This window comes from Aquila chrysaetos (genome assembly GCF_900496995.4).
Source record: "Aquila chrysaetos chrysaetos chromosome W unlocalized genomic scaffold, bAquChr1.4 W_unloc_5, whole genome shotgun sequence".
NCBI lineage: Eukaryota > Metazoa > Chordata > Aves > Accipitriformes > Accipitridae > Aquila > Aquila chrysaetos.
In genome coordinates, this window is record NW_024470325.1 from 935,871 (window position 1) to 1,006,192 (window position 70,322).

The following is a 70,322-nucleotide window of genomic DNA, read 5'->3' on the forward strand; positions in this document are numbered from 1 at the left end:
TGCCCATACTGACATACATGGAGACCACGGCCAGGTGAGGGAGGCATGTGGAAAAGGCTTTGTGCCGTCCCTGCTCAGAGGGGATCCTCAGCACGACCCTGAAGATCTGCACGTAAGACAGCAGAATAAAACCAAAACACCCAAATGCCACACAGACACTAACCACAATAAGCCCAGCCTCCCTGAGGTAGGCATCTGAGCAGGAGAGCTTGAGGATCTGGGGAACTTCACAGAAGAACTGGTCCACAGCATTGCCCTTGCAGAATGGTAGTGAAAATGTGTTGGCAGTGTGCAGCACAGCAGTGAGAAACCCACAGCCCCAGGCAGCTGCTGCCATGTGGACACAAGCTCTGCTGCCCAGGAGGGTCCCGTAGTGCAGGGGTTTGCAGATGGCAACGTAGCGGTCATAGGCCATGATGGTGAGAAGATAAAACTCTGCTGACATCAGAATAAAAAAGAAAAAAACCTGAGAAGCACACCCTTGGTAGGAGATGGCCCTGGTGTCCCAGAGCGAGTTGGCCATGGATTTGGGGACAGTGGTGGAGATGTAACCGAGGTCGAGGAGGGAGAGCTTGAGGAGGAAGAAGTACATGGGGGTGTGGAGGTGGTGGTCACAGGCTACGGCAGTGACGATGAGGCCATTGGCCGGGAGGGCAGCCAGGTAGATGCCCAGGAAGAGCCAGAAGTGCAAGAGCTGCAGGTCCCGTGTGTCTGCAAATGCCAAGAGGAAGAACTCACTCATGGAGCTGCCATTGGACATTTGCTGGTTCTTGAAATGGGGGCATTGCCCTAAGAAGGAAAAGACGGGAAAATTACAGCAGAATTCTCTGAGCAAAGCCAACGCCATTCTTTTTAGAAATCCACCCCCACACGAATTCCAGTGCATTTCCTCTCTTTGCTTTGTGCTGGCTGAGTGTGCTTTGAAGAGCAGGACTTCTGCCCATACGCTGCCAAGGAGTCAGCTGTGCCCTGCTGGTTTGTGACAGCAACCAATGTCAGTTGTAATCCACATTTAATGGAAAAGTTCAATACCTGGACACAGGACTCACAAGAGTGTAGTCTACAGAAGAGAGGCTTAGCATGTCTTTATGATATTTTTTCTCTGGTTTTTTTTTTTTTTTATTTTCCAGCATCACAACTGGTGAGTACTATTTTTAGGGGTAGAAATCCTCATTCTTGTGACTGAAAGTGTGGAGTCTTAAGACAAAACAGGCAAAAGGGCTCAGTGCTCTGTGGCTCAGCGCAGTCAGGAGAGCTGCGGTGTCCATCAGTCTTGTTCCCAGCTGCCCTGCACTTTCACTTCTGCTACCTCGAGGATGACTGCACATACAAATTACTCTTAAAAAAAAAGAACAAATAACTGGACTCTGATGAAAGCAGGGGAATCTTGTTTCAAAGGGCAGATCTCCAAGCTCTTCTTTTTCCAGCACAGAGGTGTAGTTGTGATGGAGAGGGCAGGACACAGCCCCTCTCAGAGAGAAGCAGCAGGATCTGAGAGGAGACTGGCAACCTACAAGGGATGGCTCAGCACTCCCGAGGATCCTACAGGAGAGCCACACCTTTCTGGTGGGCAGCACGCAAGCCCAGCAGGACAGGCCAAACAGACGGTCAGGTGTCCTGAAGATAGTATGTCTTAAATGGAGTCAGCTCATTGCCCAGCAGACATCTACAGTAAAGGACCAAAAGAGAGCTGCCTGAATGCAGCCTCTCCCAATCCTTGCTTGCAATTTTCTCCCACTCCCTGCCCATGCCTCGGCTGCTTGGAGCTGTATTTGCCAGCAACTGTTTCTCTTTCCCCAGGTCTCCTCCCTGTCCCTGATCACAGATCCCATCTGTCGTGGTTTAATCCCAGCCAGCAACTAAGCACCACGCAGCCGCTCACTCACTCTCCCCCCCACCCAGTGGGATCGGGGAGAAAATCGGAAAAAGAAGTAAAACTCATGGATTGAGATAAGAACGGTTTAATAGAACAGAAAAGAAGAAACTAATAATGATAATGATAACACTAATAAAATGACAACAGCAATAATGAAAGGATTGGAATGTACAAATGATGCGCAGTGCAATTGTTCACCACCCGCCGACCGGCACCCAGCTAGTCCCCCGGGCGGCGATTCCCTGCCCCCACTCCCCAGTTCCTATACTAGATGGGACGTCACAGGATATGGAATACCCCGTTGGCCAGTTTGGGTCAGCTGCCCTGGCTGTGTCCTGTGCCAACCTCTTGTGCCCCTCCAGCTTTCTCGCTGGCTGGGGACGAGAAGCTGAAAAATCCTTGACTTTAGTCTAAACACTACTTAGCAACAACTGAAAACATCAGTGTTATCAACATTCTTCACATACTGAACTCAAAACATAGCACCGTACCAGCTACTAGGAAGACAGTTAACTCTATCCCAGCTGAAACCAGGACACCATCCCACCCAGTGTGTGCTCAGCTCTGCCCTGCAGACATCTTCTGGCAGCAAGGCACTGCCCAGGGGGATCTCCGTGCTGGCAAGTGTTACAGAGAATAGCAGATAAACCCTGAAGGGACCACAACAATGATGATAATGCTTTCTGTAGGCTGAGGTGGCTGAAATGACTTTATCGGTTTTTTTCCCTTGAAAAGCCTATTCATCACTCACTGTAATACCGTAGGAGTCTCGGTCTCTTGTGCAAACCTGACAGCTCCATTACCATTTCCACCCACCATCACAGCTGGAAAGTGAAAGCACCAACCTTGGAAAGCACCTTGACTCCCAGGTAGCCCCTGCCTTGATGTCCGTCTTGAAAAGTGCCCTGTGAAGTGTCCCAGGGGTGATCTGGAGCTGTGAACAGCCCTGACCTGCACAGCACCCTCTTGAGAGCAGAACGACCCTGCCCTGCACTACTGGGGGTTGCTCCTTCCACCCAGAGCTTCTCCTTGCAGTGCCATGGGGAGCTCCCCAGGCAGGCTGAGTGCTGAACCTGGAAGGCAGCAGAGTCCCTGCCCCAGCACACAGTCCCCTGGAGTGCAGGGAGCCTGCTCTGAAATACAGCCCTGGGCACCTCTAGCCACACACTGGGGCTTCACAGCTACTCAAAATTGCCTAAAAAAAGCCCCCTCCTTACAGATAACACAAGCTGTGGGCTGTGCCAGCTTTAGGAGATGCCTCCAGGAACTACAGCTGCATTGCCCTGCACCCAGAGACTTACCGTGTCAAGAGCTGCAATGATTTCTCCTCTTTTGAGCTCTCAGTCATCCTCCCAATCCTGACTGCCTTTAAGCTCTTAATCTGCCTTGCTCATTGCCCTGAGATACCCTGGGAGTGCCCTTCGCCCTGCTGCTCTTTGCAGAGGAGCTGCCCCTGGGCAGAGCTGTCTCTCTGCAGCGCAGCCCACTTGCCATCAACTCCTTCCCTCCCAGCAGCCTGGACCAGCTCAGCAGCAGAGGCCCAGCCCAAGGCATTTTAATGACCCCTCTGGTGGCTTTGACGCTAAGTCCATGAGCCTCAGACCCTGAGAGAAAGTTGATGAAACCTCTCAAGCACTCAAAGTCAGATGCAAATTCCAAAGTGTCTTGGAGCATTAATGGGTCCCACTGAGGGACATTACTGACAAAGCAACCCTGGGGGCTGGTTAAAGCAGAAAACAGGAGGCAGTGATGAAAGGTAGGCAACGGCAATGTAAAGGTGGCTCTGGAGGCTGAGTAAACCGGCATGTGTCTTATCAAGCCAAAGGGCCAGGCTCTGGCCCCTAGCCCTTGGGAAGGGAGATCCTGTCCCACACCCATGGCTCAGGGCTCTTCCTGCTGCAGTGTTTTGTAAGGACTTGCAATGCCAAGTGCGGGACTATGGTATGACACCTCCCAGGCTCTTGGGTGGAGACAAGGAGGCCATGACGGCATAGTGCTGTAAGGGTTAGGTGTCTCCCAATAGGCCTTGGTGACACAGACAACAGCCACAGCCACCTGGAGAAAGAATTCCGCTCTCCTGGGGGCTTTCAACCTTGTCAGCTCCCTTGACCATCTCCACCACAGGCTGTCCTGTGGTGTCCTATGCCTGCACCTGTTTCCTTGAAGGCTGTTGATGTCCACTGTGCTTACCAACCTTGCTCTCACTTGAGCATCTTCCTACCCTTACTGCTATCTCTCCATCCTCACAGGCTGTTCTTTGAAATACAAAGCTCCAGCTAATCCAGACTTTTTCTGGGTGGACTATTCTACCACAGCACTGCACTTGGAGTGACGTTTCCGGTAACTCAAAGTGACGTGAAATCCTCATGTCCAGTCTCAACTTCCAAGGCTCCACTTTGTGCCATGATTTTTTTCTCGTATTGTTTCCCAATTTTGAGAAAAACTCCCCCACCTCTGAAACCATGAAACCACACCTCAACCAGTCTCAGGATAGTCTGGGTGGCCATGCTCATCCTAAGGCAGACCTGTATGCAGGTGGCCTTGTTCATGGCAAGCATGCACCACTGGCTGTACGGTGTCCCTTGTAGTGCCCAGGGCCTTCTCCTCAGCGTCACTGCTCAGCCGGTCAGGTCCAAGCCTGCTCTGATGAACGAGATTATTCTTCCTCCTAATGCAGGACTGTCCACTCCTCCTTATAAACTTCAAGAGGTTTCTGTTGGCCGGAGTCCCAGAGTTTCTCGGGGCCCTCTGGACTGAAGCTCCATTTTATCGGCTGTTAGTGCCTGTGTGCAGATAGCTCACCCTGATGGTGGTGTCTCTCACAAGATAACAGCATGAGGAGGCGCAGGGCTTTACAGACCCAGGTAGGATCCACCATGAGCACAGCCTTCAAAACACCAAATGAAAGGTGGTTTAGGTGTTTTAGCAAAGGCTTGCTTTACATTTGCAAGATAACATTTAATTTAAATTAATTTGTTTCTCTTTAAGTCGTCTATCTGTAAAACTAAAATAAAATAGCCATGCCATAAATGCCTGGAGCAGGAGGAATGACACCTTTTCACTTTGCATTCACATGAGAATACTTCTGAAAGGACAACCAAGTGTAGCCCTATCTTCAGATTTGCTGCACAAATGCTCTTCTCTCCAATCCCTGATGCACTGCAGTCACGCTGCTGGTCACTTGCCTGCCATAAAGTAACTAGAGATCTGTTGCACTAAGAGTAACAAGGTAACAAAAATGCAACCTACCTGGTAAATTCTTAGGATGTAAGCCAAAAAAGACAATGTTTTAATTTGAGCAGCGATAAAACCAGCATACAACTCCTTGTTAAAAAGTTTATATTGCCTGAAATTAAATTGAACAGTGGTTATGATTTTGTGCCTCCTCTTTAATACCTTCATTCAGAAAATTCACAGAAGTTTCAAATTACATCATCTTGTAGTGAGGTTCTTGCATCATAAAGGAGTAAAATCATCACGGGAGAGCCGATTTTTAATAAGCTCTCTGCCATTCAAATTCCCAGAATCTTATGCTCTAAGCAGAAATGCACAACCCTGAGGCAGCCATACAATTTTCCATGCCCCAGGGGTGGAAGCACAGCCCTATCTTTTGTCATGGACTAATCCAAACTGCACTGGAACAAAGTGATGCCCCTGAACATTTACAATACATAGATGACATCATCGTGTGGGGCAACGAGGCAGAAGAAGTGTTTGAGAAGGGAAAAAAAATAATACAGATTCTTCTGAAAGCTGGTTTCGCCATAAAGAAAAGCAAGGTCAAGGGACCTGCACAGGAGATTCAGTTCTTGGGAATAAAATGGCAGGATGGACGCCGTCATGTGCCTATGGATGTGGTTAACAAGATAGCAACTATGTCTCCACCAGCTAACAAGAAAGAAACACAAGCTTTCCTAGGCCTCGTGGGGTTCTGGAGAATGCATATTCCAGGTTATAGTCAGCTTGTGAGCCCTCTCTATCGAGTAACGTGGAAAAAGAACTATATTGAGTGGGGCCCTGAGCAACAACAAGCCTTTGAGCACATCGGGCAGAAAATAGCTCGTGCAGTAGCTCTTGGACCTGTCCGGACAGGACCAGACGTACAAAATGTACTCTACACTGCAGCTGGGGAGCATGGGCTCACCTGGAGCCTCTGGCAGAAAACACCAGGAGAAACCCGAGGTCAACCATTAGGGTTTTGGAGCCGGGGGTACCAAGGATCAGAAGCCCACTACACCCCGACTGAAAAAGAGATACTAGCAGCATACGAGGGGGTTCGAGCCGCTTCAGAAGTTGTTGGTACAGAAGCATATGTCCTCTTGGCACCACGATTGCCTGTGCTACACTGGATGTTCAAAGGAAACATCCCCTCTACACATCATGCAACCAGCGCTACATGGAGTAAGCGGATAGCATTGATCACGCAACGGGCTCGACTGGGGAAATCTAACCACCCAGGAATTCCGGAAGAGATCATGGACTGGCCAGAAGGTAGAGATTTTGGAGCAACACCTGAGGAGGTGGCTCGTGCCCAAGAGGCACCACCGTATAATGAGTTATCAGAAGACGAAAGGTGTTACGCTTTGTTTACTGATGGATCCTGTCGTGTGGTAGGGAACCATCGGAAGTGGAAAGCTGCTGTGTGGAGTCCCACGCAACAAGCCATTGAGGCCACTGAAGGAGAAGGCGAGTCAAGTCAGTTTGCAGAAGTGAAAGCCATCCAACTAGCCCCAGACATTGCTGAACGAGAAAAGTGGCCGGTACTCTACCTCTATACCGACTCCTGGATGGTGGCTAATGCCCTATGGGCGTGGCTACAGCAGTGGAAGAAGACCAATTGGCAACCCAGGGGTAAACCTATCTGGGCAGCAGCATTGTGGCAGGACATTGCTGCCCGTGTAGAACACATAACTCTAAAGGTACGTCATGTAGATGCTCACATGCCCAACAGCCGTGCCACTGAAGAACATCGAAATAATGAACAGGTAGACAAGGCTGCCAAAATTGAAGAAGCTCAGGTGGACCTGGACTGGGAGTGTAAGGGTGAGCTATTTGTAGCTCGATGGGCCCATGGGACATCTAGGGAGAGATGCAACATATAGATGGGCTCGTGATCGAGGGGTGGAATCTGACCATGGAAGCCATCACACAGGTCACTCATGAATGTGAAACATGTGCTGCAATCAAGCGAGCCACCAGAGTAAAGTCTCCCTGGAACAGAGGGCGGTGGCTCAGCTTTCGATATGGCGAGGCCTGGCAAATTGACTACATTGGACCAGTGCCACGATCACGCCAAGGCAAGCGCTACATACTCACGATGGTGGAAGGTACTACTGCTTGGCTGGAAACATATCCTGTAAGCCATGACACTGCCCGAAACACCATCTTAGGCCTTGAAAAGCAAATTCTATGGCGACACGGTACCCCAGAAGGAATTGAATCAGACAATGGGACTCATTTCCGAAATAACCTCATAAGCTCCTGGGCAAAGAAACACGGCATTGAGTGGGTGTACCACATACCCTATCACCCGCAAGCATCTGGAAAAATTGAGAGCTATAATGGACTGATGAAGACTATGTTGAAAGCGCTAGGCAATGGGACATGGAAGCATTGGGATACAAATTTAGCAGAAGCCACTTGGCTAGTTAACACCAGAGGATCTGCTAACTGTCCTGGTCCTGCCCAAACAAAACCCCTACACACTGTGGGAGGAGATAAGGTCCCCGTAGTGCACATGGGGAAGCGGCTGGGCAAGGCAGTGTGGATTTCTCCTCCCATGGGAAAAGGCAAACCCATTTGTGGGATTGTCTTTGCTCAGGGACCTGGGTGTACTTGGTGGGTAATGCGGAAGGATGGGGAGACCCAGTGTGTGCCTCAAGGACATTTAACCTTGGGGGAAAAATAATCTGTGATGTGAGTTGTATGTTGTAGGAAGTAATGTAGCAGGAATGACCTGAACTGCAGAGGAGTGAACTTCGCAAGGAACCAGACAAGTGCATCGGTGACCCAAACCAAGCCGGTGTTGGTGCCCAACGATCGAACATACTGCTTCTCCTGTCCTGACCACTCATCTTGACGGATGAGGCCCAAGTCATAACCTGTGTGTGAACAGGTGGAGGAGTGGAAGAAGCCCATGGAATATCTATCTCTTAAAGGACAGGGGATAGTAATTAATAAGAATGTATAAATCTGTATGTTGGGTATAAAAGTGGTTTAAGTATGTAGTTTCAGTTGTAAGTGTTGGTAAGAAGGGATTTCAGTAATGAGAATTAAATACAATGGCATGGTTAGAAGATATCTGTATTAAATTATGTGGGACCTGAGCATGACGCAAATGGTAGGGAATAAGGGGTGGAGATTGTATTGGGTCTGGCTGAGATGGAGTTAATACTCCCCATAGCAGCTCTCATAGCGCTGTGCTCTGCAGCAGTAGCTGGAAAGGTGTTGATAACACACCAGTGTTTTGGTTGCTGCTGCTGAGCAGTGCTGGCGCAGCATCAAGGCTGTCTCTCCAACATTTTTGCCCCCCTCAACAGCAGGCTGGGGCAGGGCAAGATCTTGGGAGGGGACATAACCAGGACAGCTGACCTAAACTAACCAAACAGATATTCCATACCATATGACGTCAGCTCAGATTTAAAAGCTAAGTAAAGGGAGACGGAAGGGGGGGCATTTTTTTGTCTTCCTGAGCAAACACTACACGTACTGAAGCCCTGCTTCCCAGGAAGTGGCTAGACATCGCCTGCAGATGGGAAGTAGAGAATAACATCATTTGTTTTTCTTTGCTTTCGCGCGCGACCTTTGCTTTCACTTTATTAAACTGTCCTTATCTTGACCCACGAGACTTTTGTTATATTTTCTCCCCCCATCCAGCTGAGAAGGGGGAGTGATAGAGCGGCTTTGGTGGGCAACTGGCATCCAGCCAGGGTCAACCCACCATACGGTACACCTACTGGTACTCTGGGGTACGCCTGCTGTCCACAACGGGTGCGCGAGGGTAGATCTGCCCTACCTAGCTAACACTCTAGTTCAGGCCTGGTGTCCCTACCTGATGCTCCGGGGTAGGCCTGGTGTCCCCACCTGATCCTGTCTAGTAGTACCGGTACCCGTACTGGTACTCCGGGGTACACATGCTGTCCCTATGGGTGCGTGGGGGTAGACCTGCCCTCCCTACCTGACCCTCTTGGGTCGGCCTGGTATCCCTACCTGATGCTCAGGTATAGCCCTGGCCTTCCTACCTGCGCGGATGGGGTAGACAAGGCCTCCCTTCCGGCAAGGGTGGGGTAGACCTGGCCTCACTGCCTGCGCGGACAGGGTAGACCATGACTCCCTACCGACAAGGGCGGGGTAGAACTGGTCTCCCTATCCACGCAGATGGGGTAGACCAGGCCACCCTAACCACGCGGGCGGGGTAGACCTGGCCTTCCTAACCGCGCGGACGGGGTAGAGCAAGACTCCCTACCCGCGCGGGCAGGGTACACCTGGTTTCTCTGCCCGCGCGGATGGTAGAGACCAGGACTCCCTGCTGGTAAGGGCGGGGTAGACATGGCCTCCCTACCTGACCCTCTGGGGTCAGCAGGGTATCCCTACCTGATCCTGCGCAGTAGTACCGTTACTCCTACTGGTACTCCAGGGTAGAACCGGTACGCCTACTGTACCGCGGGGTACCCCTGCTGTCCCTATTGGCGCTCCAGGCTAGACCTGGCCTCCCTACCTGATGCTCCGGGCTTAATCTGGCGTCTCTACCTGATCCTGCGCGGTAGTACCGGTACCCCTACTGGTACCCCGGGGTACACCGGCTGTCCCTACGGGCGCGCGGGGTTAGACCCACCCTCCCTACCTGACCCTCTGGGGTCGGACTGGTATGCCTACCTGATGCTCTGGGGTAGGCGTCCCTACCCGCACAGACGGTGTAGACCAGGCCTCCCTACCGGCAAGGGCGGGGTAGAACTGGCCTCCCTACCGTCGTGAGCAGGGTAGACTTTGCCTCCCTACTGACAAGAGCGGGGTAGACCAGGCCTCCATACCCGCGTGGGAGGGGTACACGTGGCCTCCCTACCGGCGCATGCGGGATAGACCTGGCCCCCTACCGGCAAGGGCGGGATACACCTGACCACCCTACCGGCATGGGTGGGGTGGACCTGGCCTCCGTACTCGAGCGGTGGGTGTAGACCTGACCTCCCTACCGGGAAGGGCGGGGTAGACCTGGCCTCCCTATCTGCGCGAGAGGGGTAGACCTGACCTCCTGTAAGAGTCGGTCAGAAAATCAGCATTGTCTCAACATTGTCATCAGGAACATGAACAGTACATTACCTGACAACGGCCTGTTTGGAGCGCAGCGGCCAATCCCAAGGACAGAATGTGCGGTACAAGGCTCCTGGAAGGTACCTGGCTAGAGCTGTTAGAGATAACTGCATAGCTACTGTCAAAAAGGATGGATTGCAACCGTTGCCATAACATCGATGAAGAAATCATGAAATCTAGACGAACTTTGCTTCATTATAATACCAAAACACACCTCCTAGTCAAAGGCTACCCGCCTCCAAGACTTATCACGCCTCAGACACTGACCCTGCGCCTGCGTGATAGCCTCGCTCGAGAAGGGCGGAGATATGATAATTGTATTCTGAGCAGGGTGGAGACACCTGAGGCAGAGGTGGAGCAAGGTATGTTACTAAACATAAAAGATGACTTCTAAACAACGGGAATTTGAAGCTTCCCCACCAAGGACCACAACGATCGACGATGCAGCATTAGCTGGACCCGGGACTGTTAAGACGTCTTGAGATCAGTGGTGGTAGCTATAACCCCTCTTTCTCCTCTCTCTAAACTTAACTTTACTTTTCTCCTTTCTTCCACCCATCTCTAACTATCGCGTGCCTCTTCACAGGCAATACAATAAAGTTATACTGTGTGATTACTGCTATCCCCTTTGGTCACGTTCATTTTGCACTTTCGAGATCGTAGCAAACGAACCATCACGAGTCCACCGAGTGGACTGTGACACCTCCCTACCCGTGCAGAAGGGGTAGACCTGGTGTCCCTACTGGCGTGGGTGGGGTAGACCTGGCCTCCATACCCACGCGGGCGAGGTTGACCTGGCTTCCTTACCCGTCGGGCAGGGTAGACCTGGCTTCCCTGCCAGCACGAGCCGGGTAGACTGGCCTCCATGCCGGCGCGAGCGGGATAGACTTGGCCTCCCTGCCGCAAAGAGTGGGTTAGATCTGGCTTCACTACATGCGCGGGCGGGGTAGACCTGGCCTCCATGCCGGTGCGGGCAGGGTAGACCTGGCCTCAATACCCGTGTGGGCGGGGTAGACCTGGCCTTCCTACCCTCCCGTGTGGGGTAGACCTGGCCTCCCTGCGAAGGAGAGAGGGGCAGACCTGGCCTCCCTGCCAGCGCGAGCGGGGTAGATCTGGCCTCTCTACCCAAGTGGGTGGGGTAAACCTGACCACCCTTCTGGCAATGACGGGGTAGACCTGACCTCCCTACCCACGCAGGCTGGGTAGACCTGGCCTCCCTACCGGCGTGAGCGGGGTAGACTTTGCCTCCCTACTGGCAAGGGCAGGGTAGACCAGGCCTCCCTACCCGCGTAGGAGGGGTACACCTGGCCTCCCTACCGGTGCATGCAGGATAGACCTGGCCTCCCTACCAGCAAGGGCGGGGTACACCTGGCCTCCCTACCTTCGTGGGTGGGGTGGACCTGGCCTCCCTGCCGGCGTGGGTTGGGTAGACCTTACCTTCGTACCCACGTGGGAGGGGTAGACCTGGCCTCCGTACCCGTGCAGGCAGGTTAGACCTAGCCTCCCTCCTGGCAAGGGCAGGGTAGACCTCGACTCCTTACCAGCACAGCTGGGGAAGACCAGGCCTCCCTGCCCGCCCAGGCTGGGTAGATGTGTCCTCCATACCCATGCGGGCAAGGTAGACCTGGCCTCCATACTAGCACAGCTGGGGTAGACCTGGCCTCCCTACCGGCAAGGACGGGGTAGATCTGGCATCCCTACCTGCGTGGGCGGGGTAGACATGGCCTCCCAACCTGCGTGGGCAGGGTAGACCTGGCCTCTCTACTGGTGCGGGCGAGGTAGACCTGGCATCCACACCCATCGGACGGGGTAGACCTGGCCTCCCTTCCAGCGTGGGTGAGGTAGACCTGGCATCCACACCCGTCGGACGGGGTAGACCTGGCATTCCAACCGGCACAGGCGTGGAAGACCTGCCCTCACTAACTGCGCAGGGGGTAGACCAGGCCTCCCTACACGCAAAGGCGGGTCAGACCTGGCCTCTCTACCCACAAGGGCTGGGTAAACATGGCCTCCCTACAGGCAAAGGCGGGCTAGACCTGGCATCCCTACCTGATGCTTCAGGGTAGTACTGTTACCCCTACTGGTACTCTGGGGTAGTTCCGGTACACCTGCTCGTGCTCCCAGATACAAATGGTGTCACAATGGGTGCGTGGGGGTAGACTCGCCCTCCCTACCTGACCGTCTGGGGTAGGCCGGGTGACCCTACCTGATGCTCCGGGGTAGTACCGTTATCCCTGCTGGTACTCCCAGCTAGTACCGGTACCCCTACTGGTAGTCTGGGGTACACCTGGTGTCACAATGGGCGTGCGGGGGAAGACCCGCCCTCCCTACCTTAACTTCTGGTGTTGCTCTGGTGTCCCTATCTGATGCTCCGGGGTAGGCCTGGCATCCCTACCTGATGCTCTGGGGTGCTACTGTTGCCCGTACTGGTACTCCTGGGTAGTTCCGGTACCACTGCTGGTACTCCCAGGTACAACGTGTGTCACAAAGGGTGCGTGGGCGTAGACCCGCCCTCCATACCTGACCCTGTGGGGTAGACCTGGCGTACTGTTACCCCTTCTGGTACTCCGGTGTAGTTCCTGTACCCCTACTGGTACTCCCTTCTAGTACCGGTACCTCTGCTTGTACTCCCGGCTAGTACCGGTACCCCCACTTTTACTCCGGGGTACACCTGGTGTCACAGTGTGCGCGCATCTGCGTAGACCTGCCCTCCCTACCTGACCCTCTGTGGTTAAGCCTGGCGTCCCTACCTGATGCTTTGTGGTAGGCCTGGCGTCCTTACCTGATGCTCCGGGGTAGTACCGTTACCCCACACGCCCATCGTGACACCAGGTGTACCCAGGAGCACCAGTAGTGGTACCGGAACTAGACCGGAGTACCAGTAGGGATAATGGCAGTACCCCGGAGCATCAGGTAGGGTCACCAGGCCTACCCCAGAGGGTCAGGTAGGGAGGGTGGGTCTACCCCCACGTGTACACTGTGACACCAGGTGTACCCGGGAGTACCAGTAGTGGTACCGGTACTAGCCAGGAGTACCATCAGAGGTACCGGTACTAGAAGGGAGTACCAGTAGGGGTAACGGTACTAACCTGGAGCATCAGGTAGGGATGCCAGGCCTAACCAAGAGGTTCAGGTAGGGAGGGCGGGTCTACCCCCGCGCGCCCATTGTGCACACCAGGTGTACCCAGGAGTACAGGTGGGGTTACCAGTACTAGCCGGGAGTACCAGCAGAGGTACCGGTACTAGCCGGGAGTACCAGTAGGGGTAACGGTAGTACCCCGGAGCATAAGGTAGGGTCGCCAGTCCTACCCCAGCGTTTCAGGTAGGGAGGGTGGGTCTACCCCCCACGCCCATTGTGACACCAGGTTGTCCTAGTTTCAGCTGGGATAGAGTTAACTGTCTTCCTAGTAGCTGGTACAGTGCTATGTTTTGAGTTCAGTATGTGAAGAATGTTGATAACACTGATGTTTTCAGTTTCTGCTAGTAGTGTTTAGACTAATGTCAAGGAGTTTTCAGCTTCTCGTCCCCAGCCAGCGAGAAAGCTGGAGGGGCACAAGAAGTTGGCACAGGACACAGCCAGGGCACCTGACCCAAACTGGCCAACAGGGTATTCCATACCATGTGACGTCCCATCTAGTATAGGAACTGGGAAGGGGGGGCGGGGAATCGCCGCCCGGGGGACTAGCTGGGTGCCGGTCGGCGGGTGGTGAGCAATTGCACTGCACATCATTTGTACATTCCAATCCTTTCATTATTGCTGTTGTCATTTTATTAGTGTTATCATTATCATTATTCGTTTCTTCTTTTCTGTTCTGTTAAACTGTTCTTATCTCAACCCATGGGTTTTGCTGCTTTTTCCTGATTTTCTCCCCCATCCCACTGGGTGGGGGGGAGAGTGAGTGAGCGGCTTCGTGGTGCTTAGTTGCTGGCTGGGGTTAAACCACAACAGTCCATTTTGGCGCCCAAACGTGGCGCCCGAAAGGTTGAGATAACGACAAACCTGACCAGAGCTCGTTAAAACAAATTTGTTATAAGCATTCATTATATTGGTCTAATAGTCGCTGGTCATTATGCTGATTTATGTGTTCTTAGAGTTGTTGCTCTGGTTTTTAAAGTTCTGTTATGTATCAACTCGCTTGCTCTATGTAGTCCCTTTTCTGCTGCTTATCATCCGTGGGAGGTGGATTAAGGTTTTCGCTTTGATGTATTGCATAACACTAGTTTATGGTATGATAAAGTCATCAGTTGTGGAATTAATCCGGTATTTGCACTCAGCATTGTCACCTTTATACGGCGGGAGCCATCTGTGGGAAACTATTAATAATTATACCATTTACCTTTCCTCCTTGGAAAACCAGTCTATGAGTGGGATACCTTTCTTCCCCTCTCCTTTCTCCTTCAGTCCAGTTACAATGGTGTTTGGGAATTTTGAAAAATTTGAATACTCTTGGGATGTTGATACCAGCACGGTCCTAGCCCTACTGCTGGGAATTAGCATGCTCCTGAATGTAGTTCAGCTCTTGTTTAAGGTTAAACAACTATTTAAGAAGATCACCCAGAGGTCTGCCCCGAGGCTGGATAATTATGAGTGGCAGGGTGTGTGGGGTAGGATGGGCAAGTACCTGGAAAAGCGGGCACCTCCAATGTTTTGGAAATTCACCCCTGAACAAGTGCAGAATCCAGAAGAACTAGTAAAATATTTGGAAAAGGTATGCTGTCACCCCAGCAGCTCCAGAGAGATACAAATCACTGCAACGTGCTGGGGCCTGGCCCGTGCCTATCGAGCCCTGTTCGACACAACTCAGCACCCTCAAGGGGAAGAGAAGGTCTCTGGACCTAACAACAAAACGATGAGCACTGCGGCCACCCAGACCTTGGTGACAGGCACCACGACCCCTCCAGCCCTGGCAATGAGAACTGTGGATACCCAAACCTCGGCAACAGGCACTGCAGCCCCTCCAGCCACGGCAACGAGCACTGCTGCTACCCAAACCTTGGTGACAGACGCTGCTACCCAAACCTTGGCGAGAGATGCTGCGGATATCCAAAACCAAAACCCGGCGAGCAATACTGCAACTGAACCAGCGGATCAACCTGCACCAGTATCAGTTGCCCCCATACAGAAAAAGAAATATACAAAAAAATCAGCTCGCTTAGCAAAGGATGAAGGTGAACCAGGGTCATCACGGGAACAGGAGGAAGAGGCAGAACCAGAGGTAATAACCCGGTCCCTATCCTTGAGTGAGCTGCGGGATATGCGAAAAGATTTTGGCCGCCGTATAGGTGAGCATATTATCACCTGGCTTCTCCGATGCTGGGACAATGGGGCTAATAGCTTGGAATTAGAAGGTAGGGAAGCCAAGCAGCTGGGATCGCTTGCCAGGGAAGGTGGCATTGACAAGGCAATTGGAAGAGGAACACAAGCCATCAGCCTGTGGAGGCGACTCTTGTCAAGTGTGAAGGAAAGGTACCCCTTTAAGGAAGATGTTATATGTCAATCAAGCAAGTGGACCACCATGGAAAAAGGTATCCAATATCTGAGGGAATTAGCTGTGCTAGAGACGATTCATCATGACCCGGACAACCCACAATTACCCAAAGATCCAGACGAAGTCCAATGCACACGACCCATGTGGCCGAAATTTGTACGGAGCGCACCATCGTCCTATGCCAACTCACTGGCAATAATGACCTGGAAAGACGAAGAGGCACCGACAGTGGATGAAGTGGCTCGCCAACTCCGTCAATACGAAGAAAATCTCTCCTCCTCCCTACAAGCCTGCATTTCGGCTGTGGAGAAGCTGTCCGAGGATTTCCAGCAATTCAAAGAGGATATGTCCTATTGCCCACCTGTAAGGACCAATGTCTCAGCTATTAGGAGTGAGCGCTCCTCTGCCCAAGAGAGAGAATATAGAAGGTACACACCGCGAGGTGCCCTGTGGGTTTACCTATGTGATCATGGAGAGGACATGAGGAAATGGGATGGAAAACCTACCTCGGCCCTAAATGCACGGGTACGTGAGCTGCGAGGAAAAACCACCACAAAAGGGGATTCTACTAGGAAAAATGCCGCTCCAGTTTCCAAACAGAGTAGAAGGGCTGATCTTATTTCTGATCCTCTTGAAGGGGCTTCTGAGCCAATTTTACGAGAAGTGAATACCGGATACTCTGGCCAGAATTAGAGGGGCCCTGCCTCCAGCCAGGTGGAGGAAAGGGATAACCGGGTCTATTGGACTGTGTGGATTCGATGGCCTGGCACGTTAGACCCACAGGAGTACAAGGCTCTAGTAGACACCGGCGCACAGTGCACTCTAATGCCATCAAGTTATAAAGGGGCAGAACCCATCTGTATTTCTGGTGTGACAGCGGGATCCCAAGAGTTAACTGCATTGGAAGCTGAAGTAAGCCTAACTGGGAATGAATGGCAGAAACACCCCATTGTGACTGGTCCGGAGGCTCCATGTACCCTTGGCATAGACTATCTCAGGAGAGGGTATTTTCAGGACCCGAAGGGGTATCGATGGGCTTTTGGTATAGCTGCCTTGGAGACGGAGGGCACTGAACAGCTGTCTACCCTGCCTGGTCTCTCTCAAGACCCTTCGATTGTGGGGTTGCTGAGGGTTGAAGAACAACAAGTGCCAATTGCTACCACGACAGGTGCACCGGCGGCAATATCGCACCAACCGAGACTCTCTGATTCCCATCCACAAGTTGATTCGCCAACTGGAGAGCCAAGGAGTCATCAGCAAAACTCGCTCACCCTTTAATAGTCCCATATGGCCAGTGCGAAAGTCTAATGGGGAGTGGAGACTAACAGTTGACTATTGTGGCCTGAATGAAGTTACGCCACTGCTGAGTGCTGCCGTTCCAGATATGCTAGAACTTCAATACGAACTAGAGTCAAAGGCAGCCAAGTGGTATGCTACAAGTGACATTGCTAATGCATTTTTCTCAATCCCTCTGGCAGCAGAGTGTCGTCCACAGTTTGCCTTTACTTGGAGGGGTGTCCAGTACACTTGGAATCGATTGCCCCAGGGGTGGAAACACAGCCCCACCATTTGCCATGGACTAATCCAGACTGCACTGGAAAAAGGTGAAGCTCCGGAACACCTGCAATACATTGATGACATCATTGTATGGGGCAACACGGCAGAAGAAGTCTTTGAGAAAGGGAAGAAAATAATCCAAATCCTTCTGAAAGCCGGTTTTGCCATAAAAGAAAGTAAGGTCAAAGGACCTGCACAGGAGATCCAGTTTTTAGGAATAAAATGGCAAGATGGACGTCGTCAGATCCCAATGGATGTGATCAACAAAATAGCAGCTATGTCTCCACCGACTAATAAAAAGGAAACACAGGCCTTCTTAGGTGTCGTGGGGTTTTGGAGAATGCATATTCCGAATTACAGTCTGATTGTAAGCCCTCTCTATCAAGTGACCCGGAAGAAGAATGATTTTAAATGGGGCCCTGAGCAACAGCAAGCCTTTGAACAAATTAAACGGGAGATTGTTCATGCAGTAGCCCTTGGACCAGTCTGGGCAGGACAAGATGTTAAAAATGTGCTCTATACTGCAGCCGGGGAGAATGGCCCTACCTGGAGCCTCTGGCAGAAAGCACCCGGGGAGACCCGAGGTCGACCCCTGGGGTTTTGGAGTCGGGGATACAGAGGATCCGAGGCTCGCTGTACTCCAACTGAAAAAGAGATATTGGCAGCATATGAAGGAGTTCGAGCTGCCTCAGAAGTGGTTGGTACTGAAACACAGCTCCTCTTAGCACCCCGACTGCCAGTGCTGGGCTGGATGTTCAAAGGGAGGGTCTCCTCTACACATCACGCAACTGATGCCACGTGGAGTAAGTGGATTGCACTGATCACACAACGGGCTCGCATAGGAAACCCCAGTCACCCAGGAATTTTAGAAGTGATCACAGACTGGCCAGAAGGCAAAGATTTTGGAACGTCACCAGAGGAGGAGGTAACGCGTGCTGAAGAAGCCCCGCTGTATAATAAACTGCCAGAAAATGAGAGGCAATATGCCCTGTTCACTGATGGGTCCTGTCGCATTGTGGGAAAGCATCGGAGGTGGAAGGCTGCTGTATGGAGTCCTACACGACTAGTCGCAGAAACTGCTGAAGGAGAAGGTGAATCGAGTCAGTTTGCAGAGGTGAAAGCCATCCAGCTAGCGTTAGACATTGCTGAAAGAGAAAAGTGGCCAGTGCTCTATCTCTATCCTGACTCATGGATGGTGGCAAATGCCCTGTGGGGGTGGTTACAGCAATGGAAGCAGAGCAACTGGCAGCGCAGAGGTAAACCCATTTGGGCTGCCGCACTGTGGCAAGATATTGCGTCCCGGCTAGAGAATCTGGTTCTAAATGTACGTCATGTAGATGCTCACGTACCCAAGAGTCGGGCCACTGAAGAACATCAAAATAACCAACAGGTGGATCAGGCCGCCAAGATTGAAGTGGCTCAGGTGGACCTGGACCGGCAACATAAGGGTGAGCTATTTATGGCTCGATGGGCCCATGATGCTTCAGGCCATCAGGGAAGAGATGCAACATAGAGATGGGCTCGTGACCGAGGGGTGGACTTGACCATGGACACTATTGCACAGGTTATTCATGAATGTGAAACATGTGCTGCAATTAAGCAAGCCAAACGGTTAAAGCCCCTGTGGTATGGAGGACGATGGCTGAAATATAAATTTGGGGAAGGCTGGCAGATTGACTATATCACACTCCCACAAACTCGCCAAGGCAAGCGCTATGTGCTCACAATGGTGGAAACAACCACCGGATGGCTGGAAACATATTCTGTACCCCATGCCACTGCCCAGAACACTATCCTGGGCCTTGAAAAGCAGGTCTTGTGGCGACACGGCACCCCAGAGAGAACTGAGTCAGACAACGGGACTCATTTCCGAAACAACCTCATAGACACCTGGGCCAAAGAGCATGGCATTGAGTGGGTGTATCACATCTCCTATCATGCACCAGCCTCTGGGAAAATTGAGCGATACAACGGACTGTTAAAGACTACATTGAGAGCAATGGGGGGGTGGAACTTCCAAACATTGGGATACACAGTCAGCAAAAGCCACCTGGTTAGTCAACACCAGAGGATCTGCCAGTCGCGGTGGCCCTGCCCAGTCAGAACTTTTACGTACTGTAGAAGGAGATAAAAGTCCCTGTAGTGCACATAAAAAATATGTTAGCGAAGACAGTCTGGGTTACTCCTGCCTCAGGCAAAGGTAAACCCATTTGTGGGATTGCTTTTGCTCAAGGGCCTGGGTGCACTTGGTGGGTGATGCGAAAAGATGGGGAAGTCCGATGCGTGCCTCAAGGGGATTTGATTTTAGGTGAGAATAGCCAGAATTAACCTGTATGATATTAGTTGCTATATAACCCTGCTACTGTATGTTATCAGTACTATAATTGTTACATGCTATATCCATAGTACTATAGTAAGAATCACTTAGATCAAGCAAGGAAAAACTGTGATAAAACTGAGTGAAGCGCAGTGGTGATGGAACCAGAACTGACTCCAGCATGCAACAATCCAACGGTGCACACCATCCTCCTGCTGCGTCCAATGTCACCTGCTCGTCACACCGCACTGAAGCCCAATTCTGCTCTACCGACTGAGAGGACTTTGCATCATCCCTCCTGCCCAGAAAGACTGGTATGACAGATGGAGCCCAGAGTCGGAAACTAAATGAACTCAATGAACATTTTATGAACATAACCCATAAACTAAAGGAATGATATCTCTGTGTGTGTATACATATACATATATATATACATATATAATTGTTCATATGTCTTAAAGGGATGGAAAGCTGATGATGATTGATCAGGATGTAACTAAAGGTATGGGAACTGAGCATGAAGTCAATGGTATAGAATAAGGGGTGGACACTGTCCTGGTTTCAGCTGGGATAGAGTTAATTGTCTTCCTAGTAGCAGGTACAGTGCTATGTTTTGAGCTCAGTATGCGAGGAATGTTGATAACACTGATGTTTTCAGTTGTTGCTCAGTAGTGTTTAGACTAATGTCAAGGATATTTCAGCTTCTGATGCCCAGCCAGCGAGAAAGTTGGAGGGGCACAAGAAGTTGGCACAGGACACAGCCAGGGCAGCTGACCCAAACTGGCCAACGGGGTATTCCATACCATGTGTCGTCCCGTTTAGTATAGGAACTGGGAAGTGGGGGTGAGGGAATCGCCACTCGGGGACTAGCTGGGTGTCAGTCGGCGGGTGGTGAGCAGGTGCACTGCGCATAAATTGTACATTCCAATCCTTTCATTATTGCTGTTGTCATTTAATTAGTGTTATCATTATCATTATTCGTTTCTTCTTTTCTGTTCTATTAAACCGTTCTTATCTCAACCCATGTGTTTTGCTTCTTTTCCCGTTTTTCTCCCCCATCCCACATGGCCTCCCTACCCATGCGGACGGTGTAGACCTGGCCTTGCTGCTGGTGCGGGCGGGATAGACCTGGCCTCTCTACCTGCAAGGACAGGGTAGACCTGGCCTCCCTACCCGCGTGGAGGTGGTGGACCTGGCCTCCCTACCTGCTCAGGCTGGATAGACCTGGCCTTCCTGCCCGCAAGGGCAGGGTAGACCTGGCCTCCCTACCCGTGCAGGTTGGGTACACCTGGCCTTCCTACCAGAGTGGGCGAGGAAGACATGGCCTCCCTACCCGAGCGGGCGGGGTAGACCTGGCCTCTCTGCCAGCGCGGGTGGGGTAGACCTTGACTTCCTACCAGTGCAGGCGGGGTAGACCTGGCCTCCCTACCAGCGTGGACGTGGTAGACCTGGCCTCCATACCCGCGCGTGCAGGGTAGACCTGGCATCCCTACCGCGCCCGGGGGGGGTAGACCTGGCCTCCCTGCCAGCACGGGCGGGGTAGACCTGGCCTCCCTGCCGGTGCGGGCGGGGTAGACCTGGCCTTCCTACCGGCGCGGGAGATGTAGACCTGGCATCCGTACCTGCACGGGTGGGGTAGACCTGGCCTCCCTACATGCGCAGACAGGGTAGACCTGGCGTCCCTACCTGATGCTCCAAGGTTGGCCAGGTGTCCCTACCTGACGCTGCGGCGTAGTACCGGTACCACTACTTGTACTCTGGGGTACACCTGGTATCACAATGGGCATGCGGGGGTACAGCCGCCCTCCCTACGTGACCCTCTGGGGTAGGCCTGGCATCCCTACCTGATGCTCCGGGGTAGTACCGTTACCCCTACTGGTACTCCGGGGTAGTTCCGGTACTCCTACTAGTACTCCGGGGTACACCTGCTGTCACAACGAGCACGTGGGGATAGACCCGCGATCCATACCTGATACTCCGGGGTACACCTGGCAGCCCTACCGGATGCTCCGGGGTAGTACTGTTACCCCTACTGGTACTACATGGTAGTGCCAGTACACCTACTGGTACCCCGGGGTACACCTGCTGTCCTTACTGGCGCTCCAGGCTAGACCTGGCCTCCGTCCCTGATGCTCCGAGATTGGCCAGGTGTCCCTACCTGACGCTCCGGGGTAGTACCGGTACCTCTACTTGTACTCCGGGGTACACCTGGTGTCACAATGGGTGCGCGGGGGTAGACCAGCCCTCCCTACCAGCACTGTTCACAGGCTCATATGCAGGTTTTACACATTTCCCTAGTGACGGGCCAACCTCGGGCAAGGGCTTCACGATACAGAGCTTTAGCTCCCGTATGTTTACGTTTTGTATGCAACCATTCTAGCAAACGATCCCAACCTTCTGTGATCTGGTCCTTTTGTACAGGAGCTAGTCTTGCTAATTCATCAGCTTTGTTGTTCCATTCTCCTGCTACCCATCCCACAGCAAAGTTCCCTTGGCTTGCAATGCTCAGGATTTCTTGCCACTTGTCCTTTTGCCACACTGAAATTCTGTTAACCTCCCATTCATTTTGCTCCCAGAATGGGAGCCATTCAGTACATCCTTTGAACACTGCATAGGAATCGATATATATATAGACAGGGGAAGTGGTTTGTGCTTCATGCTTGAAAACGCTCCATACTGCAATTAATTCTACCTGGGCACTCCCTTCTCCCTCTGTTATTAGCTGTTCTTTAGTAGTAGTGTGGAGGGCTACTGCCCGGTATTTCCACACTCTTCCTTCTCGCTTTGCCGAAGCGTCGGTAAACCAAGCATTCGCTAACTGATCGTGGGAGAAAGGAGGGGCTACCCGAATAACTGAGATAGGTTTGTCTTGGCTGCCATCCAGGCTTTCTGTTTCTTGGATAGCTAAGTTTTTTAAAGTTCCTTCAGCCACTGAGAAAAGGTTACAAGAGTGTTCAATCTGGGCATACCACTTTCGTACCGAGGCTCTCTGGGCCACCCCGTCAGGAGGGGGGGGTCCCGTTAGTGACTGCTTTTATAACTTTGAACGAGCCTCTTAGCACGATTGGTTGCTGACGTGTAAATTTCTCCACTTCTATGAGAGCCATGCTAACCACAAACAAACCTTTCTCCCATGCAGTATATCTCTTCTCAGCATCCTTAAAGCTGCGGGAGTAAAATCCTACAGGGCAGGTTGGACCCTCAGGACCACGTTGCCAAATGTGTATTGGCAATCCTGTTGTGGCAAACCCCCATTCTACCTGAAAGGGGTCTGTAGGGTGGATAGGGCCAAGAGCCTGATGAGCTGTTGCTTCAAAAATTAACAATTGCATTGCTTCTTCCTGAGAATCAGTCCATTCCCATTTGGCCCCGTTTCACAGCAAATCGTAAAGAGGTCTGGCAATGATAGAAAAGTCTGGGATACGTTTTCTCCAGAATACCAATAACCCTGAAGCATGCTGCAAATCCTTTTTTTGATTCAGGCATTTTAATCTGATCTAGAGAAGTGAGGGTGTCTGGTGGGATACACGTCATTCCCCCTTTCCACCAAATTCCCAAAAACTTTACTTCTTGTGAGGGTTTTTGGATCTTTTCTGGGGGAATTTGCAAACCCAAGTTCTCCAAATGAAAAATTATGTTCTGTTGGGTTGCCCCCACCTCCTTGTCTTTATCTCCACCCACGAGAATATCATCAATATACTGATAGACAGCTATGCCGTCAGCTTTTGGTATTTTCTCCAGTTCTTGGGCCAAAGCGTGGTGAGCTAGTGTAGGGGAATGTTTGTATCCCTGAGGCAGCCGGGTAAAGGTAAATTGTTGTCCCTCCCAAGTAAAAGCAAAACAATCTCTGTCTTCTGGTCACAAAGGTATCATGAAAAACATATCTTTAACATCTATGGTTGCCATGATCGGATGAGCTTTCTCCTGAATTGTTATTTACCAGTTTGGCCATATTAGGGACTGTGGCAGTCAGAGGCCCTGTGTTAGCATTCAGCCTTCGAAAACCTACTGTGAGCCTCCACTTCTCATTAGGTTTTTTCACCGGCCATACCGGCGAGTTGAAAGGAGAATGGGTATTTATCACCACTCCTTGTTCCCGCATCTCCTGCATGACTGGTTTGATACCTTCCTTTGCTCCCAGGGGGAGGGGATATTGTTTAACACTAGTTACTTTGCTAAATGGCAGAGGGGGTGCAGTTTGAAGTAGCCTGATGTTCAGCTGCGGTGTCCCGAAAGTCCACAGCAATCCTTCCGAATCCTCCCACCCCCTTCCTTTAAGGGCATCTATTCCTAACAGGTTAGTCGGAATGTTCCCAACCACCATGTTAATAGTGACCGTGCCTTCCTCTCCCGGCAGCATCAGCTTTACCGGAACAACGTTCATAACTTCTGTTGTCCCTAAATTCAAGACACAAACATTTCTCTTAGAGGGAATCACCTCACACCTCTGTGCATCTTCCTCAGTCAGGGCAGAGATCTGTGCACCGCTGTCAATTAAAAAGTTTACGGGTGCACGCTTAGGACCTACAATAGCTGTAATCAATAAATCTCCTCTGTTAGTTTTAGTGAGCTGTCGGATATAAATCCATCCTCCGTTCCCCCACCCACTGCCAGGGAATGGAGGTTCTAGCTTCCCTGCTGACTTTCCCCATCGCCCGTGCTCTCCGCGGGGGGGGCTGTGGGCATGACAGGAGAGATTTCTCTATTTGACCTTAAGTGCTGTGGGTGTTGTTTCGGACCATACCACTTTGATATCAGTTTACTCAGTTTATTAAGGGGTAAACCATCCATCACATCTCTGGGAACTCCCTTTTTAATTCCCAAAGCCCACCATTGCTGTCGAGTCAGGGGCTGTCTTCCTCCTCCTCCAGTTTTAGAGTAGGAGTAGTCAACAACAATGGCGGGGTCAGTGGGAGCGGTTACAGTTTTACTAACAGATAGGGGTAGATCTTTAGCTCCTACTTGACGGATTCCTTTAGGTTTCTCCTCCAAAGTTCTCACAGGACCGTATTTTCTGCTATAATCTATCAATTCCTGTGCTACATCTCCCCATGTCCACATCCTGTTATGTTTTGAGTGGGAAGGAGTAGAGCTATAATTGAAAGGTGAATCTGTGCCAACATTAGTTTCATCTCTTTTGCCTTTAATAAAGCTCTCCAACTTTTCTACAGGGTCTAAAGACGCTATGGTCCTTTGGAGAACAATCCCGGTAGATTTGAGTGATTCTGGGAGTCCCCTTATCAAAGGAGTCATGATTTCAGGATTCACCGGCAACATCATTGGGGATTCACATCCGGGAACTAACTTCCTTTCATGTATCATTTGCAGGCAGGCTGCTTTGTGCACACTTTCTAGCAATTGATCAACTGTGCCTGTGATTGCTAGGGGATCCCCCCCTGTCTAAAGGGTTCAGCCCTCCGGCCCAATAGGCAGCCTGCTGGGTTAGGGACCACGGGGCACGTCTATCCCCTGTTGTTAAAAAGACACCGTGGCCCCAGTAACCACTAGCTTCCTTTTCATTTAACTGGATTTGGTCCCCTCCAGTTAAAGATACACGCCACACATACTCTGTTTCGGATTCTTTGGGAAGGCGCCCATATTCTCTTTTCATTTTGGCCAATTCAGTGGGAGTGTATGGTATCTCTTTAGTTGTAATATACGGGTCATTATCCTCATCATTTATATAAGCATGTTCTGCTTTCATCAAAGGCCTCACTTGGGGGTTTTCCCTGAAGCCTTTCCTTGCTTCCTCTAGCTCCTTTTGCAGGTATACCTGACTTATTTGCCAAATACCTATCTTCTCCATCTTCATTTCTATCTCATTCAATGATTCAGCAGACTTTGAAAGTTCTTCTTTCAAGGCATCTTTTAGACAGCGATTTTCTTCCTCCTTTTCCTCTGCTTGCTGTTTGTACATGCAAATTGCTCTTTCTTTCTCTGCTAACTGCTCTTCCAGGTTGGAGGTTGTTTTCTGCAAAAGTTGTACCAAATTTTCAAGGGATTCTATGATTTGTTTTTCCTGGCTACGCCGCTTATAGCGGTCTTCAATTGCTGCGACCAGGCTGGCTCCAAGAACTGCACAGATTATCGCTTTGCCTTTGCCTGACCGTGATCTAGCCTCATTCTGTATAGAAATCACTCGGTCTGTTACACTCTGTAAATTTGCCCGATTGTCTCGAGCCCACTCTTCCCCAGGCAGGGAGGGTCGAGCTCCATACTTTGCCAAGAGTGCATAAAACGAGTCAAGATTTTTTACTGATGGAGAGTTTTGATAACCATTCTTTTCAGTCATTTTTGTTGCAAAGGGCCAAACTCACTTCGGGGAGGTCAAACTTAGTTACACCACACACGCAACAACTGCTGCATCGCCCTCCTCTTCCCCGAGTGGCTGAAGGGACCAAAATCTCACTTTGGGGAGTCAAAACTTAGTTGCTCACAAGTGCAGACTTTCTCTGCTTGTCCCTTCAACTTCCCGTGGTAGTCCACCTCCTCTAATGAGGACAGTTCCCCCTTTTGCACTAGGAGATCCTTCTCTTGATCCTGATAGACAGATCCCTCAATTCTAGTTTGGGGTGAAATACACTGAGGTATGTGCGGTGTGCGGGAATCCTGAATCGCCCCCCTTGCTTTCTGGACACCTCTCACCCGTTCAGGTGTAGGGCCAGGTGCGGCTGGAACGAAACGTTCTTCCCCTGTTACAAACCACACAAAACCTGCACCCCTCTGTCTCTCAGGATCCTGTCCGTGACGCCAGTTTAATGTCACGGTCCACTCGGTGGACTCGTGATGGTTCGTTTGCTACGATCTCGAAAGTGCAAAATTAAGGTGACCAACACCAAAGGGGATAGCAGTAATCACACAATAAAACTTTATTGTATTGCCTGTGAAGAGGCACGCGATAGTTAGAGATGGGTGAGAGAAAGGAGAAAAGTAAAGTTAAGTTTAGAGAGAGAAGAAAGAGAGGTTATAGCTACCACCGCTGATCTCAAGACGTCCTAACGGTCCCGGGTCCAGCTAATGCTGCGTCGTCGATCGTCGTGGTCCTTGGTGGGGAAGCTTCAAATTCCCGTTGTTCAGAAGTCATCTTTTATGCTTAGTAACACACCTTGCTCCACCTCTGCCTCAGGAGTCTCCACCCTTCTCAGAATACAATTATCATATCTCCGCCCTTCTCGAGCGAGACTATCACACAGGTGCAGGGTCAGTGTCCCAGGCGTGGTAAGTCTTGGAGGCGGGTAGCCTTCGACTAGGAGGTGTGTTTTAGTATTATAATGAAGCAAAGTTCGTCTAGAGTTCATGATTTCTTCATCGATGTTATGGCAACAGTTGCAATCCATCCTTTTTGACAGTAGCTATGTGGTTACCTCTAACGGCTCTAGCCAGGTACCTTCCAGGAGCCTTGTCCCACACATTTCGTTCTTGGGATAGGCCACTGCACTCCAAGCCAGCCGTGGTCAGGTAACGTACTGTCCATGTCCCTGATGACAATGTTGAGACAATGCTGATTTTCTGACTGACTCCTACACGCGTGACCTTTGCTTTCACTTTGTTAAACTGTCCTTATCTTGACCCACAAGCCTTCTGTTATATTTTCTCCCCCCTGTCCAGATCAGAAGGGACAGTTATAGAGCGGCTTTGGTGGGCAACTGGCATCCACCCAGGGTCAACCCACCACCGGGTACCCCTACTGGTACTCTGGGGTACACTTGCTGTACACAAAAGGCACGCGGCGGTAGACACGCCCTAACTACCTGACACCCTGGTGTAGGCCTGGCGTCCCTACCTGATGCTCCGGGGTTGGCCTGGCGTCCCTACCTCATCCTCGGGGGTAGTACCGGTACCCCTACTGGTACTCCGCAATACACCTGCTGTCCCTACAGGCGCAGGGGGTAGACACGCCCTCCCTACCTGACCCTCTGGGGTCGGACTGGTATCCTTACCTGATGCTCTGGAGTAGGCTTAGCATCCCTACCTGTGCGGACAGGGTAGACCAGGCCACCCTGCCAGCAGGGGCGGGGTAGACCTGGCCTCCCTACCTCAAGGGCAGGGTAGATCTGGCCTCCCTACCAGCAAGGGCTAGTAGACCTGGCCTCTCAACCTGCGCGGGTGGGGTAGACCTGGCCTCCCTTCCAGCAAGTGTGGGGTATACCTGGCCTCCCTACCGGCAAGAGCAGAGTAGACCTGGCCTCCCCTCACGCACGGGCGGGGTAGACCTGGCCTCCCTACTTGCGCAAGCGGGGTACACCTGCCTCCCTACCGGCGTGGGCAGGGTAGACCTGGCCTCCCTACCGGCATGGGCAGGGTAGACCTGACCTCCCTACCGGCATGGGCAGGGTAGACCTCGCCTCCCTACCTGCCCGGGCAGGGTAGACCAGGACTCCCTACCCATGCGGGCGGGGTACAACTGGCTTCCCTACCTTCGCAGACGGCATAGACCAGGACTCTCTTCTGGCAAGGGCGGGGTAGACCTGGCCTCCCTACCTCAATGTCAGGGTTGACATGGCCTCCCTACCACTGCGGGTGGTGTAGACCTGGCCTCCCTACCCGCGCAGATGGGGTTGACCGGTCCTCCCTACCTGACCCTCTGGGTTCAGCCTGGTATCCCTACCTGATTCTCCGGGGTACGTCTGGTGTCCCTACCTGATCCTGCTCAGTAGTGTCATTACCCCTACTGGTACTCCAGGGTACTACCAGTACCATGGGGTACACCTTCTGTCTCAACTGGCGCGCGGGGGTAGACCCGCCCTCCCTACCTGACCCTCTGGTGTCAGCCTGCTATCCCTACCTGATTTTCCAGGGTAGGCCTGGTGTCCCTACCTGATCCTGTGCAGTAGTACCGTTACCCTTACTGGTACTCCAGGGTAGTAGCGGTACCCCTACTGGTACTCTGGGGTACTCCTGCTGTCCACAACGGGTGCATGGTGGTAGACCTAGGTGATCCTATAGGGTAGGCCTGGTGTCCCTACCTGATGCTCCAGGGTAGGCCTGTGTAATGGCTTTGTGTGGCAAGATTTTGGTAGCGGGGGGGATTACAGGGGTTGCTTCTGTAAGAAGCTGCTGGAAGCTTCCCCTGTGTTCGAGAGAGAGCCAATACCAGCTGGCTCTAAGACGGACCCGCCGCTGGCCAAGGCAGAGCCAATCAGCAATAGTGGTAATGCCTCTGTGATAACATTTTTAAGAAGGAAAAAAGTTGGGAGAGATGGAAAACGGCAGCCAGAGAGAGGAGTGAGAACATGTAAGAGAAACAACCCTGCCGACACCAAGGTCAGTGCAGAAGGAGGGGGAGGAGATGCTCCAGGCGCCAGAGCAGAGATTCCCCTGCAGCCCGTGGTGAAGACCATGGTGAGGCAGGCTGTCCCCCTGCAGTCCATGGAGGTCCAAGGTGGATCAGATATCCACCTGCAGCCCGTGGAGGACCCCACGCCGGAGCAGGTGGGTTCCCGAAGGAGGCTGTGACCCCGTGGGAAGCCCGCGCTGGAGCAGGCTCCTGGCAGGACCTGTGGATCTGTGGAGAGAGGAGCCCACGGAGCAGGTTTTCTGGCAGGACTTGTGACCCCGTGGGGGACCCACGCTGGAGCAGTGTGCTCCTGAAGGACTGCACGCCGTGGAAAGGACCCATGCTGGAGCAGTTTGTGAAGAACTGCAGCCCATGGGAAGGACCCACGTTGGAGAAGTTCATGGAGGACAGTCTCCCGTGGGAGGGACCCCACGCTGGAGCAGGGGAAGAGTGTGATGAGTCCTCCCCCTGAGGAGGATGAAGCAGCAGAAAACAACGTGTGATGAACTGACCGTAAACCCCATTCCCCATCCCCCTGTGCCGCTGAGGGGGTTGGTAGAGAACCCGGGAGTGATTGGATTACCTGGTCCTGGCCTATCAGCTCTTCAGTCCAGAGTGACAACACAGGTACATACCCAAGCCATGAGTCTCCTTGTCCTGGTTTCAGCTGGGATAGAGTTAATTGTCTTCCTAGTAGCTGGTACAGTGCTATGTTTTGAGTTCAGTATGAGAAGAATGTTGATAACACACTGATGTTTTCCGCTGTTGCTAAGTAATGTTTAGTCTCAAGTCAAGGATTTTTCAGCTTCTGATGCCCAGCCAGCGAGAAAGCTGGAGGGGCACAAAAATTTGGGAGGGGACACAGCTAGGGCAGCTGACCCAAAGTGGCCAACGGGGTATTCCATACCATGTGACGTCACATCTAGTATATAAACTGGGGGGGATGTTCTCTTGGGGACTAACTGGGTGTCGATCGGCAGGTGGTGAGCAATTGCATTCTGCATCACTTGTATATTCTAATCCTTTTACTATTACTATTATCATTTTATTAGTGTTATCATTATCATTATTAGTTTCTTCCTTTCTGTTCTATTAAACTGTTCTTATCTCCACCCACAAGTTTTACTTTTTTGGTCCGATTCTCTCCCCCATCCCACTGGGGGTGAGTGAGTGAGCGGCTCTGTGGTGCTTAGTTTCTGGCTGGGGTGAAACCATGACAGTCCTTTTTGGCGCCCGACGTGAGGCACGAAGGGTTGAGATAATGACAGACCTGAGCAGAGCTTGTGAAAACAAATTTGCTACAAGCATTCATTGTATTGGTCTAATAGTCACTGGTCACTATGTTGATTTATGTGTTCTTAGAGTTGTTATTCTCGTTTTTAAAGTTCTGTTATGTATCACCTCACCTGCTGTATGGAGTCCTATACGACAAGTCACAGAAACTGCTGAAGGAGGTGAATCAAGTCAATTAGCAGAGGTGAAAGCCATCCAGCTAGTGTTAGACATTGCTGAAAGAGAGATGTGGCCAGTGCTCTATCTCTATCCTGACTCATGGATGGTGGTGACTGCCCTGTGGAGGTGGTTACAGCAATGGAAGCAGAGTAACTGGCAGCACAGAGGCAAACCCATCTGGGCTGACACACTGTGGCAAGATGTTACTGTTTGGCTAGGGAAGCTAGTGCTAAAAGTATGTCACGTAGATGCTCACTTTATACCAAGCAAAGTAAAGGCATGTATGGCTAGCGTCACTCAAGCTCCACCTAAAAAAAATAAGAGACTATAAAAGGACTTAAGAGAGGAGGAATGTTAGGGAAGACACTATCATAGACAAGTTGGGAGGACATCTCTGACTTCTGGGATCAGTCGATGGGCCGAAACCTTCTTCCCCCACATAGGGATGCCTATTGGGTGAGATTTGAATACTCGGCTGTACCAAGTGCTTCCCCAGGAAACTTAGAATTCTTTAGAGCTCTTTATTCTTTCATAATTTAATGCGCTTGTAGTCGACTGTATTATTATTTCCACATGCTTTGCAGGCAGTGTATTTATCACTGGTGATCCAAAAGAACCTGTACTGCTGCTTTAATAAACCATGCTGGTCATTAATCTAGTCGTGATAGTTCTTTAACATAACCAAACTCCCTAACTCTGGTTATCCTAGTGCTTTGAACGGGGCTAATCTGAGAGTGCAGCACGCTATTAAGTGCATCCGTCATCATGATAGTTCAACGTATTGAACGCGACCGGACTTACAGCGTTGAATTGGACATCACTCAGAAATGAAACCTAGCCGCCCCAGCCCCTCTGACATCTGAGGATAAGGTGGAACACAAGGGAGTTTATTTTCTTTACCCTTTAAAGCAACAGATGCAGCCCAAGTCATTGGCTGGTATAAGGACAATTGCGGGGGGGGGGGCGGGGCTGCAATGGGTGAATAATGTCAGTGCATGTCAAGGAACAGGGGATAGTGGTTAATGAGGGTGTATAAACATGACTGTTGGAAGTAAAGATGATTTAAGTATGTAGTACAAGTTGTAAGTGTTGGTAAGGGGATTTTTGGGACCAAGAGATGAGAAAGGAAAGGTTTGAGTAGGGTGTAGAAATACAACAACATATAGGAATGGGGTGCCTGTGTATATATTGAATGTGTACACTCAGGTGTATGAGTCAATGTAGGTCCTGAGCATGATGGAAAAGCTATGGAATAAGGACGAAGACTGTACTGGGTCTGGTTAGGATGGGTTAACTTTCCTCATAGCAGCTCCTACGGTGCTTTGCATTGGTGGCCACAACAGTGTTAATAACACTGCCATGTTTTAGCTATTGCTAAGCAGTGCTTGCACAGTGTCAAGGCCTTCTCTGTTTCTCTCTATACCCCCTCAATGAGTAGTTTGCATTGCTTGACAATAAAAGAGCAGGGGTTGTCACTTAGCAAGGCCAAGCTTCTTGCTCTATATTGGTGTCTGTGTCCATGTTTTTGGTAGGGGATGGGCAGCAGGAGCCCCTGGGAGAAGAGACAATGAGTTATCCCATGCCGGACACAGCCAAGTCCAGCCAGCTCTGCAACAGACCTACTGCTGGCAAAAGCTAACCCATCAGCAAAGCTGGTGGCACCTCTGTGAAAGCGTATTTAAGAAAGGCCACAAATGCCAGAGTGGAACAGGAGTAAGGAAAAAAAAAAGCGTGAGGAAAATTCCTTTAAACAGCAGGGTCAGTGAAGAAGAGGGGGAGGAGGAGCTGCATATGATGCAGAAGAGATTCCCCTGCAGCCTGTGGAGGATCAAATGCCAGAGAAGTTGGATATTTCCTGAAAGAACTGTAGCCTGTGGGAAGGATGCCACAGGAAAAGTGTAAGGAGGGAGCAGCAGAGGCAAGCTGTTAGGAACTGACTGTAGTCTCTATTCGCCCTTTTACCACTCACAGGGAAAGGAGGTAGAGGAGTCAGCAATGAAGGAATGAAGCTGAGCCTGGGAAAAAGGGGAAAGGGGAGGTGCTGTTGTAGTATTTATCTTTTCTTCTCACTATCCAACTGTCCTGGGTACAGCTGGGATAGAGTTAATTTTCACAGGAACCTGGGAGGGGGCACAGCCAGGACAGCTGACCTGAACTAGCCAAGGAGCTATTCCATACCATGTGACATCATGCTCAGTATATAAATGGGGAGCGGAGTGGGGGTGGTGCTCTCTCGACTTTTGGTGGGGGAAGTGGCGGAGCGTCGGGTTCCGGGTGGTGAGCAGTTGCACTGTGCGTCACTCGTTCTCTATATTCTTTTATTAGTACCATTGTTGTTGTTGTTGTAACTTCTCTTTTTGTGTTGTCCCAGGAAATTGTCCTTATCTCAATGCACGAGGTTCCGTTTTTTGTTTTTTCTTTTCTCCTTTCTGATTCTCCTCCCCATCCCACCAGAGGGGAGCGGGGAGGAGTGAGCCAGCGGCTGCATGGTCCTTTGTTACCAGCTGGGCTGAAACCATGACAACAACCCTATTTGAATTGGTAATAAAATAAGTTAATTTTCCTCCTGTTGAGCCTGTTTTGCTCATGACTAATTGGGAAGTGATGTCCCTGATTTCATAACAAGCAATTCAGCATTGTTTTTCCTTTTTTCTCCTTCTGTACTGTTGAGGAGGAGGAGTGAGAGAGTGGCTGGCTGGGCATCTGGCAGCCAGCTAAGGTCAACCCACCACACAGTCTCCCACAGTTTTCTTACATCAAAGCCAGGAAGCTACAGTCTTGACAGATGGGCAAAGAGGTGAGTAAAAGACTGATTGGATGCATTAGGGTCTTCTGGGGCTTAATGATGCTATCAGTGTCCTGGAGGAGCTGACAGAGTTTTCAGATGACACAAACCTGAGGTGCAGACCAGTCTATACGCTGGAGTGCTGCCTTCTGGAGGAACCTCAACAGGTTGGCACAGTGGGCCAAAAAGAACCTTCTAGATTTCAGAGAGAAGAAATGCCAAGTCCTGCCCCTGGGGTGGCCTAACCCTGGGCAACTGCCCTGGGTAGGTTTCAGCTCAGCAGAAAAGGCCCTGGGGGGTCATGGTGGACAACAAGCTGCCCATGAGTCAGCGGTGAGCCCCTGCAGCCAAGAAGGCCAAGAGCAGCCTGCCTGTATGAACAGAAGCATGACCAGGAGATGAGGGGCAGGGATTCTCCCCCTCCATTCACTGCTTCCTAGACCACATGCACAGCACTGCACTGAGTTTGGGGCCTCCTGCCCCCAGTACAGGAAAGACATTGATCAACTGGAGCAAGTTCAGTGAAGGGGCACCAATACAGTCAGTTGTGTGGGGGTGTGCACAGGGCTGGAGAACTTTCCACCTGAGGAAAGGATGAGGGAACACTGCTCAGTATGGAGATGAGAAGGCTTCGGGAAACCTCACAGGATCATTTCAGTACCTATCAGGCAGTTAAGAAAACAGAGCCAGGCTCTTCGTCGTGGTGCACGGTGGGAAAAAGAGAGGCAAGGGGCAAAAGTTGAAAGAATGTTCAGGGAGGAGATGAGGTCCATGAGGTCGTAACCATAAGGTCACTTACGCACTGGAAGAGGTTGCCCTGAGAGGTTGTGCAGTCCCAGTCCTTGGAGGTTTTCAAGCCTTCTCTCCCCCTAAATATGGTCTCCAAACATTGAACAGAACACTCTTGCTCATGCAAGAAGGAAGCAAAAGCACCAGCAAAAGCTCTGCCTCCCCCAGGCCCTCTCTTCCCTATGAGAGGTCTTCCACCAACCCCACCCTTCTTCCACCTCCAGCTTTGGCCGCTGCGTGTGCCTGGCCTGCCCACTTGCCTTCACCACTCACCTTTGTAACTGAGGCCCGACACATATCTTGGCACTCCCACTGTAAGCTGGCACCCACCCCACACCTGGAGTCTACCTAGCCATGGAGGCACAGCTTTTCCCTGGGAATGTCCCCCAGGAGCTCTCTTCATGTGTGTGTCAGCCTGTGGCCTGGCAGGGGTGGAACTGGGACAAGGGCTGCTGGGGCAGGGCTGAAGTAGCTCAGCTGGGAGAGCGTTAGACTGAAGATCTAAAGGTCCCTGGTTCAACCCCGGGCTTCAGCAATGATTTGCTCCTGTAGATTTTTGAAGAGACTGCCTGCCTGCCTGCCTTCTTCCAGCCTGCCCTGGCCCTCCTTGCTCCTTCACCTCTTGCCAGAGCACTGCCCGTGCACTGGAGCTGCAGACCTGCAGGTTAGAATGAGCCTTCCTCTTGCACTGCAAGCCCCCAGCCTTCCCCTGGACAGGACTCTCCATTCAGTGCTTCTTTGGGGTGGTCTCCTGCCATCCCTCCTTCCCTGCTCCACAGCACTTGGCATCTCTCCTTTGTGGGGTCTCTGCAAAGACCCTGTCTCTCTCCTCTGTGTCATTCTCAACGGGGCACAGACTGCTCCCCTTGTCATAGACACATCACAGGAGAAGAGTGTGTCTCCTGCTGGCAGGCATCAAGGGGATGGAGCTCAGTGGAAGAGCACCTGCTTCGCATGTGGGAGGTCCTGGGTTCAATCCCTGGCATCTCCAGGGGTGGTGCTTTTGCCCTGACTGCCCAGCCTCAGGCAGGTGTGGGCTGGAGCTCAGGCACTGCTCCTCTCCAGGCCCTGTGCGCCTGCCCTGCCCACCCAGGACTTGGCTGTCAGTTGGGGAGGGCTGTGTGTGCTGCATCTGCTGAGTCCCCTCTTGGAGGAGAAGCAGGCAGCTGTGCTGGACCTGAGCCCAGGTCACTGCCCTGCATCCTAGGCCCACCCCACCCACTACCCAGGGGCAATGCTTGGCAGTAAAGTGTGCCTGTGAGGAGACCTCAGGGAGGGCATAGACAGCAGCAGCACGCTCAGGAATCCTTTCTGGCTGCACTGGGAGATGTGGGTGCTGGTCCAGCCCAGGTGTCCTTTGGGACCAGAGCCACACTGCCCTGGTGGCTTTCCAGGGCTAAGGGGCTGAGATTGTCCTGTCTCCAGGTGGAGATCCCATACCACATGGGAAGCACTCTGTGCCAGCAGGTAAGGCTGTCTGGCCTGGACGAGCATGGGCAGGGCTGTGGGACTCCCAGTTGGAGTTTTCCTTCCACCATCCTTCCACCATCACCACTGGCTTGAGCAGAGCCTCAGCTCAGGGAACCTGGATCTGCTGAGGTCAGGCACAGCCCTGCAGAGGTGGGACTGGTGGGGCCGGTGCCCACCTCTTGTTCCTGGGGTGTTTGGTGACTCCGTCCACCCTGTGCTGGTAGGATCAGGGAGTCACAGGTCTGTCCACAGCCATGCACAGGCAGTGAGTTCCAGGAGATGGTGCCTTGGCTGCTCCCCTGGCAATAACACCCACAACCAAAATGGGGCATGAGACATGGACTTTCACTGCAGGGTGCCCAGCACCCTGGTGAGCCAAAACTCAGAGAAATAAGGCTGCTCTCCTATGGGCTTTAAACAGCCAAGCTCTGCCCAGCATGGGGGCTGCAGTGCTGAGGCTTGGGGTCTCACTGTGACCCCCCCTCAGGCAGGTCCTCGGGAGCTGCAGGAACAACCACGGATGTGGGCTACAGTGACAATCTTGCTTTGCTGCAGAGAATGGACCCAGCCTGCAGGGCCAGACTGTTCAGGTCCCCAGATGCCATGAAACAGGCTCTTCCTCCTCAGGCGTGCTGCCCCCCTCAAGCACACACAGGCCTGTGGCTCATCTCCCCCAGGAGGAAGAGGAAAATGTCTGCCAGGTGCCAGAGTAAGGGAGAAATATTACCCCTGTGGGAAGGCAGAGCTGGCAGCGAGGTGGCACAGGACAGGCGCTGGGTTCCTCTCCCCAGTCCCCACTTGGAGCACCTTGAGTCTGCACGTCAGTGTCCATACTGTCCATAGCCCCCACCATCCTGTGTTCAGAAGATAACACTCCCCCCTCCTTCTTTGCTTCACTTTTATACCTTACTTCTCTGACATGCAGGGCTGGAGCTTGCCCCCATGGGAGTTTTGCAGGGGATGGAGGCTGTGTTTGCAGTGCCTATGTCTGTCACCCATCACCGTGGGGGTCTCACCCTGGGAACACTGCTCTCCCATGGGGTCTGCCAGCAGGAAGGCTCTAGGGTATAGGGCAGAGGAATCTGTGAGTCTTGGCTTCTCCCAGATCCCCCCAGGGTCACTCCAGGGGTGGAGGATCTCCCAGCAGCGAATGGGGCAATGCTGAAGTGGGAGAGGATGTTGGTGACAGCCGCCTCCTCCCCGCTTCTCCTCTAGGGCCAGATCCTGCTGCTTGCAGCAGTACTGACCTCCAGCAACTCCCCACAGGGAACCCTGCCACAGACAGCCAATGCACCTTCCAGCCCGCAGCAGAGGAGCCTTTTGGGGAAGTGCCAGAGGGATGTGGAGACCCACCAGCAGGACCAGGGAGAGCAGTTTGGGCACCAGGTCCTGCCAAGGAGTCAAACCCTTCTCCCTGCCTGGTTCCTGCATAAAAGGTTTCTCTGCCCGTGGGTGCTGGGGCAGCTGAAAGCCACAGCCAAGGGAGAGGGGCCCTGGCTCAGCTCCCAGCAGTGCCTCTTTTAGGGGAGGGACACAAAATCTCCTCTGCCATGGAAACGTGCCCACGTGAGCATCCTCCCAGATGAGCCCTTCTCCAGGCCAGGGGCTGCACCACGGCTTTTGGCTGCTGCACCATGGCTTTTGGCTGCAGCACACATCTCCTGGGGATCCTTTCTCCATCCCCCCAGTCCTCCCACAGTGCTGAGGGAAAGGTGCCCCCATCCCCCCTGCTCCCATCCCTCTTGTACCTGCACACAAGTACCGCCCTGACACAAATCCGAACGGACATCCCTGGTGAGGCAGCAGGAGGGCAGGGGTGGGGGCTGGAGGAGAGCAGGAGGAGGGGGTCCCAGGGCTGCCGTGGGGCCTTACAGCCTCTGCTCAGGAAGATGGCAGCTCAGTGCCTTGACAAGAGTGCTCAGGGTCTGCGAGGGCCCAAGGCAGCAGGAGCAGCCCATGGAGACTGGGCTCCTGGCAGAGCATGAGGAGAGGGAATCCCAGCCCGTGTGTCCCAGAAAGCGGCTCTGCACCCTGTGCTGGGGCAGTGGGGAGCAGAGCTGCCTCCTAACCATGGTGGGAGGTAATCCATGGGCCACGTTTCCCCCTGGGGCTGGCTGGGGTGTTCAGGGCACTGCGGCCACCTCAGGGCTCACTTCTGTGGGGCCACAGCCCAGGGCTTACCCTGACAGGGCAGCTCTGTCATGGCCTCTGCACTGTGGGACCAGCATGGCCCAGGCCCTGCCTGGGGCAAAGAGCAGCTGGGAAACCCGAGGGCGAGGAAATGGGTGCTCCCACTGCGGTGCATCACAGGGCCTATCAGAGAGCCATTTTGACCAGAAACTGCCTGTGGCCAGCAGGATGGAAATGTCTCTGTCAGCAGGATTATTCCCCAGGGACTATGGGCTCTCGCTGCTCCACAGCCTGACCCCAAGCCTGCTGTCCCTGAGACATGCCCATCTCCCCACCTCCATGACTTTGCTCTCTGCTCCTCCTGATCAGCCTCAGGAAGATGCCCTGACACTTGGGCAGGCAAGCACCAGCTCCGGGTCAAAGCTGAACACAGCTGTTCTATTAAAAACAAAGATGATGCACAGCATAAAAATGGGAATACAAATAGAGGAAATTCCAGGCGGTTTCTGTTGCCCATGGGCCAAGGGACATGGTTCCCTGGTGCTCACGGCTCTCCCAGCTCCACAGACCTCTTCTCCCTCCTGGCTGCACAGCAGGGATGGGCTCTCATGGCCTGGGGCTCTGGGACTGTTGTGCACAGAGCTCTGGTGTCACAGCCGCTGTGTCCTCAGGGGGATGTGCCAGAGACACCTCTTCAGCATCATCATAGCCCATGCTCCCCAGGGACAGGGGCCACGTGTCTCCTTCAGCTCCAGGGACCCCAGCACTTCTCCAGGAGCGCAGGCTGGCCCCTGCAAGCAGCAAGGCAGGACAATGCAGTTCGGCCCATGGGGTCTCTACATCATCTTCCTCTCTGCTCCTCACCACATTCAGCTCCTTCTCCTACCCCTAGTGCCTCCCAGGAAAACTCCTGGGACAATTATCCCCCTTCCCAGGAGGCTGGGGTCTCAGGACAGCAGTGACTTGGGTGGCACCAGGGATGGCACCCCAGGAACCAGCAGTGCTAAATTTCCCTCTCACCTCCGGGTGCATCCCTGGGCTCTGCTCCCTCCTCTGGCTCCCTGGGCATTTCCCTCTCTCCCTGCCCAGGGGCAACATCCTCCACGGGATCAGAAACCTCCCTGGCATCATCATAACCACCTGCTGGGTCACCTCCAGGTGGGACAAGAACATCTGAAAAGAGAGGGGAGCTGGTGACAGTGAGAAGATACGTCCTGCAGAGCAGAGGGAAGATGCGCAGGGACACAGGGCTGAGACATGGGTATTGGCAGCACCACAGGGGACCCCCCATGTCCTCCCCATCTCCAGCGGTGACACCGAGTGACACCTCTGTCCATCACTTGTCTTCAGGGAGATCAACTCCTTCATGCCTCTGGTACCTGGTGCTGATCCCAGACCATCCTCCTCCTCGCTGACCCCCGGGTAGGGCTGCAGCTGGGTCAGGGACTCCTCTGAATAGGAGCCTGCAGAGATGCACAGTGGCTATTGCGAAGTGAGCCCCACTGACCTGGCTCGTGGCCAGTGCTGCTGGGGAAGGGGGACCCACAGAGCTGGGGCTGCATGGGGAGGAGGGCTGGGAAATCACCCTGCCTCCCTGGGGCAAACCCTGTCTCAAAGGTGCTCCCAGAGCTGCCCTAGGACAGCCCCTTCCCTCACTCCACAGGTGTCACATGGGGTGCAGGGGCAGGAAGAGAGGGGCTGTCCCGCTGGGACAGGCAAAGCTGTTTGTTTGGGAGAAAGCTCCCCTCCCAGGCCCAGGACCTGGATGGTCTCCCCACAGACCACGTGGCCCCAGTGTCACAAGGACCATGGGCTGGGGGGCTTCAGGGAATCAGCCCGGGGTTGGGGCCAGGGGAAAGGGTCCTGCACATGTGCCTCCAGGGAGGACCCACACCCACCTGAGCGACCAAACCTCGCCTGCTTCTCCCACACTGGGCTGTAACCGATCTCCTCGTACAGGGCCTCAGGGAAGGGCTCCTGAGCACTCCTGGAGCCTGGGGCAGAGGCAGGGCTGGCACAGGGACAGGCAGAGGGGCAATGGGATCACACTGCGCTGCCCCAAACCTGTTTCTTGGGCCAGGCCAGGACTGGCCCGACGGCACAGCCCCACTGCACTGTCCAGGCACAGCTGCCACGTCCCCAGTGAGGGCAACATCGCTGTGGAGATTATCTGGGGCAGCGTCTCCCTCCCATCATCCCTTTGGAGACAGCGCTCATGCCCCTCTGGCCCCTGGGTCATGCCCCCCTTGTCTGACCCTGGAGCAGCTCCCATGTTTCCTCCACCTGGAGCTTTCCCCTATCTGCCCCATGGGTCTAGGGTAGCCAGGGGGTGGGCAGGGCTGGGCAGAGGGGACGGCCTGGGGGCCTGACACCACGGAGATGGACCCTGCTGCCCTGCACTCCTCCTATCATCTTCCTTGTCCCAGAGACCGCCCCCCAGCACTACCCAGAGCACTGCCAGTCTTGGCCATCTCCCTTCTGCTCACATCTCCCCCAGCCACACTCTGCCATTTCTCTCCTCACCCCATCGCTACCTCCCCCCGCCTCTGGGCTCTCTCCACCCCTTGCTGCTGGTGCCCCACAGCCAGGCACTCAATGGGGTGGTACATGGGACTGCTGGCAGCACACGGTCTCATCCCCCCAGCTCTGCCTGTGCCCCTCACTGACACCCTGCAGCCCTTCCAGGAGGTATCTATCTCCCCCTGGGACCGCTGTGGAAAGACCAACCTCTGTGCCTAGCCCTGGCACTTAGCACTTGCCCAGCCAGGAGGGCCAGGAGCAGGCAGAGAAGGGCCCCCAGGATGATGCAGATGATGACGGGCACTGAGACTCTCCCGCTGCCACTCAGGCGGCCCCGGGGGGAATCTGTGTGGGCAAGAATATGGAAAGGCCAGCACCAGGCCTGGGTGAGGTGGGAAGCGCACCATTCCTGACCCCCATCACACAAGGCAGCAGAGGGTGGAGGGCCCAAAGGTTGAGCGATGGGGAATCTTCTACCCTGATGAGTAAATGACAACCTTCCCTACCCCCCTCACCACCAGACCAGTGCCTTCTCCTGGGAGTTTCACACCCCAGCAAGGAGCCCCTTCCACCCAGCTGTGGGTCCCAGTCTTGCCCTGGGGATACCCAGCCCCAGGGGGAAGACAAGTTACCTGCTCGGGGTGGGGATGCTGCTGTCCTGGCTGTAGCTGCAGAGGAGGAAAAGGAGAGCTGGGCTGAGAGGGTGGGTGTGCGGGTACTGGGGAGCCTCCTCCCCAACACACCGTGTGTGTGTCTGTGGATGTCCCTGACACTTCCCACCCAAATTGCCCCTCCTGTAGTGCTAGAAAGAGAGGCTGGGAATGGGCTCAGTGCCTCTGCTCTGGGTGGCAGGCAGGATGGCACAGGCAGCCCAGGGGATAACCCTGGGGCTGCAGGGCCCCACGGGCAATGGCCAGAAGACATCCAGTTCAACCGAGGCTGCTCCCCACTTGGCACCAGGCTTCTCCACTCCGCAGGACTGTTCTTGCTCTTGGGAGGTCAGGGGCCATGCCAGGACCAAGGGGGTAAAAAGCCTTCCCCACTGGTCATCCAGGACTCTGCCCCACATCCCATTTTGGAAGATCTCCACTCGTCCGTCGCACCGGCTCCCTCCACCCACCAGCCGCAGGGATGCAAAGCCGGCTGAGCCTGGGGAGAGCAGAGATACCACAGCCATTGGTGTCACCGGGGAGCATGGCATCCTTCAGGGAGCAGGGCGAGGGGGGATTTTCCGACCAAACACAACAAGATTAAGCCTTTTGCTGATGAGAAGCGAGGACACAACCCTCTCTGCAGTTCACACCCAGGTCTGCTGCTGCTGGGGGCACCCAGGCACCTGCTGCCTGGGTGGTGGGATGAGGCTCTGCAGAGCTCTCTCTGGGGATGGGATGCAGTTGTCTGCAGCCAGAGAGGTGGAGCGCAGCCCTGCAGCCCTGTCCTGGGCTTGTCCCACAGTAGGAGAATAGAGGAGCTCGGGCCTGGTGGTGGTGCTGGGGCCTAAGCCACTGCCCTGGGGGCAGATGCCTGCCTCCATTCAGCCCTCAGCTCTCCCAAAGTAGAGCGGTCACTCTGAGCAGGCAAAGCCCTCCAGATGGCTCCTGGGGAAGCCAGGGTTTCTCCAGGGAGAAATTCAGCTTTGCACTGCCATGGGATCCCTGCTTTGGGTGGCCACGTCACACACAAAGGGCAAATGGAGTTAATGCAGCATTTTTCCAGCACTCACCTGAGCAAACGACAGCAGCGTTGTTCCCGTGGGAGCATGGTGAGGCCCCCAGGGTGATCACTGGGCACTGTCCCAGGTGGGCTTCTGTCCCGTCACAGTGGAATGAGTCTCTCCAGACAGGGCCAGTCCCTCTCCCAAAATGCTCTCCTCCAGGAATGGACTCAGCAAACCCACAGTTGAGTTGACGACAGAGAACATGGGCATCCGAGAGATCCCAGCGGGAGGCACAGAGGGTCCCCCAGGTCCCCAGCACCTGGACCTCTACCCTCCCTGCACACGCTGTGCTGCCATTCACCAGCCTGAATCCTGTGTATTGTGGGGACAGAGGAGGAGGAGAGAGGGTGGATTGGTGCTCATGTATTCTCAGTAGCTTGCGGAGAGGCCAGAGGGACAGCATGCCTTTCTTCTCCTTCTGCACTATTTTCATGCTTCAGACAATCCCATCATCCCTCCTGTCCTCACACCTGGCCCAGCACAGTCCTTGCTCTGTTCCCCAACCCCTGGCACAGCCCCGGTGTTCAGCACCCCTCCCTGAGTCCTTACGTGTGCAGGTGACAACAGCGCTGTTCGCGTGGGTGCAGAGCTGGTCCCTGGAGGACCCTCTGCGGCAGGACATGAGGCGGGATTCATTCCCCACACACTGCAGCTCTCCATCCCAGATGGGACTGTTGCCTTCTCCAAAGTGAGCTGGCCCAGCAACAGGCAGGGCCACGCCGCACTGCAGCTCCCTGCAGACCACATCAGCAGCGTTGGGACTAAAATGTGAATCACAGACAGTTTTCCACTGGTCCCTGTCATGGATCTCCACACATCCTGAGCAGCAGCTCTTCCCTTCCACCAGCCAGACAAATCCTGGAAAAAAACATAACAACTGGGAGTTCCCAGAGCCCTCTGGCAGTTAAATGCCCACGTCCTGCATCATCTCCAAGCAAGCCATGACCAAACTGCGCATCGCACATCCCAGAGGAAGTTGTTGGGGGAGTGTTGGTGACACAGGCACATCCAGACCCCCACGCACCCCATCTCTACACCATCAGAGCACCTGAGGGAATGTGTCTGTCGCAGACTCACAGCCACAGGTACTGCTCAGACAAACTGCTCCCACACAAGGTTCCCTGTGTTGCCTGGTGTGGTCTCCCCAGCACTGCAGTAGTGTGAGCAGTTTGGATCCAGAAGAACTGGCCCAGATGATAATGACTGCTGCAGCCTGCTCAGCCCCTGCAGAGCTTTGGGCCAGGCAGGACCATCACCTGGATGTAAACAGAAGCAGCCCCTGATCCCAGGGGTGTTCTTGGGGTGTTGGAAGGTTCATTTTAGGGAGAAGATGTCACAGAGCACAGAAATGGTGCAGCTGCCATCATGCCTGGTGCCTGTCCAGATCCCTCTGATATCTGCTCTGGGGGAGGGTGTTCTCAGCCAGGGACACAGTGCTCTGCCTGGAGGTGTCCAAAACCCAGACAAATGGCTGGACAGAGGGGCAGGAGACTCCCATTGGGCCCATGCCAGCTCTCAGAGAACAGCAGGCACAGACGAGGATCAGTAGTGCTGCCAAAGCCCCGTGTCGTTGGGCAGCGTGGTGAGCTGTGGGCAGGCAGGAGAGATTGAGCAGTAGGTCAGCGCTGCCTGCACGGGGTCATGTCCTCGTGGGGCTGTCACAGCCCCAGGGATTTCCCAGTGCCTGCCTGTCACTGTGGTGATACAGGAGGGAGCAGCCAGAGCCAAGCAGCTGCCAAGCCCCTAACCCTCACAAATGCTGGTCCACACAGCCGAGCCCTGGGCACAGGCAGTGAAGGGCTTTGTGGCCACCCTGCTCCATTCCCCAGGGCCCAGCACTCATCCTCTCTGAAAAGCCCATTTGATTCAGGTGAGGTACACATGCCCGTGAAGGGGAATGACCCAGGAGGATCAGCCATCTCATGCCGTTCCTCCAAAGCGTGGAGTGCTGAGCAAGTGTCCCCGGGTGTTTCCAGCACAGGGACCCTCAGCATTGTTGGCTGCAAACTGGCAGAATGGGTGGAGATCGATGAAGCCCAATGGACACCCCGGGGAAGGGATGGAGGATTCATCTGCAGCCCAAGATACTGACTGAGGCAGACAGAGACACTCTGGCAAGGTCAGACCACCCTGGGGTAGGATCCCTCTGGGCCTTCCCCAAGGACTGGGGACATCAGCAATGACAGTCCCAGCCTGGCAGTTAGACCAGCATCACTGGGCCGTACTCCGGTGTCCACTTGTTGCTCCATGAGAACACAGCCAAGGTCCCTTCCCCCACCCCAGACCCAAAGGTGTGGGAACAGGGTGTCCCCTTACCTGAACACGTCACTCCAGCATCCTCACTGTGGTCACAGTTATGTTCACCCCATCCTCTGTGTTTGCAGTCAGACAGGGCAGACTCGGTGCCTTTACAGCCAACATCATCCATCCAAATGGGGCCAGATCCTGCCCCAAAGTGTCCATATTGAGGAGCTCCAACAGCAGACCCACAGCCCAGCTGCTTACAAACCACTGCTGCATCGTTCATGCTCCAGTTGTCATCACACACGGTCCCCCACTGGCCATTGTGTTTCACCTCCACTCTCCCAGCACAGCGCCCGCCACCATCCGCCAGCCTCACCTCCACAGCCCCTTCAAACACCAGCATGGGATGGGTCAGGAGAGTGCCAAACCCCAGCACTGCAGGTCTGGGGGAACCCCCTAGCTGGGCCGAATCACAGGTACCAGGGTAGGAGCCCTCTCCCCTCCTAGTCTGCCCCCAGTGCAGTACGGGGGTCCCTTCTATCCCCACGGGCTGCGCAAGGCTGTGGGTGCCCAGTCCCAGCCCAGCTGGCTCACTTGCCATCCCACTGCACAAGGCAGCTCTTCCCACCCCAACAGCCACCTGCCCCCCACCCACACCCACCCACACACTGCCCAGCGCTGCACTGGACACCCGCTACTCCCCAGCCCGGCACCCCCTCAACAGCTCATTGTACCCAGGTCTGCAGCTTCCAGCACCAGCCTGCACCTGCCCCAGCACCATCCAAACCCATCCCCACCCCCAGGGCTTTCTGGGTTCCCAGGGAGCACTGAGATGATTCTGAGGATCCCCCAACCCACGTCCCCTCCTCAGCCCTGGTGTCAGCCCAGTCCATGCCCTGGGCCAATCTCCCCAGGAAGGATGTCTCTCTACTGTCGATGCCCCGGTCCCCTTCTCTCTGTGGGGTCCGAAGTGCTCTCACGCGTTCAGGGGTCCCCTGGACAAAGGGGGCAGTGAGCAGCACACAAACCCTCCAAGGTACCCTAGAGCTCAGCAGTGCCCTGGGCATCTCTGGGTGCTGCCATCACCAGCTAGGCCACCACCAGCTCCAGAGGTACGGTGCTGGGGATCAGGGGATGCCAAAGGGGTACCCCAGGACAGGGTGTCTATCAATCCAGCCAGGCACAGGCTGCCCGGAACACTGGAGCCCTGGGAAAGGAGCTATTCTCGCCCACCCAGATGGGCACAGGGAAAGGCACAGGGTCCATGGACCTGAGCACCTTCTGCCCCTCATCTCAGGAGCACCTGCAAAGAAACCCCATTCCCAGACAAATCCCAATGACCACACTGGTACCTGCTGGCCCTGGGCTGTGGGACAAAGGAGTTGGCACTTACCAACTTCAGTTGACAGTAAAGCCCTGACATCCATCCTCTGGGAAAGGGGACCCGTTATCTTGTGGGATGCTTGCATCTCTTCCAAGGAGCAGTGAGATGTGGGGGTGTGCAATGCTGAGTGCAGGACAGGATCCACATAGGGTGGGTGAGGAGGCAACAATGCCCTGGGGCTGTAAGGACCTGGTGTCTTCTCATGGGCCTCAGTGGAAGAGACAGCAGCCAGGGTGGAGAGGATAAGGATCTCAGTTGTGTTGGCTGGTGGTGATCTCACCTGCTGCAATGCCCTCAGTCATCCCCATTGCAGGCTGTCCTACACTGTCCTACGCCTGTGCTGGTTTCCCGGCAGACTTTAGCTACGTCCCCATTTCCCCATCGCACTCGGACCCTGGGATCTCTGAAGCCATACTGATGCCCTTCTGTCCTTACTGGCTGTTGCTTCAAACACAAAGCTGTGGTCAAGCAAGGATTGGTCAAGGCCTGTGAGTTCCTCACAACCTGCCTGCCTTCTTCCAATACCCTCATCATGCTCTTCTCGCACCCAAACTATCACAGCCCCACACTTGCTTGAATCTTCTATTTCTCTCTGTATGCCAGCCCTGAAATACATGTCCTCCTTCTGCCACCTCAAAATCAAAACTCAACTTATTTCACTTCAGCAGGATGCCCTGCTACCCCTTCCACCACTTCAAGTCTGCTACCATAGATGCAGAATGCTGTGTTGCATATATTTATATTTTGGAAGGTGACTGACTTGTTTTTCGTTCTCTTTTTTTTTTTTTTTTTTTAATAGATACTGAGAGTCCTGGGGAAATCACACAAACACCTACTGAAGGATTCTTGATATGGTCAGGGCTGTATGTATGGGGGCACATAAAAATCAGCCCTGCACCTGATGTGAATTACTTCTGTGGTCAGGGAGAAGCTGAGAGCTTTCCCTCATTTGAAAACATGAATGGGAAGGAAAGACAGCATCATTCAGGATGGAAGGGACCTCAGGAGGTTTCTGTGAAAAACCTGCTGCTCAAAGCAGGGCTAGACCAGATTACTCAGGGCTTTATCCAAAGATGCCTTGGTCACTTTCTGGGATAGAGCCTGCACAAACTCCCTGGGAAACAGCTTCCAGCATGTGGCTATCCTCATGTTGGAAATGTATTTCACTATATGTACACCAACCCCCTTGTTTCACCCCATTGCCTCTTGTCCTTGTGTCTTGTACCATGGACATGAGCCTGACTCAGTCTTCCTGGGAACACTGCAATGCTGCTACATGTTTAGCCCAAGATCTTCCTTTCTCCAGGCTGGACAAGCCCAGCTCCCTCAGCCTCTCCTCACAGGTAAAGTGCTCCAGACTCTGACCATTATGGGGGCCCTTTGCTAAAGTTGCTCCAGCTTGCCAACTTCTTTCCTATATTAGGATCTGAAATCTGGACACAGTGTTCGGTATAATCCCTTCCCTCAATCACCTTGCTGTGCTCCTGTTCGTACAGCCCAGGATGATCCTGTCCTCCCTTGCTGCCAGGGCACACAGCTGCATCCTGTCCATCTCGCTGTCCACCTAGACCTTTCCAAAACGCCTCCTTCCAGCCAGGCAGCCCCCAAATTGAGCCCCTGACAGGGCTAGTCTCCTGCAGGGACAGAAACTGGCATCTGTCCTTGCGGGATTTCCCGAGTTTCATGCCAATGCATGCTCTCCTCTTCCTTGAAGCCTTTCCCTGAGCACAGGGGCCTGGAGACCATTTCAGTAAAGAGTCAGGCACAGCAGGCATTCATTCCTTCAGCCCCAGCTATGTCTGCTGTTATTAAATCCCCTTCCCCATTCAGCAGGAGCCCTGCATTTTCCTTGTTCAGCCTTGGTCTCTCAGAAGTGGCCAAAGCTCTTCTGTTTGCTTTTGAATTCCTTTGCCACCAACATCTCCAAGTGAATTTTTCTTTTCCTACGCTCATGCCTCCACAACAAATGCAATATATAGAAATTCCTGCTTTGTACCTGTCCTTGCTGACACCTCCTGGCAGCTGCTTCATGGCGCCTGTCCTTGTGCTGGCCCAGCCCCACTGCCCATACACGGTCCCACTCTGCAGACACAGCACAGGAAAGGGTGCAGTCAGGGATGGGGAAGGTTCCCCCATTTGTGATCCCAATGGCAGCCTTCAGATCACAGTTCCCCCACAAACCTCCTACTTTTGCAATTTCCCCAGCACCCGACTCCTGCCCTGCTGAAGCCTTGTCCCACGTGAGGCTTTGCAGACAGCTCTGCTCCAGGGTCTGCCAGGGTCTGGGGAAGGAGAGAGGCTGGGCAGGGCTGTCTATTCCCCAAAAGCAGCCCTTGGCTCAGCAGGAAGATGGAGATGGCCTCACAGCAAGACTCAGCCTTAAAACTGGGGTGACCGGCAAGTGCTGCAAATGACCAATAAGAGACACTGGGGATGAGGAGGGCCCTGAGCCACCCTCCCCATCTGTCCACACCACCAAGGGGACAGACCATCCTCCTCTCCTCTGCACCTCCATGTCTCCCATGCTTGCCACAAGCCCTGTCCCTGCACCACAACCCCCCGGTGTGAGTCCTCGCCCTGCATGGTCTCACACTGCAAACTCCACACTGATATTTTTCTCTCCTGGGCACTTTCCAGCACAGCGCAGCTCCCCCTAAACTCTCCCCACCTCCCTTGACCTCCCTCCACCTCCCCTGCCCTCTCCCCAGCACAGCCCAGTCTGGCATGGCCCCACACCAGTGCCCACCACAGGGTGCGGCAGAGCTCTGGGCACTCACCCCACAGCCCCAGACCCTCTGAAGGGCACAGCAGCTCCTCGGGGGTGGAGAGGGCTGAGCCCCAGGCCTGGGGGGCATCTGTGGCACTAGGCCTGAGGACATCCCCTTGTATGATGGAAATGCTGCTATGGAGGCCAGCTCTGGCACACAAGTGCCCATTGCCTGTCCTTGCCTGCGGTCACAGGCCTGCCACACAGCAGGACTGCAACCAAGCTTGAAGAGCACTCAGGCCTTCCACCAACCAAAGGGTTCGGAAGGAAAGCATGGAAGTGGGAAGAGAGCAGCTCGGGAAAGACCAAGCGCTGGTGCTCCCTGGCAGTGCTGCTGTGCCGGGACTCTTTTCTTCTTCCCCTCTGCACACAGGCACTGCTCCCTGCAGCTGCAGAGAAGGTCTTGGAGGAAGAATCTCAGAAGAACAAGTCACTGCAGGGCCCTTTATTTTGTTAAATACACAGACAGTACAGCTCCTCATTTGCAGAGCTTCCAGGGCACACAAAAGCTGGATAGACTGTGAATTACAATCCCAGGGCATAAAGACATGTCTTTGTGGAAAGCATTCAGGTGAGTAAAACAAAAAACCCCAGCAAACAAAAATCTCACTCAAACCCCAAAATCAGCCTAAAAAAACACCAGAAGACAGGCTGGGCCTGTAATGAGATATGAGTACTATGCAAAAGACAAAAGGAACTTTATTGCTTCTGAAAAGCATCCAGTGATTAGTTTTCTCAGGGCATCCTTGATCTCCTGGTTTCTCATGCTGTAGATGAGGGGGTTCACGGCTGGAGGCACCACCGAGTACAGAACTGCCACCACCAGGTCCAGGGATGGGGACGAGATGGAGGGGGGCTTCAGGTACGCAATCATGCCAGTGCTTACAAACAAGGAGACCACGGCCAGGTGAGGGAGGCACGTGGAAAAGGCTTTGTGCCGTCCCTGCTCAGAGGGGACCCTCAGCACAGCCCTGAAGATCTGCCCATAGGACAGCACAATGAAAACAAAACACCCAAATGTAAAACAGGCACTAACCACAAGTACCCCAACTTCCCTGAGGTAGGCATTTGAGCAGGAGAGCTTGAGGATCTGGGGGATTTCACAGAAGAACTGGTCCACAGCATTGCCTTGGCAGAGGGGTAGTGAAAATGTATTGGCAGTGTGCAGCACAGCACTGAGAAACCCACTGCCCCAGGCAGCTGCTGCCATGTGGACACAAGCTCTGCTGCCCAGGAGGGTCCCGTAGTGCAGGGGTTTGCAGATGGCAACGTAGCGGTCGTAGGCCATGACAGTGAGAAGAAAACACTCTGTTGACATCAAAAATACAAACAGAAAGACCTGTGCAGCACATCCCAAGTAGGAAATAGCCCTGGTGTCCCAGAGGGAATTGGCCATGGCTTTAGGGACATTGGTGGAGATGGAGCCCAAGTCGAGGAGGGAGAGGTTGAGGAGGAAGAAGTACATGGGTGTGTGGAGGTGGTGGTCACAGGCTACGGTGGTAAGGACTAGGCCGTTTCCCAGGAGAGCAGCCAGGTAGATGCCCAGGAAGAGCCAAAAGTGCAAGAGCTGCAGCTCCCGTCTGTCTGCAAACACCAGGAGGAGGAACTGGGTGATGGAGCTGCTGTTGGACATCTGCTGCCTCTGGGTGTGGAGCACTGAACAAGGAGACAAGGGCAGTGACAAGTTAGACATTATTCTCTGATTAAAATCAAAGCCATTTCTCGTAATACATGTTCACCGCATTTTATCCATTTCAGCGAGACCTCCATTCAGCTCTGTGGTTGGAGCTATGGTTGTTGCTGTCTGAATGTGCCGTGAGGAGCAGGACCTCTGCCCATTGGCTACCAAGGAGTAGTAGGGGCTCCTCTGTAGCAGTGGGTTTCTTGCAATGGTGCCAGTCAGGGGGGCAGTCCTGTTTTTTTAATTTGTCAGATGAAACTGCTCCTAACGTAAAAGTGTTTGTCAGCATCTGCACTCCCATTGCTAAGAAACCATAATCAAAACAGTTTTTGAGAGACAGAGGGGTTTTTAGAGCTCTCCCTAATCTCATCTGGTGATTATCTTGGATTTCAGAAACCCTTACCATTTCTGCTTCACTCAGAGAAAACAAAGTGTGTCCTGTGAGGCAAGAGGATTGCCTGTGGCTTCATGCAGAGAGGGGGGAGCTGGTCTGTCACTCTGTCATGTTCCCAGCTACCCTGAGCTTGCACCTTTCAGAGATGGAGGGTAATCACACCCCCATGTTAACCTGAAAAGACTCCAGGCACTAGTGAAAGCAGAGAGACCCACTGTCCAAAACCAAGTGTCTCCCCGTTTCTCAAGGTCTCCACACCACACCTCTTCCCAAGGACACACATGGTTCATTTCACAAACCCAACAGCATTTCCTCAGTCATGGCATCTCTGTGCTTCTCCATGGGGCATTCAGGTAACACCAAGATTCTATGGGACAGACCTGATTCCTGGAGGACACCTCAAGGAGGTAGCCAAGTGTCCTGATGATGGTGTCTCAGGAAGGGAGAGTCAGCTCATTTGCCAGGGAATGACACAGGCTGCATTGCCCACAGCCCCACAGCTTGGAGGAGAGCTTGGACACCTGTAACCTTCTTCCCATGGACACAGCTGCATGGGAGGACCCACAAGATCAGTGTGTGACTCTGCAGCTGAAACTCCCATCCCCAGAGAGCCTGACAGCAGCAACAAGATAACAATAGCAATAACACAGACAAGTGGGGAAACAAGGAAAAAAGCAGAGATAGATTGGCTCAGAGAGGCAAGGGGAGAGGCAGCTGCAGTCTCAGGAAAGAGTTACCCTTCCCCAGCTGTGCATGCCACCTCCCAGACACCAGCACAGCCAGGCAGTTGTTCTCAGTCCCTGTGCTCTACTTCAGGAGGCTCCTATCAGACTTACTGATCACTCCAAGTTACAGCTCAGGAGTCTCAGGGACTTGTTCAAGCATGACAGCTCCTTTTCCATTTCTCCCCCCAAATTTCCCAGGAGTAGGAAACAGAAAACACGGCCCCCTGGGGTGCAGGGACCCTGCTCAGAAGGACAGCCCTGGGCACCCCTGCCTGCACACCCACCTTCACACTCTGCAGCCATCCCCAGGTGAAGGCAGCTGACATGCCCTGTCCCTCTGAGGGTGCAGCAGGGAACCTCTGCTCCAAAGCACGTCCTTTTTCTCTACACTGGAGAAACCCTGAGAGTCCCTCTGACAGATCCCACAGGCTGTGGGATGTGCCAGCTTTAGGAGGTCAATCCAGGAACCACAGCTGCATTGCCCTGCAGCCAGAGACTTACCCTGTTAAGGGCTGTGAAGATTTTTCTCCAGGACAGCTCTCCTCTCTCCACACAGCCCAGACTGCCTTTAACCTCCCTCTCCCTTCCCTCCTCTCCCCTCGGTGCCTGCAGGCAGTGCCCTCAGCCCTGCTACACTTTGCAGAGGAGCTGCTCCTGGGCAGAGCTGTCTCTCCGCAGCGCTGCCCGCTTGCCAGGAGCTCCCTCTGTCCCAGGAGCCCAGCCCAGCTCAGCAGCAGAGGACCAGCCCAAGGCAGCACTTTCTCTGCCCCCTCTGGGCTCCCTCCAGGTGTCCCTGGGGCTCCAGGGGAACCTGCTGGGAAACGGGCTGAAGCAATCGCTGATGTTCCCTCCCTCAGCTGCAAAGAGACATTTCTTTCCAGAAGCGTCATTCTCCTCTAAGAGACAAAGTTATAGCTACATGCCAATTTTTTTGCTCTTACTGTTAGACGGGATACCCAGAGAGTGACAGGTAGGGATCTCCTTTACACCTGCTGAGGGAAGGGATCCCCCTCACTCAGTGGAGGCATCTCATCCTGCATTTCTATTCATGGCATTTGAAGGAGGCTCAGCTCCCTCCCATGCACACCACAAAGCCACAGGAGGTGGGAGTCCTCTTGACTCTCTTCAGGTAGGCACCAAATACGCACCTGCATGGGAGCTCCTTGTCTCAGCTCCCATCTGAATTAATGGAGATGGAAGGCAGGAGTCAGGTGTTCAGACACAAATACCTGGTGACATTTGAGTTGCCAGAGGTGGTCCAAGATTTATGTAGGTAACTGCAAGATCCAACTTAGAAGTTCATAGAGACTAGGGAGCATCTCAGACATCATTTATAAACTGGGTGAGAAATTCCTTTGGCTAAGTGAAATGACAGCTGATGCCTCGCTAAAGGCCAAAAGAACCTTTTCCTTCTCATTGTCTTCATGGCAGTTTATGCAGGTATTCATATGAACGATTGCCGTCAAGTACCATAGGGACAGCTAGGTCTCTCTTTTTTCCATTGGCTGCATTTAGTATACCTCCTCTGAATACAATGGCATTTGTCCCATATTTGTCCCCACATTGCCTAACAGAATTCAGGGTAGGTGCTCTATTTAATGTTCCAATCCAGGCCCAGAGAAATACATGAGAGGCCAAGGCCGGCCTGGACCTCACAGGACCTCCAGAAAAGCAATTCCCATTCAGGGTGGGTGAGTCACAGGTGCCCCAGGTGGCATCACAGAGTGAATGATTTGGTTCCTGTGGGCCTTTGAGTGATACGATGAGTCAGAGGCATCAGTCATCAGATGCCATCAGAGAGGCAAGGTCTGTCCCTTGTCTACCCTAAAGCTGCAGGCGTTGCATGAACACGAAGCATGTCACACAGCGATCTTCACTCACTCTCTTGATGATCCAATCAATGAAAAGACCAAGAATTTTCACAGTGTGCTTGGATACATCTTGTCTTCAAGGACAGCATCCTCCAAGCACAGCAATGGCCCTTTTGAAAACTCAATGGAAACTCAAAGAAGAATTCAAGGGCACCAAAATGACGTTTGGGTACTTCAGGAAGAGTTAAAGAGGAAAAAAGAGACAATGCAGGAGCACTGCTGAATTTCATAACAGTAGACTGTAGATATGAGGTACTCTATGTCACAGCCTTGCTTAATACCAGCCAGGTCTCCCAGGCCTCTGTGCTGTGAGGCAGGACTCTGGAGGAGAACAACCGGCAGTGGATGGGGATCAAGGCCGGGGTTACTCAAGCAAACTACACCCTTACCAGTCCATGGGAACCACAGGGGCTGCATCCAAGGGTGCTGAGAGAGTGTTTTTTCCCCAGGAGGTGCTGCTCTCTTGTGATCCCAGTCAGAAAGGCACTTAGACTCTCAGGCATTTTTAAAATGGTGTTCATTGGGTCTAGGTTGAGAAGGCAAGTATCACAGAGGCAATTTCATGTCCCTTTAGATGGTGGGAACCCCAGGTGGTGTAGCATTGAACGGGCCTTCTACGTGAATGCAGCAAAGCATGCAGACCCCACCCATAGAAGACAGTCTCCTGTTTTGGTCATTCAAGCTACTGTAGGATTTTCTTACCAAAAACCCAACTCTACTCATCATCTCAACAGTCAAACAGAAATGATGTTTTCATAAGAACATCTTGCTGCACGGTTAGATACAGGCAAGGCCACGCAGGAGACATAATGTCCAGTACAGAGTGGGACCTGCTTGCAGGCTCTTGTGTGACAACATGCTGCTGAGGTTGTCCTGTGGCCAAGGGATTTCTGCAGCACAGAAGATCTTTGATGGCTGTGCTATACGTGAAGCACAGCGCAGCCCTAAGAACTGTATGTTCAATAGTCTTCTGGTCAGGATGCATATTCAGGTTTCCTTCAGAGAAGTCTGTGCTCCATTATGCTGCCACAGCTGATGTACTGTGACCCAAATGTGCATGGCCAGGAGGAGCTGGGGACCCATGGCTTGTCACAGAACTGTGACGTTTTTGGATTAAACGAGACATGGTGGGACAGCTTGCTGAGCTGTGATGCTGCAATGGAGGGCTACAGGCTCTGCCCATGAAGCAGCAGGGAGGACGAGGACTATGTCCTCTGTATGAAGGGGAAGCTTGGGTTTGTGGAGGTCCTCTCTGTGACAGACAACAGGTTGGACTAGCTTTTGTCATTTAGGATCAGAGCAGGAGTCAGCAGGAGTGACCTGGTGTTGGAAGTTGCAAGCTGCTTGCTCAGGGAGAGGAAACAGAAAAGGTCTTTTGTCAGCAACCCCAGGAAGTCTCCAGGTTCATGAGCAGGCTGTGTGGAAGGTGGGTGAGGAGGCAATGAGGCACTGGAGTTGTAAGGACCTCATGTCCTTTTGCATGTACAGAGTGTTTACTGCTGGTGACTACATCCTACCATCAGTACTGGGCTCTGTGCCACCCCCTGCTCTCTGCAAGACTCAGGAACTGCCAGGTCTGTCTCCTTTGCTAGGGGGATTTCTGTCACCCACAGTAATCATTTCAGTCATGTCCCAGATAGAGTTCTGTGGCCCCACTGGAGTGGACCACTTCTTCTGTGATTTCACCCCATTGCTGGAGCTTTCACACACTGGCACTGTGACACGCATGCTTTTTGCTGTCATGCCCTGCTTTTTAGATCGCATCCTCCCCTTCCTGTTCACATGGTCATCCTGTGTGCATCAGAGCTGCCACCCTGAGGTCTCTCCCATCCGGGGCAGGCAGGCAGAAAGACTTCTCCACCTGCTTCTCCCACCTCACTAGTGCCACTGTTTTCTATGACACCCTCATCCTTGGGTGTGTGATGCCCAGAACAGCCCTCCTGAGAGAGTTTGACAAAGCCCCTTATCTACGCCATCCTCACATCCCTGTTCACTCCTCTTATCTACAGCCTGTGGACTAGAAAGGTTGGGGGAGGGGGACACTGAGAAAAATGCTCAGGGAAGCTGTGAGGTGCACGGAGAGCCCATGGGAGCTGTGGGCCTGCGGGAGGAGATCACTTCTGCTTCTCTTTTGAACCAGCCCAGAGGACCTGGACTGGCATGTGCGGTGTCCTGGGCACTCCCCTGCAAGTGTGGGATATGAAGACGGGTTTTAGTGTGTGACGCAGCAGAGAGCTGCTGGTGGAGCTGGCTGATGTCATCATGAGGCCTCTCAAACATCTTGGAAGGGGCAGAGAGATCAGGGAGGTTCCAAGATCCTCAGAAAAGGCAAATCTCAAACCCATCTTCAAGAAGGGCAAAAAGGAGGATGGGGCAGTGTTACAGGTTGACCACCTTCCCCTCAGTCCCTGGCAAGGGGACAGGGAAAATGCTCTTGCAGCCATCTCCATCGCTTGAAGGACAAGAAAAGGATTGCTGAACCCATGTGGGAGGGGAAAGAAGGGCATGCTGTGTACCTGGACTTTTGCAAGTCCTTGGATGTGGTTTTCCGTAGTCTCCTTACAGCGGACTGTTGACATGTGGACTGAAGATGTGGACAATGCAGTGCATGGGAAGTTGGCTGGACAATCAGGATGAAATTCCATCAGTGGTACAAAGTCCTCTGAGGAGCTAGATACTAGCAGAATCCCTCCGTGATCAGCAAAATTTCATAAAAGATCATTAAAAGCTGGAAATTAGGACTTTTTCTGCTATTACATAGGTTTCCTTTTCTGCATAGGCTTCAACATTTTTCTAAAATTTACATTCTGGACTTGATTCAGTTGCCCGCACAGAGGTGGCTGTGGTATCCAAGCTGCCCTGTGGTAACTGAAGCAGCCATGTGGGAAAAGTGATGCAGGAATCCTTCGGATGTATGAGTGGGTTTGCAGGCAGGGAACCTCGGGGGTGGTGCAGGGCACCACCTTCCTCCAGTGCTGCTGGGTAGGCTGTGAAGAGGCCTCTCAAGCACAGCAGACACTATGTCCCCTTGGATGGTGGCTGGGAGGTCACTTCTGACTGGTCAGCAGCAGCAGGGAGAGAGATACTCTGAGGTCATGAAGGTCATCAGGAAGCCGCCCTCAACAAGACGACACATTTGGGGAGGTCAGGAGGAGCCTGGGCAAAAGAAATGGGAGATCTGGGGGAGGGAAGAGGGGCTTGACCAACAGACACGAAAGATTTTGAAGAGGTAAAATGGGTTAAGGGGACATTGCTGTGACAACACTGACTGTGAAAACATTCCTGTTAAGACCCTACACTATCTCTAACTAGTAAGCTTAAGCCTTAACCCTACCCCTAAATACTCCTACTCCCCCTGACAGTAATCCACTGTTACTAACCTAACTGAGCTTAGGCTATCGCTACCCTCAAAGCTTACTTCTAAGCCAAATCCCAAAGCCATAACCCCTTACCCTTACACTTACCCAGTTGCTCAGCCTAGCCCCTAGCCTCTACCCCTAATATTAACATGTTGGCCTTAATCCTAGCCCTCGCCCCAGCCCTAAACAAAACCCTAACCCACCATGCTAGCCCACACCTTAAACGGTAGCCAGGGAACCTCAGCAGGACACCAAACTCTCTCCCTAAGCCTTTGCCTAATCCCCAACCCTGAAAGGTGAGCTCTAATCCCTAAGATCCAACCTCAACACCGAATCCCTGAAGCTCTCTTTCCCACATTCTACTCCCCTCATCTTGGTCACCTCTCCTCAACTTTACGTAAGCTGTTTGGCCCCCTGGGACTGGGGCAGGGATCGTGAGGTCCCAGAACAGTCGCATGGCATTGGGAGAGGAATGTGAGGTGACCTGTATCTGATGAGCTCGTAGGCCACAAGGAGGAGATGGGTGGGAATGCTATGGTAAGATCAGCTGTGCCTCAGGATCTCATGGGACAGCAGGGGGCACAAGGCTGGGCAGGTGGCTGCGAGGTCCCTTCTGTCCTTGGAGTTGATAGGCCAGCAACAGCAACATGGCTGGGAAAGGGACTGTGAGGTCACTTCTTTCTGAAGGAGCTGATAGGTCAGCCCTTGACTCATGGCTGGGATATCTGCTTTTACCCTCACATCTGCCAGTGTCTCTGACAGGCCAGCAAAAGCGTGTTGATTGTGAGAATCCCTTTCCCTAAGTACCTGGTAGGCCCGTCCAGGAAGAGGGCTCGGATATGGGTTCTCACACCTCTTCTGCCTGAGTACGTGACGGGACGGCAGCAGGCATGTGGCTTGGAAGATCATGGTGAGGTTACTTCTGGCTGGTCAGTTGACATGCCACAAGAAGGCTGATGGGTTAGGCTATCACTCTGACACCAATTATGTCTGAGAAGCTCATAGGCCATCAGGAGGCACATGGCCATGAAAGCGAGTGGGAGATCATTGGAATCTCCAATCTCTTGGGGTCATTGGCCATCAGGAAGACACATGGCTGGCATGTCGGCTGTGGCATCACTTCTGCCTGAGAATCTGACAGCCAGCAGCAGGCACGTGCCTTGGTTGTTGTTCTGTACCTGGAGGTTCTGGTTTGTTACGTCCCCAGTAAGAAGGGCACGCAGCCTCGGTGCAGTATCATTTAAAATGCCATTTGAGAGAGCAAACACTACAAACAGTGAATAAGGCCAATTACATACAGGGCTGTATTAGGAGGAGCGTGGCCACCCAGGCAAGGGTGTTCTCATCCCTCTGGCCTCGGCACTGGTGTGGCCACATCTGGACTAGTGTGTCTGGGTGTGGGGTTCCCCGGTCTGGAGGAGTGGGGAAGAACTGGAGTGGTCCCAGAGGACATCTGCCAGGATGGGCGTTGGGGCCTCTTTGGAGAGGCTGAGGGACTTGGGCTTCTTTAGCTTGGTGAAGTGGAGGCTCAGGGCACTATGGTAGTAGAGTGCACCTACTTAAAGGGTGGCTTCAGAGATGATGGAGCTTTTCTTGGTAGTGGGAAGAGAAGGAAACCTGACAAAGTGCAGCTTGGAAGGTTCAGACTGGGTGTGTTGAGAAAGAAATGTCACTCAAAGGGTAGCCTTGTGGTGCAAGAGGTCACCCAGAGAGAGCCCGGATCAGCCCATGGCGTTGTGTTTCAAGGGAAAACCAGCCAGGCTGGAGAGACATCAGCGAAGGAACAGAAATGCTGGGGTGAGAGTTAGGTGAGAAAGCAAGATGGACATCAACAGCCTGAAGGGGAAGAGATAAGGCATGGGACAGGTTATGACAGCCTGCAGTAGAGATAGCCAAGTGCTCTGGCAAGGCTGAAAGGCTGAACAGGTCCAAGGTATTTCTTGTCTTGGTTTTGTCAGCTGCCTCTGCCACCAGGGCCTACCAGGTAAAACTGGTTTTGAGGCTCTAGACTTGGTTTCTTCCTCACCTCTGCTTGGGGAGGCTGGGAGGTGTTGCACAGTTTTCCTACGCTTGGCCTTGCTCACCCTCACATCCTGCTGACCCAGGAAGAGCCCTGAGCCATGCATGAGGGACAGGATCTGCCTTCCCAGGGCCTGAGGATCAGGGCTTGGCCTTTCTGCTGCATAAAACAAACCAAGGGTTTTCTCAGCATTACAACCACCTGCACAGTGCTTTTGCCTACCTGCAATCACAGCCTCCAGTTATCTGCTCTAACGAGTCCCTGGGGAGGCTTTGTCAGGAATGGCCCTCAGTGGGGCCCATTAATGCTTCAAGGCACTTTGCTTCTGACTTGGACTTCTTGAGAAGTTTCTTTCAGTCTGCTCTCAGCAGCTGAGGTTCATGGGCTCAGCCTCAAACACACCATGGGGCTCATTAAGATACAGAAAGCCCTAATGAGCCTTGTTTCTTCCTGCAATTCTCTTCAAGTCTTCAAGACTTGTACAGCTAATTAGAAAAACTTCATAGTGTAGTTAAGGAGGAAGATTTCAAAGTGCACCTATACCCATGATTTTTTTCTTTTAAAGGGTAGGTTTTCTTACTTTTCAGTTTAGAGAAGAAGTGATGATGATCCAGAGTGTCTCCTCTGGAGGTCTGGACAGCTAGGAAAAGCAGTGCCTTGAGGTCTGACACTGTATGGACACCCTTGGTCCTCACCTCTCAAAACTCACCACTTCTGACCTTGGCCACCTGGGGCTTACATCTCTGTTCCTTGCCTCAGACCTCTCCACTGATCTCTACAGCTGGAGGTTACAGCTCCATTGCATCATCTCCCCCCTGCTCTCCTTAGAGAACTGCCTGCACACAGGCCCAGAAGAATTTTTCCTGTTTACAAGCAAAGCAAGGAAAATCATGATGAAGTTTCATAAACAATAAGTCACACTCCTCAACCACGTGTGACGTACAAGCTGCCCCTAATGAGGCTGCCTTTCTACAAGGGACAGTCTTATGAGAAATGTTTGTGATAGACACTAAAAAGTTAGAGATAAACACAATTAAAGAATTGGCTAAAGAGACAATTAGGCTACTGGAGGACAGGCAAGCTTGTAACTCCCTGAAGCTCAAAGCAGCTGCATAGGGGAGAGGTATCTTGATGAACAAAGAGAAAGGGAAGGAGAGAAGTGGAGCATAATGGAAAGGGCCTTTGCCTAGGCAGTCTGCATCTGAAAAGATGACTTTCAGAAATGGTCATTGTATCAGGACAGGTGTAAGTATATGAAAGAGTAGCGAAAATAAATACACCGTAGGACAGGCAGAATAGTGGTAACGCAGTTACAGGGGAGGACTGATATTTCTTTGGAATGTCCTCTGTAAAGGGTCATGGAATTGGTAGGGGTCTCTTGAGAGTGAAGACAAACCAATGTTGCACCCATCTTCTAAAGAGGCCAGAAGTGCAACCCAGGGAACCACAGGCTGTACAAGGTCACTTTGATGAGGAGCGTATCATTGAATGACTCCTCATGGGTGACATTCCTGGGCACCTAAAAAAGGACAACATCGGCATGGACTTCCCAATGGTAAATCATGCCTTGCCAACCTGATTGCCATCATGATGAAGGAAGTGCATTTGTGCACGAGGAGAGCACAGTGGATGTTGTTTACCTGCACTTCAGCAAGACTTTTGGCACAGTGTCCCTCAATATTCTTCTACTCAAGTTAGGACAGTACGGTCTGGATGGATAGACAAAGAGATGGGCAAAACACCAGTTGGATGATGCGGCTGAGAGCGCAGTGGTGAAGGGGCCATACCCTACCTGGAGGCCAGTGGGACATATTGGCGCATTGTGGGGCTGCACAGGGGACTCTCCTGGGCGCTGTGCACTTTAACACCTGTATCCATGACCTGGAGGAGGCAACTCTCACCACGTTTGTTGATGGCACTATATTGGGAGGACCATTCCTGTGCCTTGGGATGCCATTCAGGGGAACCTAACAGGCAGAAGGACTGTCCTGTCAGGGGCTTTGTGAGATACAAGAAAGACAAAGGTCAGATCCTGCGCCTGAGATTGACTAACACACTGCAGTGGCAGGGGAAGGGGACTGCCTGGCCAGAGAGCACCTCTGAGGAAACAGCCCTGGTGGTGCTGGGGAACAGAAGGCAAAACACGATCCAGCAGTGATCCGCATGATCCAGGGCTACCTGGTAGCAGAGGTGGCCAGCAGTGTCCTGGAGTGTAGAAAGAAGAGCCTCACCAAAAGACTGAGGGAAATTATTGTCTCCCCTGCCCATCACTTGTCAAGCCACCTGTACACTGCTGTGTCCATTTTTGGGACCCTGGTTCAAGTGTCCTGGGTCTGGCTGGGGTGGGGTTCACTTCCTTCGTAGCAGCCCCTATGGTGTTCTGTTTTGCATTGGTGCCTAAAACAGTGTTGGTAACACACCAGCATTTTAGTTGTTGCTGAATAGTGTTTGCACAGCGTCAAGGCCGCCTCTGTTTCTCACTCTGCTGCCTCCCAGAGAGTAGGCTGGGGATGGGCGAGAAGTTGGGGGGCAATGGGACACAGCCAGGCCAGCTGACCCCATCTGACCAAAGGGATATTCCATACCATATGACGTCATGCTCAGCAATAAAAGCTCGGGCAGAGGATGAAGAAGGTGGAGTTTCCTGTCGTTCAAGGTGTCTGTTGAAGGGAGACTGGCTGGGTGTCAGTCTGCTTGTGGGAGGTGGTAAGTGATTGCCTTTGCATTGCCTGTTGGGTTGGGTTTAGATTTGTTTTAATCTTTTTCCATTCACCTATTATCTGTATTTATCCCAACCCACAAGCTGCACAACAACTCCATGCAGCAGCATGGGTAGAGACCTGGCCAGCTAAGGAGTGCTCTGAGAAGGGCCTGGGCAGAAGGATGATGCCGTATGAGCCAGTGGGCCTCGCATTTCAAAAGGAGAGTGGAGAAACTGGAGATGGTCTGGAGGAGGTCTGCCAAGGTGGAGTGAGGGGCTTAAGGCACGAGCTGTGAGGAGAGTCTGAGGGAACTGGGCCTCTCCAGCCTGCTGAAGGAGGCATGGGGCCACCTAAGAAGAGCCTACAGCTACCTGGAGAGATGGTGGAGCCAAGCTGTCTTCTGCAATGGCCAATGATATGACAGAGGCAACAGCCACAAATTGCCTCTTGGGAGCTTTAGGCTGAGCCTGAGGAAAAATAAAATGGACTAGGAGGAGTGCTGTTGTGATCTCCACCTTTGGAGCTCTTCTTTGCTCTTCAAAGTCACAGCCAGCCTGGAGGCTGGACTAGACACTCCCCAACAGTCTCTTGCCCACCAGCCCTTCCAGGAGCCTGTGCCTTGCCACACGCTGTACAAGAAGAGATCGAGTTGGAGGTGAGGGTCCCTACATCATACGCTGATCAGACAATTCAGGGTGGAAGGGAGCTCAGGAGGTCTGTAGTCCAATGCCCAGCTCCAAGCAGGGCCAGCCCTGAGGTCAGGCCAGGTTGCTCAGTAAATGTCAGCAGCCACAGAGAGAGTTGACACATGAACGAGGCATCTAGGCCACCATTACAGAAATGGAGACGAGGCATTTGACCAGCTCCCTGAACACATCTGTGGGTATCCCACGCCTCCTAGACATTCCTGGGAACATCCACATTCTTGTGCACAGGAGTGGGTTCCTTATGCAAGTTTCCTGGCATATCTGCAGACCAATGGGGTGCTTTAGGCTGCAAACAGAACTGAAAGAAAGCCTGTGACTGGGGTCCTATCAGCTTACTTGCTACAAGAGAGGGAGATGGAGGGATCTCAGAGCTTCCGGGTTCCTGCTGAAGATTTAAGGCCTCTGAGATAGCAGCAGAAGATAACAGTTTTGAACTGGCATAGCCTTTAGATCATCTCACATGTGATGGCTCTGCTCCCCCATTTCAATCATTGGCACCTGGAAACCACCCCTGCTTTTCCTTCCTCTCCTCCCAAAACCTGACCAAGGGATGACAGGAAGAAAGGAAGCAGAAAGGCCCTAGGCCTCCATGAATCAGCTGGGGTCTGGCACTTGGAGGGCCACAGAGTCCTTCCATTGTGCAACCCATAAAGAATCAAGCTGGGAAGTGAGCCTGCAAATCCGAATCAACAAGGTCCATGGACAGGCAAGGCTGCGCCTATGGCTGTGTCTGGAGACCAGTAGCCCTACAGCATACATCAAGCTGGGGCTGAAACTCAGGCCTAAGCTTCAATGGTCTCCTGGGCCCATGGACAGAGGTGTGGGTGGAGGTCGCAGGTGATGCTGCCCAGGGCCCTGACACTGCCATCTTGGACCCCACCTGCCAGTGCCCTCAATAGGCCAAATTCTCATTCCCTGATGTGCAGGGTCTGCCCTCTGCTACTCTCCTTCTTCCCATCCCTGGGGAACTGGGAGACCCCAGTTTCATGGTCACTATGGCCAAGGCTGACACTGGCCTTCACATCCCTGAGCAGCTCTTCCTCTTCTGGGAGTTCCAGGTCCAGGTGAGCATCAGACTGGATGGCTTATTCAGAAGCTGACCCACACAGAAGCTCCCACCTCATCAGTTACCTGTCCCATAGAGAATGTCCACATATATCTGAGCTGCCCTGACATCACACAAGGCATCCCCCACTTCCCACCCTCTTTGTCAGTCTCTCCCAAGCATGTTGTGCCTCCATTCACCAAATAACCCGTAGGAGCTGTCCTTCCTCACCTCAGCTTATGCCACTCATGTCACAGCTCTGCCATGGTACGCAGCGCTCCCGCTGTCCACGCCCCAGGCGGTGGGCTTTGATGTCCCATGAGGACTGCAGCACCTCAGGTGTGGCTCCAGGGCCAAGGGCAGACTTGTCACAAGGAAAGCGTCTACCAAGTGATGGGAGCCCTTGTCTAGAAAGGCTTTGCTTCTCAGCAGAGGCATGCTGGAGTAGGCAGGTGGCAACATCACGATGAATGAGGGTCCCACAAAGAGCAAAAGCTGCAGTCCCCAAGGCCAGAGAGAAAGAGGCCTGGGCTGTGCAGCCCTGGCAGGAGAGGGGTTTGCTGTCCCAGGTGACTCTGCAGCACTCTGGGACCTGTGCCAGAGGTGAAGCTCATCTTCAAGAAGGACAAGTCCCTGGGGGAAGACAGACAGCTTGTGATCCAACCCCACTGTGGACGTCATGCTGGGGGTCGACCCGCTAGATAGCAGCTCCACAGAGAAGGACCTTGAGGTGCCAGAGGACAAGCAGCTGAGCCTGAGCAAGCAATGCACCCTCATGGCAAAGGCCAACAGCCTCCTGGACTGCATGAGGAGAAGCCTTGCTGGCAGATGGAGGGAGGTGATCCTTCCCCTCTACTCAGCACTGCTGAGGCCACAGCTGGAGTGCTGTGTCAAGTGCTGCGCTGCCCAGTGCATCATACTTGTTGACCTACTCAAGCAAGTGCAGCAAAGGGCCACAAAGCTGGTTTAAGGGACTGGAGCATCTTTCCTAGGAGGAAAGGACAAGAGATGTGGGACTGTTCAGCCTGGAGAAGAAAAGGCTGAGGGGGATCTTATTAATGGGTATAAAATTCCATCTGAACCCAGGAAAACACCGTTTGACTCTGTGGGTGGTCAAACACTGGAACAGGCTGCCCGGAGAAGTTGTGGAGTCCCCGTCTATGGGGGTCCTCCATACCCACCTAGATAAGGTGCTGAGCAACATACTCTAGCTGAGCCTTCCTCAGCTGAGGGGTATGAACTGGATGGTCTCCAGAGGTCCCTTCCAATCTCAACATCTCTGTGATTCTGTGAGTATAAAGGAGAAAGGTAGGACAGAAAAAAATGAACACCACATAGCCTTGACGACCGATATTGTGTGATCCCATGGAGGAGACCCAAGCTGGAAAAGGGGAGAAGTGTGAGGAGGGAGGAGCAGCAGAGTTGTTCTGTACTGACTATTAACCCCCTCTTCACCGTCCCCCATGCTCCTCTTGGGGCTCGGATGAGTAGAAGAACTTGGAGCAATGGAGTAATTTGAGCCCTGGGGAAAGTGTGAGGGCAATGGACTTGAATAATTTTGTCATTGTTTCTCACAATCCAAACATTTTTACTTGGCATAAATTAAATTGGTCTTCCCCAAGTCAACCCTTCTTTGCCTGTGACAGTAATTAGTAAGTGATCTCCCTGTCTTCATCGTGACCCAGGAGCTATTCCATCTTATTTTGTCCCTTTGTCCTTTTGAGTTGGAGGTGTGACTGGGGAACCGGGTGGGTGTCTGGCTGTTGGGCAAGGCTAACCCACTACAGGACGACCACCTCAGGACTGCTGTGTCCAGTGTGGGGCTCACCAGCACAAGGAAGACCCTGACAGACTGGAGAGAGAGTTGCAGAGGCCAGAAGGATGGTTGGGGCCTGGAGCACATTGTGTACAAGGAGAGGCTGAGAAAGCCGGGGTTAGGAAAAAAATCCCTCAGAGCCAAACACTGGAGCAAGGACCCAGGCCAGTTGGTGAGATCTCTATCAGTGGAGATTTTCAAAATCTGTCGAGACAAGCACCTGATGTAGCCGGAGGTGTCTGAGAATGGGCTTGGCTGAGAGTCTGGCTGTGGCAAGAGCTATGGGACCTGATGTGTAACGAGTGTTGGTAGGAAACTGGTTCCCTTTGTATTAGTAATGGCAGTAGAGCTGGGTATCCTAGAGACCTGGAGGAAGACAGGGGTGACCATGCAGCAAAGGTCCTTCCTCAGGGTTGGGCTGTATGGCCACTCACTCTCTGGCTCTTCTGTGTTCATATTATAGGCGATCCCCAACACTGACTGCATTTGCCCCTTCTCTGCCCCCACCAGCCCCACGCCCCAGGGCAGCATGACAGTCCTGGCCCTGGAGCTCCTCAGCCAGCTCTTGCATCTCTCCAGCCCCCTTCCCCTGTGCCAGCTGGGTTCCTGCTGCCTGCCCTGTGATTGCAGAGTCCTCCTTTCCCTGTGAATACCTGGAATTAACACTTTTGCGTGATTCCACCTGGGCAATCTCTCACTTTGTGGAGCTCCGGCCACACCCCAGGCACACGCTGCCCATGGAGATCCCCTGGGATATCCAGGCAGCTACAGATTCCCCTCCTGGAAGATGTCTTCTGCCCTGTCACATGTGGGAAAGGACTGGGTTTCTACCTCAGTGACCATTTGTCATCTCCACTGTCACCAGGCACCAAAAGGTGAGTCCTAAATCCACCCCTCTAGCAGGTCACAAGGTGACAATGAGCTTTTTGCCCTTGAAACCACGCATCAATAGGCCTTTTGGAGGTGCAGTACCTCGGGCCTGTTCCTGACACGAGGTTTGGAAAAACAGCCCCACCATCAGGCAGTGCCCAGGGAAGATCCCTTTTTATTACAGAGATGTTATGAGGGAGTCAGCTTGGACGAAGTGCTACAAAGTCGCATTTTTATATGGTCCTCCAGGTGAGACAGAAGAGGTTCCTGCTTCACATGAAGTACAGGAAGTCCAAGTATTGGTCTATGAACATGAAACCCCAAAGAGCAGTAACAACAACAATAATAAAAGAAAGCATGGGCCTAGTATGGGAGTCACTTGTGGAAAAAGACTGGAAGGTTACTGGTATTGAAAAATGTCCATGAATTCACTTTCCTCAGGGCATTTTTGAGCTCCCTGTTCCTCATGCTATAGATGCGAGGGTTCACAACTGGAGGCACCAGCGAGTACAGCACTGCCACCACCAGATCCAGGGATGGGGAGGAGATGGAGGGGGGCTTCAGATAGGCAATCATGCCAGTGCTGACATACATGGAGACCACTCAGCCCACAAGTCAGCAGCCCTAGCCAAGGGAACAAGGACCTCAGTTCTGGGTCCCAGCCCTACCAAAGCCCTTGGCTTTCCCCACCACAGGCTGTCCTATACTGTCCTATGTCAGTGATCATTTCTCTGCAGATTTTAACTCTCCCCCCTGCTTCCCCAACTCGCTCTGACCCCATGATATCCCAAGGTTTACTGATAACTCTCTGTCCTCACTGTTCTTCAAACATAAAGCTGTAGTTTTCTGAGGGTTAGACAATGTCTCTGAGTTCCCCAAAACCCATCTGGCTTCTTTCAAAGCCTTGTTTATGTTCCTCTAGCCCCCAAGATGTGCTCCTCTAGCCCCAGGCTCGCTTGAATTCTTACGTGCACGGCTCTCTCCCTGCACTACAACGTGTCTCACATAACCTTCCCTCTGTCCCCCGCAGTGATGAAACTTCACCCCAGGAGGTCTGTGCATCCTCCACACTCATAGATGTTTCCTGAGGTCCATCCAAGTATGGGAAGTGAAGCAGGAAAAGAGCAAGGTCAGCTCATTTGGCATGATAGCCACCCTCAGCAGTGGGCCTTCTCCATTTTTTACGCATGCACATATCATAGAAAAATCTCTTTCACCCCTGACTTGCAGAAGAGGGGTCTTCCTTCCTGACATCTTCCCAGGACACACCTCCTCCTCTTCCCCATCCACAGACATCCACGGCTTTCCATTTCTGGCCTCAGAGAGGGTTTCAGGATTTGCTAAAGCCATCAGCCACCTCCTTCTTTCTCACTGACATCCCTCGACCCTCTCTCTGAGCCCTACACATGGCCAATTAATCAGTGCTGCTCGGAGCTGCTCGCTCTTCAGAAGAGGCCTTGAGATTCCTGCATATTCCTGGTGCTTATTAACTAGCTTCCTGGCTCTCTCCAGAGCTCATGGCAAACGTTGCTGTCTACAACAGGGCCTTTACAAACATCTTTTATGAAATCATTGTCTTTTTAAGATCTTCTCTGCAGAAGGAGTAGCCACAGAAAAGCACCAAACACACCAAAGCAGAGTCTGAGTGAAGTGCCAGTAAGAAGCAGCTGAGCAACACCCAAGGCTCTGGCTTCCTGGCAAGGAGTCTCTCCTGTTTGTCACCTTTTCTCATGAAAGGAACAGGAAAACTGTCCATCCCACGGAGCTCTGCAGAAGGAAGATGGAGCTGTACATTGTGTGAGGTGATACAGGCAGGATCAGCAGGTAGAGAAGACTCCTGTAGGGAAGGCTTTGCAAGGGAGCACCCTGACTTCACCCAGTTTAAAAAGAGACCAGGCAGTGTGCTGACATGATGGGGAGAAGTGTCCTGCGGTAAAAGAGTGTGGACGAGAGAAGGTGGGAGAGATTTGGTTTGCAGAGATTTGAGGTAGTACTTTCTGCGTCTGAGCAGCCTGAGGTTTGGAGCCAAGTAAAAATATAGAAGATCTCAAGGACATTTTGGAATTAGTGGAACTATCAATAATAGCAGTAACAGGACAGTGCTGCAAGGGAACTCTTTTGTATTCTCGATGATGAACTAAAGCTATTTAATTTTTCTTTTTACATGACAAAAATAGCTATGAGTTCTCAGTGATTAGCCTCTGGTATACAATTTTTAGAACAAGTGTCCATGATGGCACCGCTTGGCAGCTGCTTCACGGCCCCTGTCAGTGCCCTGTCCCTGTGCTGGCCCAGCCCCACTGACCATACATGGACGCACGGCTCCACTCTGCAGGCACAGCATGGGAAAGGGGAGAGTTAGGGGTGGGGACCTTCCCCCCATTGTAATCCTAAAGATGGCCTTCAGATCACAGTTCCCCCATGACCCTCCTACTTTTGCAGCTTCCCCAGCACCTGACCCCTGCCCTGCTGCAGCCTTGTCCCATGTGGAGCTTTGCAGAAAGCTCTGCTCCAGGGTCTGCCAGCGTCTTGGGAAGGAGAGAAGCTGGGTAGGGCTGTCTGTTTTCCCAAACCAGCCTTAGGACCAGCGGGAAGTTGGAGGTGGCCTCACAGCAAAACACACCTGTAAACCTGGGGTGACCAGCAAGTGCTGGAAATGGCCAAATAGAGGTGCTGGGGGTGACAAAGGCCCTGAGTCACCTTCGCAGTCTATCCACACTGCCAAGGGCACAGACCAGACTCCTCCTCTCCCCTACACCTGCATGTCTTCCATGCTTTCCACAAGCCCTGGCTCTGAACAACAAAACCCCGGTGTGAGTCCTCGTGCTGCAGGGTCACACACTGCCAACTCTACACTGATGTTTTTTCTCCCCTGGGCACTTTCCAGCCCAGCACTGCTCCCCCTAAACTCTCCCCACTTCCCTTGACCTCCCTCCACCTCCTCTGCCCTCTTCCCAGCACAGCCCAGTCTGGCATGGCCCCACACCAGTGCCCACCACAGGGTGCGGCAGAGCTCTGGGCACTCACCCCACAGCCCCAGACCCTCTGAAGGGCACAGCAGCTCCTTGGGGGTGGAGAGGGCTGAGCCCCAGGCCTGGGGGGCATCTGTGGCGCAAGGCCTGAGGAGATCCCCTTGTATGATGGAAATGCTGCTATGGAGGCTGACGTGCGGAAAACTGACTCTACAATCAGTGAGGTTATAAAGTAAGTATGTTCATTCAGCGCTGGGCAGCACGGGGGGTAGTCCCACCAAAGTCATGTGCGCCTGACTCGGCAGTTTGCTTGAAATTTATAAAATCATGTGTTACATATTCACAATACGCCTATACATATGCATGACCTATCCCTGCTGCATATTAAAATGAGTTCCGAGAGGTCATTTCCATAGTCTCCTCTCAACTGTGCTTGCACAGTGCCTCTTTATGGTGGTCGTCGCAGAGATGAAGATAGATGACTCCGTCACCGCTAGTAACCTCTTTTCTTGCGCAGGCTCAGAGGTTTCTTGGTATTCACCCAAGCTACAAGACCAGTCTTGGCTGGCTCTTGGGGCCAGCTCCTGCTTCTTATCAGGAACTGTCTCTGCCTCATTGGCTGGTTCTTGGGACCAGCTCTTTTTATCAAGGACTGTCTCTATGTCAGCTAATTTCAGCAATGTAAGCGCTGAACATCATCTTTCATCCCCCTTTATTATGTCTACTGAGATTCTTTTGACTCCCCTTGTCTCAGCACCAGCAAAAGCTATGCGTCGCTGGGCCCTCTCTCCCCTATGACAGAGGACTTCCACCAACCCCACCCTTCTTCCACCTCCAGCTTTGGCTGCTGCGTGTGCCTGGCCTGCCCGCTTGCCTTCACCACTCACCTTTGAGGCCCGACACATATCTTGGCACTCCCACTGTAAGCTGGCACCCACCCCACACCTGGAGTCTACCTGGCCATGGAGGCAGGGAGAGGACAGGTCCGCTCTGCCCGGCGCTGGGCACAGCTTTTCCCTGGGAATGTCCCCAAGGAGCTCTCTTCATGTGTGTGTCAGCCTGTGGCCTGGCAGGGGTGGAACTGGGACAAGGGCTGCTGGGGCAGGGCTGAAGTAGCTCAGCTGGGAGAGCGTTAGACTGAAGATCTAAAGGTCCCTGGTTCAACCCCAGGCTTCAGCAATGATTTGCTCCTGTAGATTTTTGCAGAGACTGCCTGGCTACTTCCAGCCTGCCCTGGCCCTCCTTGCTCCTTCACCTCTTGCCAGAGCACTGCCCCTGCACTGGAGCTGCAGATCTGCAGGTTAGAATGAGCCTTCCTCTTGCACTGCAAGCCCCCAGCCTTCCCCTGGACAGGACTCTCCATTCAGTGCTTCTTTGGGGTGGTCTGGAGCCGCCCCTCCTTCCCTGCTCCACAGCACTTGGCATCTCTCCTTTGTGGGGTCTCTGCAAAGACCCTGTCTCTCTCCTCTTTGTCATTCTCAACGGGGCACAGACTGCTCCCCTTGTCATAGACACATCACGGGAGAAGAGTGTGTCTCCTGCTGGCAGGCATCAAGGGGATGGAGCTCAGTGGAAGAGCACCTGCTTCGCATGTGGGAGGTCCTGGGTTCAATCCTTGGCATCTCCAGGGGTGGTGCTTTTGCCCTGACTGCCCAGCCTCAGGCAGGTGTGGGCTGGAGCTCAGGCACTGCTCCTCTCCAGGCCCTGTGTGCCTGCCCTGCCCACTCAGAACTCAGCTGTCAGGTGGGGAGGGCTGTGTGTGCTGCCTCTGCTGAGTCCCCTCTTGGAGGAGAAGCAGGCAGCAGCTGTGCTGGACGTGCGCCCAGGTCACTGCCCTGCATCCTAGGCCCACCCCACCCAGGGAGAATGCTTGGCAGTAAAGTATGCCTGTGAGGAGACCTCAGGGAGGGCATAGACAGCAGCAGCACGCTAAGGAATCCTTTCTGGCTGCACTGGGAGATGTGGGTGCTGGTCCAGCCCAGGTGTCCTTTGGGACCAGAGCCACACTGCCCTGGTGGCTTTCCAGGGCTAAGGGGCTGAGATTGTTGTGTCTCCACTCCAGGTGGAGATCCCATACCA

The 70,322-nt window shown here is 53.0% G+C and overlaps 3 protein-coding genes and 2 non-coding genes across 5 annotated transcripts in view; 2 read left to right on the top strand and 3 right to left on the bottom strand.

The window, feature by feature from the left end:
• LOC115337598 overlaps positions 1–649 on the bottom strand; it is an 11,707-nt gene extending 11,058 nt beyond the window's left edge. Inside the window, exon 1 of the mRNA XM_041121656.1 lies at positions 1–649. This exon is cut by the window's left edge and continues 208 nt beyond it. Coding sequence (XP_040977590.1) covers positions 1–592 — 592 coding nt within the window. The 5' untranslated portion in view covers positions 593–649.
• Positions 650–34,311: 33,662 nt separating this feature from the next.
• TRNAF-GAA lies at positions 34,312–34,384 on the top strand. Its single transcript has one exon. It is a non-coding gene; the product is annotated as a tRNA-Phe (tRNA).
• A 3,671-nt stretch (positions 34,385–38,055) lies between these two features.
• LOC121233063 lies at positions 38,056–39,688 on the bottom strand. Its single transcript, XM_041121657.1, has 5 exons — positions 39,514–39,688; positions 39,348–39,443; positions 38,829–38,912; positions 38,470–38,622; positions 38,056–38,240 (listed from the first exon to the last, which is right to left on the bottom strand). The coding sequence occupies exons 1-5, from the start codon at positions 39,686–39,688 to the stop codon at positions 38,056–38,058; spliced, it is 693 nt and encodes a 230-aa protein (XP_040977591.1).
• Positions 39,689–48,705: 9,017 nt separating this feature from the next.
• Positions 48,706–49,726, bottom strand: LOC115337600 (olfactory receptor 14A16-like). The gene has a single exon (XM_030005973.2). It carries the CDS (start codon positions 49,712–49,714, stop codon positions 48,758–48,760), a length of 957 nt encoding a protein of 318 aa, XP_029861833.1. The 5' UTR covers positions 49,715–49,726; the 3' UTR covers positions 48,706–48,757.
• A 19,623-nt stretch (positions 49,727–69,349) lies between these two features.
• Positions 69,350–69,422, top strand: TRNAF-GAA. The gene has a single exon. It is a non-coding gene; the product is annotated as a tRNA-Phe (tRNA).
• The last annotated feature ends 900 nt before the right edge of the window (positions 69,423–70,322 follow it).

Coding starts and splice junctions, on each gene's coding strand:
- LOC121233063 (XM_041121657.1), bottom strand. CDS start 39,688: ATGACCCAGGGGCCAGAGGGGCATGAGCGCTGTCTCCAAAGGGATGAT. Junction 38,623..38,828: donor TGGTCTGGGATCAGCACCAG/GTACCAGAGGCA, acceptor CTCTCTTTTCAG/ATGTTCTTGTCCCACCTGGA. Junction 38,241..38,469: donor GCCCAGGGATGCACCCGGAG/GTGAGAGGGAAA, acceptor TGCTGCTTGCAG/GGGCCAGCCTGCGCTCCTGG.
- LOC115337600 (XM_030005973.2), bottom strand. CDS start 49,714: ATGTCCAACAGCAGCTCCATCACCCAGTTCCTCCTCCTGGTGTTTGCA.